Here is a 72,089-nt window from a genome sequence, read left to right on the forward strand (position 1 = left end):
CACTAGTTTTTAGTAGAAAATATTTAACAAGAGGGACTTAGTATTTGTGAAACATTTGGAAGGGCAGAGGGAGAGTGCTAAATTGGGCTTCCAGAAGTAACTCCAGGGGATATTTGAAACCTAAGGCCATCATTGGAGCTGGGCAGGAAATGATCAGCATACACTGTGGAAACCATCTCTGGACATATGTCAAATGACTGACTTGTCCCAGTTTGCTTGACACTTTCTTGCTTCAGGCACTGAAATTCCTGTATTCCAGGAGCCACCTCAGTCCCTGCTAAAATGAGATAGTTAGTCACCCCAAACACACAAGAATGCAATGAATGGATTCTCAGGAGCCACAGGCTGTACAGTGTCCAAATAAAGAAGACATCAGTACAGCCGCACATATTCTTAGGGAATGTGCACTAGAAGGCTAGTTCAGAGCGACCTCAGGTTTCCACAGAAACAGCCCCCAAAATCAGAAATCTATGTTTGCATTTGATTGGAAGGACCTAACTCACAGTTAGAATCTTAGCTTAGAAGAGATCTCCAACTTCTCCAATAAGTTTAGAAATGAGGTCTTTAAGTGTTTTCTATATCTCCAGCATGACTTGTAACATAGTAGGTTCTGGGTAGATGTTTGATGAAAGAATTATGGTAGGCGTTATGGGTGGATACACAAGAAAAAGATTTGTCAATTATCAGAGAAGGCATTGTTCCCTTCTCTGCTTCTTTACCCCTAACCCCACCCCACCCCCACCCAACTTGCAGAGAGAGGAGCTCAGCATGTCATTGTGGGGCTGGAGCATCCACAAAAATGGCTCACCTATTGCAGAATATATTAAATGCTTTCACTAAGGATTTACTGGCATGATCTAAATGGATCGGTTAATTTAGATAGATCATTATCAAGGAGATTATGATTAGCTGGGAGCTTTACCTAATTCCATATTTAGGAAATAAACAGGAAAAAAATGACAGGATGGCAGTAGGAGACATTGGATAAAAGAAATTTGGGGAACCAAGGGAGAAGGAGACAGCCATTTACCTGTCCCTCTTCCTACCCCTTTCTGCTGGCCAGTGAGAGTAGAATTGACATCTTCAAAATGATATTCCTGGGTCAGGACTGAAGGAGAGAATAGGACTACTTTTATTCTACTTAGTAACAGCTGAATTAGTATGCTTTACTGCAGTAGGGACTGAAAAATATTTACTTCTGCATAACCCTCAGCTTACTGGAATACTGCTTCCTTTGAACGTCTTGGTCAGATTTATTTTGGTAGTAAAATATAATGCAGAAAGCAGGATGGCACCTCCCATTTGCAGTGACACTTAGAGCAGGGAGTGGGCTGCCATGCCTCTAAGCCATATCACAGCCCTGAACTTAAGTCCTGACTTGGCTCCTTGTTATCCACATAAACCTGAGCCAGTCACTTCCCTTAGTGAATTTCCATGTCCCATCTGTAAAGCAGTGTAGAATCCCTACACCTCTTGATTTTGTGGAGCTCAAAGGAGATAATGAATATGAAATTGCTTGTTCAACTATAAATGATAAGACAAAAGGAAAAGGTTATTATGAGTCAACTATTAATTTGAATCTTCCATTTACTAGCATTGTGACTGTCCACAAATCAATTTACCTGGGAATAACCAAGGTAATAGTAGCCAAAGCCTGTACACCACTCAATTAACACCCAAAGCAAACTATCATTCCATTTAATAAATAAGGACATTGAGACTGAGAGAGGTTAACCAGTTTGCTCAGTGTCATACATCCAGTGAGTGGCATGGCTAACTCTCAAGCTATGCCCACTAACTTCACGGTCTCTCTGCTTTTAGACCAAAGAGCCATACAATTTCATTGACAGCAGTGGAATGAAAATGATATCACCTCACATGCTTTGTGTGAGATTAAAGGGGTATAGGTAATGAGTACACTTAGTGCAGTCCCTGGACAGGGCAGCTGTTCAACAATCATAACACTTTAACTATAATTGTTACTGCTGGGAGATTTGCATGATTATCCCTATCCAAATGAAAGTCATATATATGATTATTGAGGGCTATTCTAATTAGAACAGACAGATAAGGACAAAGAAAACATCAGCATGCTTTTTCTCTCCATTGAGCAGACCAATGCCTCAGTCATGAGCACAAAGGAAGATGGATCAAGGAAGTCCAGGGCAGTGCATTAATAAAAAGGCCCTGACCTTCACAGCTGACCTTGCATAAAGCATCCAAACCCCAGGATTTGAACATTTGCACACCCAGGAGTCCAAGGACCAGATTTCAGAAAGATAGCCACTCCCCTGGGACCTGTTTCTTGTGGAGACAATCTGGATAAAAATCCATGAGAAGGTAAAAATCAGACTTCACAGTGACTCATTGATGTGAAGTCAAGTGAAGAGTGGGGACACATGTGGTGAAGGATTATCCTAGAAACTCCTGCAGTTTGGCCTGTGGCTGGTGTTTGTAAGGGATAGGCAATGTGCAGAGTGGGGGAAGAGGCAGCCCATGCCGAGGGTGCAGATGGAGTGCAGAGTGACTAGGGAAGCCAGCCTGGCAGGTCCAGGGTATGTGGCGGGTGGAAGCGACTGGAACCTGGGCAGGACTGGACTATGAGGGACCAAGGACCATGGGCTGCACGTTTGCCCTTTGACACTTGAGACAATGCCTGGGTAGGGTTCTTAAATGATTCAATCATACAGTAAAACATGGTCAGATCATGGTCACATGATCAGAAATCAGAAATACTCTCAGGCAGCAGGTATCCATTTCTTTCTCATATTGTTTAAAATGCACACATTGTATAGGTTTATGTTTTGATCCCACTCTGCAATCCTGGAGTTCAAGAAGAAACATGATTAAAATAGAACTGCAGATTGGTATCTGAAGAGGAATGAAGCTGCCCAAGGATTAAGGTTCCTCTAACAAGGTGGGGTGGCATCTCTTCTTCAGGAGCTTATAAACGCCAGCATGGTAGCAGCAAGGATTTAATACATCTCAAATCAGTGCTCTGTCCCAATGTTTCTGTACCTTACACTATTTTTAATCACAGTTTTTATGTTTATATTTCCTGTCTAAACCTTCCAGTTCCTGACTGGTGATCTAAGGAGAAGAATGAGATAATTTACCAAACCTGGGAGTGAGTCCGGAAGTTTGGAAGCCACTCACCCTTTGCCTGCCTTCCCCTTTCTGCTTGTGCTTCACCCACCAAGGGGAGGGAAGAGAAGGTCCAGGGCCACACTTCCCACAGAAACTGTCACCCAGAGACCTGAATGTGGAAGCTTTCTGAGAGCTGATTAGAAAGGAAGTCACTTTGCTGACTGCTGGGTTCAGATCAGATGTTTTTTTTTTATTTCGGCTAAGTCAAGCCAAAAAAAAGAAAAGAGATTTCTTTCCTTTTCCCTAATCCTCTCATCTCACTGTACATCATTGAGTACCAAAAATAACAGGGTGAGGGTTGAAGGCATTTAACAACTTCCTGAGACTCCCAGGATAGCCTCCAAGTTCCTTCCCAGCATTCGACACTCACCAAGGAGAAACATGGCTCAGACTTCATAAATGCTCAAGAGAACTTTAATTTCCTAAGTTTAGAAAGTATGTTACTCTGTTTGAACACAATTTTGATCTTCCTCTCTATTCAGAAGTGAACAAGCACAACAAAACCAGAAACTGGGCACCTCTGGCCTGTGGGTTGCCCTTGGCACAGGGAGACACTGGCATGTGGGGAGCTCTGGTGGTCGATGGGGAGCCCTGGTGGAATCTGCCCTTGGGCTCCCTCCCCTGCCTCAGCAAACTGCTAAGTCCATGCCTTCTTCATGGGATCCTGCTCTTCCTACAACATGAGGTCCTCAGAAAGGCCTCCTCTGGTAACCTCGGTTGAAGCTGCCACCCCCTTCTCCATTAATTTCTGACACTGTGATGTGTTTATATTCCTGCCTAACTCTCAGCATCAATGGGGAGAGACATTTTTTTTGTTCACCATCTGTTTTCTCTACTCTAAGTTCCATGAGAGCAGCCATCAAATCTGTCCTACACACCTTCAGAGTAAGCATTTCATAATTATCTAAGTTATCAGTGACTATTAGGCATCATTAGCCACTCATAGAGCAGGCAGATGACTTCTCTCTTCCCCTGTCTCTGCTGCTGCTCTCACTCTACCCCTAAACCATCCTTTCCTTCCTGTGCGGAAATGGCCTTAGTTCCTCCTGTACTCTTTCTTTCTATCTCATGCCTTTGGGCCCTTTTATCCATCCAGAGTGGTTTATCCAGGCAAGTTAAAAAAATAAAATAGGTTATGTTATGTCTGTAACAACTGTTAAAATAGTGACAGCCATCACATGGGTAGAAGAAGGGAAAACTGTAATCTGAAGGAAGGGAGGAGCCATAGGAAGGTCAGATTTGTATGGATGAGAAAGGACATAGAAGGAGGTGGGAGATGAAGAGTGAGTCATCAAAAATGGAGTGCCTATAAAAATTCATGCCAATTCTAGAGCATTTGAGTCACCTGGCATCTTGCCAAAAGGAAAAATTTTATCAGTTAGGATTAGATACAAGTGACATAAAAAGAGACCCATCATGCATGGCTGACGAGAAGTCTTCTGGGTCTGAAAGCTCAGGTTCCTTCTGGCCTCTGGTCAAGCACTAAAGTACTGGTTTCCACCCTCCAAGCCAATTCATGAGCCAAGGTCTGCCATCATGTCCACATTCCAGACCTCTCAAGAAGAAGGAGCAAAGGAGAAAGGAGTCTAACCCTCACCTGAGTCAGCTCCCTTTAAAAAACCTTCTTAGAAGTCCCACACATGACCATTTATGAGAACATAGGACCATTGCCACATCCAGCTGGAAGAAAGGCTGGGACATGCCATAATTTAGCTGGGCACATTTCAACCCTGAATCAACTGTAGTTGTGTTACTAAGAACAGAGAGACTGCTGAACACTGGGTAGACAAGTATACTGGATACTTCTTGTTAGTTCCTAAACCTTCTCCTCTGGGATCCATGCCCTGGCGTCTGCCCTGTGTGGAATTCATCATGGAGGGTCCAGGTCTTCCACCTCCAAGTTGGGCTCAGGCAATGAAGGGCAGAGGTGAGAAGTCAGAGGAACAGGGGTCATGGGTTGCATTGCGTCCCCCAAATGATATGCCAGATCACCAACCCCCAGTCTTGTGAATCTTATCTTATTTGGAAACTGTATCTTTGAAGATGTGATTAGTTAAGATGACACCAAACTAGGTGGGGTTCTAACCCAATATGATTGGTGCCCTATAAGAAGAGATCTGGTCACAGTCACAGATGAACACAGAAGAGGACCATGTGATGAGTGAGGCAGAGATTGAAATGCTGCAGGAATCCCCCAAGGATTGCAAAAAAACCACCAGAAGGAGCTAGGAAGAGGCAAAAGGGGATTCTACACTGCATATTTCAGAGGGAGTGTGCCCTGTAGACCCCTTGATCTCAGACTTCCGGCATCTAGAACTGTGAGACAGTGCATTCCTACTGTTTTAACTGCCCAGTTTGTGGAACTTGGTTACCCAGCCATAGGAAACTAAAACACATAGGGTATGGAGTTGGAATATTTATGCCTCCTGGTACCTTCCTGCAGGGCTTCCTCGGGCTGACTTCATCCCCCAAGTCACAGCCAAAGCGGGTTGTATCAGCAACTCAGCGTTGTCCTTTAAGAATGAAAGTTCTTTCCATCTCTGTGCCCTGTTACTTAATGATTTTAGCTGAAGTCTTGTTTCCCTTGCACTTGCAAGATGGATCAAAATGGCAATCTGAGATAAATGTTTCTTTGATCACAGAGACAGAGAGCGAGCGAGCACTACTTTTCATAAACTCAGTCCTTCCTTTCAGTCTGATTGGACCCACCTCTAGGTCATGTTTTTATTCCTGGACCAACTAGAACATCCAGGTCACTGCCCAGCCCTGATCAGCTTATGTCATCCTCGAGCCTGGGTGCAGGGGCTCCAGAGCCTTACCATCCATGGGTGACTAGTGCAGGGGCGATGCCTGAGCAAAGTCAGATGATGTTAGAAATGAGAGAGAGGGTACGTAGTGGTTTCAAAAGGCAGCTGCACATTGGAATCACCTTGAAAAATACCGGGGTCTAATTCCCACCACCTATAAATTCCAGTGTGATTGGTGTAGGATGTGAGCTCTGCATTGTGATTTTTTAAAGTTCCCTGGGTGATTTTAATGTCCAGGAGAGTTTGGGAACCATTATGTGAGCAGGTGTGTTGGTGGAAGGAATGGATCATCAGCTCGTCTTCCTTCTGAGCACCCTGACCTCCCCACTGTCACTACTCCTCTGCCCTCCCACCCTGCAGCCCACCCTGTGCCCAACTGACTGCCATCCCATTGTCCCTTCAGTTGGATATGTGAGAGGAACCTGGGTCCTTATCAAGCAGGAGGAAGACATATTTCTAGTGAAGGAGAGGAGGTGCTGAGGGCACGGCCACATATTCGACTTTCCTTGACCTGTGCCTAGAGCCATCTCCCTCACTCATCATTAAGACCTGGAAACCTCCTATGACAACAATTATTGGAGACCCTGATCAGTCCTTGAAATTATCATTACCTGAACATCTCCATCCACATAATTTGGGATATTTTTCTCATGCCTATTGCCCTTATAGAAGTATACAGTGAAATATGTCTACAGATTAAATGCAAAACAAGACATATAACAATTAGAATCCAATTTAAGGACACTAACATGATAATGATATTGTTTTTCCTTCAACTTGTCCACTGCTTGCAATATGACTGTGTTAACAGCTATTATGTGGCCTGTTTGCTGTTTTGTGTTCAGCTTCTCAGTAGTTCTGTGCATTTTTAGGAATACCAATTTATCTCTAATTGAACATCTGGTCAAGAAGATAGCATTTTAGCTATCTGGCATAAAGATATCATTTATGTCTCATATCCAATATGGTCGTTTTTTTCCATTAGTCTGAAGTAGATAAAGAAACACTTCTTGGTAACAAACAAAACATACTCACATCCTCATCCAAAAGTTGTAGGCAGGGCTCAGTCACACAGTGAAAATTTAGATGGTACAGGGCATACTAGGGTTTTTGATGTACTATAAAAATGAAAATTCTCAGACAAATTTTTTTAACTTTTTTTATTGTATAGTATAACATATATACAAAGCAAAGGAATAAAAAAAAGCAGTAGTTTTCAAAGCATTCTTTATAAAGTGGTTACAGGAAAGATCCCAGAGTTTGTCATAGGATTTTTCCTTCTAGTTGCTCCAGAATATAGGAGGCTAGAGGGTTTAAATACTTTTCCATCATCACAATTGACTTTTTTTCCTTCTTTTTTTGTGAACAATAACATATATGCAAAAAAGCTATAAATTTCAAAGCATAGCACCATGATTAGTTGTAGAACGTATTTTAGACTTTGACATGGGTTATAATTCCAACATTTTAGGTTTTTACTTCTAGCTGCACTAAAATACTGGAGACTAAAATAGATATCAATTAAATGATTCAACATTCATATTCATTTGTTAAGGCCTATCTTCTATGTATAATTCCACCATCACCTTTGACCTTCCGTACCTCTCTTTGGGGTTCTCTGGGTTATGGCAAGTCTAAATTTTTGCTATTGGAAGAATCTCTCACTAATATGGCATAGGGAGATGGAACTATCTGATGTTCTGGAGAGGCTGAGCTAGATTTCAGGACTTAGCTGGACTGGGGACCCATCTGGAGGTTGCAGGTTTCTGGAAAGTTACTCTAGTGCCTGGAACCCTTGTGGAATCTTATATTGCCCTAGGTGTTCTTTAGGATTGGCTGGAAAGGCCCTGGTTGGGGGCTGGCAGGTCATAACAGGTAGAGGTCTACCAGAAGCTTGCGTAAGAGCAACCTCCAGAGTAGCCTCTCGACTCTATTTGAACTCTTTCTGCCACTGATACTTTATTAATTACACTTCTTTAAACCCTTTTGGTCAGGATGGAATTTTTGATCCCACAGTTCCAGGTCTGGATTCATCCCTGGGAGTCATCTCCCACATCACCAGGAAGACTTTCATTCCTGGATGTCATGTCCCAGGTAGGGGGGAGGGCAATGATTTCACTTGCAGAATTGGGCTTAGAGAGACTGAGACCACATCTGAGCAAAACAGAGGTCTTCCAGAAGCAACTCATAGGCATGCCTATAGGTCGTCTAAGCTTCTCTGCTACCTACATAAGCTTCACAGGAGTAAGATTCATGATCAAGGGCATGACCTATTGATTTGGGTTTCCCTAAAGTTTGACACAGTATCAGGGGCTTCCCTGATGGTAAGGTTTAATAGTTCCATAATTTTCCTCCCCTCCCTCAGGGAACTTTGTTGATACATCTTGATTATCTGCCCAAATAAAACACTTCTTACAGAGAATCCTTAATTGTAGTTTGAAATATAGTGCCTTAGGAACAGTTTCCCCAAATAAAGACCCCTTCCTACCAGCACCCTCAGAGAAGCCCAGGATCCTTCCAAAGTCTTGTCGTAATTTCCCTGGAGGCCCCATGTAATGCTTGTCACTTTCAACTTCAGGGTCTTAAAGTTCCCATGAAGACAAGAACTGGTTCATATTGCCCAGTGGTTGGGAATGTGAGCTCCTGTGTTGGACACAATTGGAGGTCCAGCCCAGCTCAGCAGCCTGCTAGATGTGTGACCTTGTTCAAGTTGCCTGATCAGTCTTAGCTTCCCTCTCCTCAATGTTAGAGCAGTGGCCATAAGAGTGTCTGCATCACCGTGGAGAGATTATAAAGCTAGTTCAAGCAAACTACTTATTTCAGTGCATGGTAGACAGGATTTGCTCAATATGGATTAGCGACTATAAAGTATTATTTTGACACCCCCTTCCCCAAAGTTCTTGTCATTATCCTTGCACTGGTTGTCTAATTCCTGCAAGGCAAATGACCACACATTTACTGGCTTAAGCCAGCCCCACTAATCATCTCACGGTGCTGTATGTCCGTGTATCTCATGGTGAGACCAAGCAGTTTGGGGTTCTTTGCCCAAGGATCCTCCCTGCCAAAAGCAAGGAGTTGGCCAACTGTGCTCTTAGCAGAGACTCTGGGGGAGAATCTGCTTCCAAGCTCATTCAGGCTGTCAGCTGGTTTGCATCCTTGGCATTACAACATGGAGGGCCCTGCTTCCTAGTGGCTCTCAGCTCCTGAAGACTGCTCACCTTCCTTGGCATTTGTGCCTCCATCTTTGGACCAGTTAATACAGCAGTGCTGTATTAACTCACCCTGCCCCACTGCTGTTTGGAATCCCTGCCTTCTCTTTGCTGCCAAGACCAGAGAAAACTCTTTGCTTTTAAAGGGCCCATGTGATTAGATTAGCCCCTCCCCCCCAAGATCATCTCCCTTTTGCTTTGTAATATAACACAATTAAGGAGTGATACCTCACTATGTTCCCCAGTTCCAGCCACACCCAAAGAGCAGGCTCATTAAGGGTCAGGGTCATTGGGAGGTCACTCTTACTCTCCTGCTCCTCCACTTGTCATCACCTTCAAAGCTGTAATAGCTGTTCATTGTATTAGTTTCTTTATTGCTGCATGACAGTTAGCACAGTGTATAGTCTCTTTCAGGCATTTTCTAGGCACATAATGAATATTAAAGTCATTTACTCCTAAAACAACATTTAGAGGTGGGTATTTAGTCTCATTTTATATATAAGAAAAATGAGGTACAGAGAGATTTGAGAACTTTTCACAGGTCAAATTTACAACCTTGCATTTAGTGACCATCCTAGAAATGCTCCTTGAATGAGTATCCCCAGCCAGTCTGCCCTCGCCTTGCAGGCTGGCAGTGACCATCCTCAGCCCTGCAGGGCAATCAGAGAACCTGCCTCGCAAAGCCAGCTCTCGAGATATTGCTGCCTCCTGCAGCTTCCCTCTCATTAAAAATGCTTGTGTCTAGTACTTCACTACAAGATGATACAGGTCTAAAGGTGGTTCTGTGCAGCTTGGGGAAGCATTTGTTCATGTAAGGAGGAAGGGCAGGCTTCCTGTTCCAGTTCTGGAATTTATTGCAACTTATGTGCCCACTTCAGATTATCTTCCAGAGAGAGTAAGCTTCCTTTGAGTCCATAAACACAGCTCCCTCTGACCCAGGTGGCAGCAGCAGGAATTGCTCGTTAATAAAGGTAAACATAATTTATCCCACTAATCCCTGTGCTAATGACAAACCAAGAAAAAGATTGAGGTTGATTTCTTACTAAAACGCATTTGAATTGAATGTAAGTAAAAGAAAAAAAAACTGTAGAACTACAAATAATTTGATTAGCATGATCAGAATGGTTACTGCTTCTGATTTAACCCTTTGGAAGGTAGTTTGATATAAATTGAGTCTCAAGTAAATGATAATGATAATTCATAAATGACAATATCCTCACCAAATACTAACATTCTAACAGTTGATGATTAAAAATGAATCATGAGGCCTGTATATAAGCTTTCCCTGCTATGTGTCCTGAAAACTAGCCAACTCATATTTCCTCTGTTTTTCTATATGAGAGGAGAAAAAAAATCCTTTGTCCACAAAGTTATTTCCTTTACTACTATTCAAAGTTTGGCACTATTTATTAGACATCTCCATGTCTATCATTATATCTCCTTCATGGAGAGTTCCCACTCACTGTTCAAACACAGCTTTCAAGCTTAGGACATCTATTTCTATTCATTTTTAATTTCCTCACCCTATTTTTCAAATTGTACCACAAGTTTTATGAATGATTTGGTGTTAAATTATGTAGAAGCACCACATTGCTGCTGAATGCCTATATTAGATGAGGTTATTAAAATACTGACAACATAAATCACCGTAGCAAGCAAAACAGAAATTCATAGCCCATTTCATCCTCTGGTTGGAAATTACCCAGTTCTTGTAGATTCAGGCATTGACTTGCACTGCATCTGAGTCATCTGGGGTCCCGACGTACATGGACCCCAAGTAAATCAGGGTGCTTGTGTAGTGCAGACTGAATAGCACAAATTGCTTATAACTTTATTTCAAAAAGGATTTAGATTTAGGGGAGTTGTGGAATTATTACAGAGAGTCGCCATATACTCTTCATCTGGTGTCCTGTATATTAATATCTTATAATGATATTCAATTAATAAAACCATGAACTTAACATTGACACAATACTGTAAACTAGTCAACAAAATGACTCAGATGTCACCGGGGTCCCCACTATCTCAGACCCAGTCCAGGGTCCGCAGTGCTTCTAGCTGCTTTTTATCCTGAATTTCATCACTTAGTGGAAATTCTTCCAGCACATGTTGCCTTTCATGACCTTAATATTTGACACTTTTGAAGAGTCCTGTGCAGTCATTTTGAAGAATACCCCTCCACTTGGATTTACGTCTTCTTTTTTTGTGATGAAGTGGTTATGCTATTTTGCTGTGAATGTTGTTAAAATGTGCCTTTTCTGGTACATCCTATCAAATGTGATCTGGTTTTGATACCATTTTGTTTGTGATGCTAAAATTAATCACTTCGCTGATGTGGAGCCTTCCAGGTTTAATCATCTGAAAATGGTTGTTTTCCCTCTTTCATGAATAAGCATTTCGTGAAGAGATATTTCAAGCCTAGGAAGACAAGTTTCTCTTCATATTTACAGTGCACATCAAAGTCCTGATTTCCAGAGTTCCTTATGAGCTGTTCTGCTTCCCAGCCCCCGGCCATTCAGTGTGTCCAGTCTTCGTTTGTCATAAGAGGTCAGTCTGTCTTGGTGTCAGGTGGGCTTCTCCCCCACCCTGTCACACACTCTGGTTGAGTCCACTTGTGTGACACACTGTCCTGGATCTCAGGTCAGAGCTGTAAAAATGGCTCAGACTGGTGCCACGCCCCCCCACCATCACTTGCACAGACCCCCCGCCCCTGTTGTTTCCAACCTGCTCCTGCTGTGGAGCTGTAGGCAAGATGCCTCCCTCACCCCTCGTTCCTCCTTCTTGTGAGGACATGCATGTGGTTTTTATACCCCCTTCTTTCCTATGGGATTGGTAGCTTTCTAGAGGTAACTGTTCTACATTCCGCTGTTGTTTCTCAATTAACATTATATCCAGAAAATCACTCTCAATGGGTTCAAAGAGAGCAGCTTCATTCTTTTTGCAACTTCCTAGGAACTGCTAGGCTGACCTACCACACTCAGTCCATTTCTGGTCCTGTCTGCCAGCATTTAGGTGGTTTCCAATGTTTCACAATTACAAACGACAGGTATTTTTTCTACCTGTGGAGAGAAATCTTCAGGGCAGATTTTCTAAAAGGATCATGGATGGGCGAAAAGGTGAGCACACCTATTGTTCTGTTAGGGACTGTGAACTTCCCTTCCAGGCTCATATCAGTTTATGTTCCTACATGTAATGTATGCGAGTCCTTGTTTATATGCATCTCCAAGATATACTGTCATCATTTTTTTATTTTTACTAATCTGATCAGGGAGAAATGACACATCAGTTTTAATTTGCATTCTTCTCCTGTGAGTTTGAAAACCTTTCCACATGTTAAAGGACCACTTTAATTATATTTTGTGGGAATCATCTACTCATATATTTTTCCTGTTTTCTGATGTTTTTTATCCTTTGTCTCTCAGTTGTAACAGTTGTTTTAGTTTGCTAGCTGCCAGAATGCAATATACCAGAAACAGAATGGCCTTTAAAAAGGGAAATTTGGTAAGTTGCTAGCTTACAATTCTAAAGCTGAGAAAATGTTCCAATTAAAACAAGTCTATAGAAATGTCCAATCTTAAGGTATCTGGGAAATGATATCTTGATCGAAGAAGGCTGATGGCATTCTGGGTTTCTCTCTCAAGTGAGAAGGCACATGGTGAGCATGGTCAGGGCTTCTCTTTCAGCTGCAAGGGCACATGGTGAACATGGTGCCATCAGCTAGCTTCTTCTCCTGGCTTCCTGTTTCATGAAGCTCCTGGGAGACATTTTCCTTCTTCATCTCCAAAGGTCACTGGCTGGTAGACTCTGTTTCTCATAGCTATGTCGGTCTGCTCCCTCAGAATCTCTTGTTTTCTTCAAAATGTTTCCTCTTTTATAGAATTCCAGTAAACAAATCAAGGCCCACCTAGGATGGGTGGAGATACTCTCTACCTAATCCAGCTTAACGACCACTCTTGACTGAGTCTTGTTTCCAGGGAGATGATCTAATTAAAGTTTCAAACATACAGTATTGAATAGGGATTAGAAGAAATGGCTGCCTTTACAAAATCGGATTAGGATTAAAACGTGTCTTTTCTTGAGTACATGCACCTTTTGAACTGACACAACAGTCATTTATATATTAGGGATTTTAGCTCTATAACATGTCTGTGGCAGGAGTTGACAATATTTTTTCTAGGTTGTCAGTTTTCTGTTGTTTATTTTTGCTTGCTGTTTCTGTTTGAGATAGCCAGATTTATTTTTTTTTCATTGATGCTAAATTTTGAGTCATCATTAGAGAGCCTTTTCCTACACCAGGTTAGTGAAGAACTGACTCACGTTCTCTTCTAGCACTTGTCTGGCTTCCTTATTGTACACTGAGGTTTTTTAATCCATCTGGAGCTTCTTCTCCTCCAAGAGTGCTGCTCATTAACTGCCCCCATCTTTGGAAGGTGCAGGGGGGTGGAGCACCGATGAAGCATGCACCTGTGAGTGATGGAGAGGTGAGATTGCATGGACTAGAAAGGACTGCCACAAAAATAACATTGTCCTTGACTTCTCAACTCCTCTAACCTCTGTCCACAGGTTTTGCATCATTGTCTCTTATTAATGAATGCACGTGAAAGATGGGTAAGGAACAGATGAGCAGTAGGATGGGGGCAGGTATTGCCAGCACCAAAAGCAAAGTATAGACCTAGAGATCTGTGAGCCAGCAGGAGTTTGCAGGTTCTTCTGCCCTTATTGACAGGTACATATATCACTTGTTTTTCTCATCCATAATCCAGTTAAAAATATGATTGCCTGTGTCCTTATGTGATTTATAACAATGGATATCAAGGGAACATGTGGATTTGTGACAAAGAATATTTCTCTGTTCTTTTTCTCTCTCTCTCTCTTTTTTTTTTCGCATGTGCAGGCACTGGGAATCAAACCCTGGTCTCTGGCATGGCAGGTGAGAACTCTGTCTGCTGAACCACAGTGGCCCTCCCTCACTTTTTTTTATTAGAGAAGTTCTAAGTTTACTTTTGATAGGAAGTAAAGACTTCCCATATACCACCATTTCCACACACACACATACTTTTCCCTATTACTACCATTTTGTAATGAAATGAAATGATATTATTATAATTATATTAGGAAATACAGTCCATAGTTTATATAAGGGCCCACTCTTTGATTGTTTTGCTGTCCTTTTGAGGTAGTTGGAAAACCTGAAATGAGCTAGATTTGATACCCATTCATTGCTAACTACTGGGAATATATTTATATTTTCTAAAGCACATTCTGAATTCAGCCTTCCCATTGGCTAGTTGAGAGGGTTAATGGCATAAAATGTCCAGTTGCTGAGACCTGGGAATTTACTGTTCATTGGTCTTCACATTCATTGACTTTGTTTTCTTTTTGACATATGCTTTATTTTTCTAGAGTCACAGAAGAAAAAATAAAGTGATGTGCTATGGAAAAGATTTGTTCCTTCATTTCACAAATGCAAATTATGCGCTACATGGCTGCACTGTTTCAGGCACAGGGTTACAGCTGTGAACAAAGTCCCTTTCTGCATTGTAATGGCAAGTAGAAATAGCAACAGAAAGATGACCTTATTTGTAAGCTGCACAGATGATTTTAATGTGTAGCAAGAGCTAATAATTCCCTGAAAAAGCAAGGTGGGAAGGAAAGGTAGTCCAACAATGAAGAATCTGCAAGCTGTCCTTTGTTATGGATGTCAGGTTTATCAGGAAGATGCTCATATTTATCAGAGCACCTGAAAACTACTGCAACAAGGTGCCAAAGCTTGAATGTGCTTCGAGTGATGCCTGCTTGGGTCCAAGGTTGTGTGTTGTCTAGCTTTCAGTTTTGCTTAGAGGCAAGGTGCAGTTGGCCATTGGATCATTGCAGCTCCAGGCAAGTTGGCACCACCTTGATTTGGAATGTTTCTAGTCTGGGTGAGAGTTGGAAGAGAAGCTGACTAACTTCCTGTGAGACCTGCTTGGCTTCACAAGAGCAGATTTCCACGTGTGATGTGTTCCCATTTTCACTCCTAATTCTCATGTGGGGTAAAGTAGAATGTGATCAGTTCTTCTTTTTAGCATATCTCCACCTGTGTGGCTTCCTTTTGCTGAGTGTGCAGAAAAGGTTTGGAATAGGGAATTGTGGGCAAGCTACAGTTCATAAAAAAAGAATCTGATGAAGACTCAGGAAAACTGTCATGCCTAGTGGTCCCGGGCAGTGGGGATGGCTGAGAGAGGACACCCACCGCATGCCCCTGAGTAGACACTGGCCACAGGAGGCCCTGCCTTCTAAGAGATGTGGCCTCTCGGGACAGCCAGATGCTAGCGAGGTGTAATGGCATGCTGATGGAAATCGAGAACAGAGGACCAGGGGAGGTGTGGGGGTGGAGATGGGAGCAGAAGTGGGGATGCCCTGTCTGAGTTAAGGAGGAGCCGGGTCCTCCACCCTGGCCCCTGGCCCCTGTGGTTTCCTGCCACTTCGATTCTAACCTGGAATTTCGGGACTGAGCATAGGAGAGGGCAGTCATGCCCCCTGTGGACTCCAGCCTGGTCCTTAGAGAGGGAACTGCTGAGTCTTTGATGTGCATCATTTCATAAAAGTCTAACAAGCCCCCAAATAACATGTGTGTTATTGTTTAATATGGGCTTTATTACCAGCATGTCACAGAGGTGGAAGCAGATTGAGAAAAGTCATGTGGCTTAGCCAATGGCAAGGAGCCCCCAAGGCACTGAGCTGCTGCTTGAGCCTCTGTTCTGTGCGTCCCAAGCCTGGAGCCCCCATCCCTAGCCCCAGGCACAGAGGAGCCAAGGCAGATGGGAATGCAAAGGAATGGTTATTCCTTTAACTTAAATATAAAAATAGATGTTTTATGTTGTATATTAAAATAATATGCATTACATGAACTATATTATATGAAATCATATTTTATTCTGTATAGTTTACCTGTATATTTCATAAATGAAATTTACATTAAAAGAATAGGATTAGTTAAAGGTGATGATTAGTGGTAGGAATAATTAAACAAGTAGTATGTGTGAGAAACCATTATGTTTTTGTACTCTGACATAGCTATTTATTTTAACTATTTTAAATTCCTTATTAAGAGCAGTGCATCAGTGGCTCAGTGACAGAGTTCCTGCCTGCCATGCCAGAGACCTGGGTTTGATTCCTGGAGCCTGCCCATGCCAAAAAAAAAATTCCTTATTGGATATTGCAGTTTTATAGTCCATGTTGGGTATTCTTAAAATATGCAAATGTAAGGTAAGACTTTTAAAAGAGGAACATAAATACAACAGGATTACGTTATGCATTTGTTGTGAGAAGAAAATGTCCAAATCAAAGTAAAATACTTGGCATAGCAAAGGTCCAACTATCTTTAGCTGTCGGTGGTTATTACAATCTCTGGGTTTTGTGGGGTTTTTTGAAATTTAAATGAAAACGACTTACCACAAAATATAGATATATAACATGCATATGGTGAAATTTCAAATGAACTTCTGAATATATCCATGTGGCCATAATTTTTATCTGGGTAGATAAAATCCCCAAGCCCTCAGAAGGTTTCCTCTTTCTCTTATAAATGCTCAGTACCTCCCACCAAAATAGGCATTACCCTGACTTCTAAGTCCATGGATTAACTTTACTTGTTCTCAAACCTCTTATAATTGGAATCATACAGAATCTGATATTTTAGGCTAGATTCTTTTGCTCAGAAATATTTCTAGGAGATTTATCCAGATTTTTTAGTGTATATCGATAGCACCTTTTGTTTTTTGCATTCTCACAATATTATTAATCAATTCAACTTGTAGTGATCATTTGGGTAGTTTCCAGTTTTTGCTATTATGAATAAAGCTGCTGTAACATTTTTGCACATGAATTTTGGTGAACATATGCATGGATTTCTGTTGGGTAGATAACCGAGAGTGGAATGGCTAGGCAGTTGAGCAGATTCCTTTGCACTTTAGTTAATAGTTTTCCAAAGTGGGGTATCTCAACTACTGCCACCAGCTTGCTAAGGAATGTCTAACACTGCGATCATTGCCCTAACTTTAAATTGCAGAAACCATTATACTCAGCCACTGTTGTACACCTCGGACTTTGATCTGTCCTTCCTGACTGCAACACCTGCATGAACACTGCTCAGCCAGGAAGGGTGGGGGAAGAGGGCACCCACCCTTGCCCTCCTCCCCATCTCTCCTCTCTCCCACTGCCCCTCATTGATGATCCTGGATTCTGTCCTGCAGTGGCTGGCCCTTCTTTTTGAACTTCTCTCCCATTTTTTTGTATTTTACTGGCAGTCATTTTAATTTCTTCAGCTTATCTTCAGAGAATTAAATGCCTTAGAGAAAAAGCAATAAGGAAAAAAGAAAAGAAACACTCCTAGTTCCACATTTTCAGCTCTCATAGTTTCCTTACCTTATGAATATTCATAAACAAAACCCCAACAAGTCTCAGACAGATCATTCTGAGTCTGCTGCATTGGGGTCCTCACAACCTCAGGGGTGTGTGTGTGTGTGCTTGTACATATGTGTATAACAATCCAGAGAGACATGCTCTCGATGGGGTCTCTGAACACACATGTAAGTCTGAGAGATCAGATGACGCACACCTGTGCATGCTCACCCACCTCCCTGCACTGAGATCAGTGCCCTGAACTGGTCAAACTCAGGGTGTGCTGTGCCTCCTCTCAGAAATGAGTCTAAACATTTCTGCAGGAGCTCACACATGTAACTTTGGAAGTTATAAACATTAACTCAAAGCCAGAATCTCACACTTCACTGGCTCAAAACTTATCTTTGTTTTTAATGCTCCAAACAGGAAAATGATACTTTGGTTTTAGGGAGGCAGAGGATGCTAAAACACGCCATTAATTTGAGCCAAGAAAGAAGGCTGTTGTGTATTAACTTGGCTTTGTTCTCTAAAAGGAGTGTGGGGAAGTCGCTGTGGGGCTGGCCTTGCCATGGCATCTGGGTTTGTGTTTTATGCCCCAAGCCCACAGGCTGCACTCTGAACTGGGTCCAGGCTGCAGGGACTCACAGCCACAGCCATGTGGGCTTCCAGAGGGCAGGGGCAGTGTCAGTCTCTCCTACAGAAGCAAGGATGAGTCATTTTGTTACTGGCCATGGGCCTTCCAAAGCTTACTTTAAAGATTAGACAAAACAGCACTAAACAAAAGGGTGCTGGTGAATTTGTCCCTGTTCCTTACTTACTTAGCTGTAAGGGAAGCTATTTTAAATCATGAGCTAATGCTGAGAAGGAGCTAACGTGCCAACATGTTTATTACACATATATTTTTTAAGGTGGATGGCAATAGTGAAAGAAATTTTAAAATGCACTTCTTTTTGCCAAAAGAACTTTCTGGAAAGGGCAGGGTCCTGACTTCTCCCACTGAGAGTGGGCCTTGAGTCACCTTAAACAAAGAATGAGCCTGTCAGAGCCCAAATGCTGCAGATACATGTGGCTGATGGGGCTGTGGCAGAGAAATAGGAGAGCTCTCTGAAGTCACACAGCCACTGACTGTCCACAAGGACAGTGCCCGAGACCCTGCACAGGGACAGAGGAAAAAATTACTTTATGCTGAAAACCATTGTTTCATCATCATCTCTTGAATCTTCTAGGACTTATTAAGCCAGATTATTTAATGACAAGTCATATTTCACAGTCTTTGAAGAAGTTTCAGGCATTTATTTTGAACTGAAAACACAGCAAAGTTGTACATTTGGTAATTTATCATTAATTGGTGAGACTAGAACAGCTAAATTCATGCATCATGGCAGCAATGATAGTGTAAGAAAAACAACCATGTTGTTACATGTGTGTCACCAGTGGTAATGGCTGTAGTTCCTTCCTTCCAGAGATGGTGTAAACTCATCCTTGGCAGGGGGTGGTGAGTCTCTCATCAGATCAGTGAGTAAATGATCAACACTCTGCTTCAGTGTTTCTGTCATGAGCATGTTCTAATCTCAGAGGCTCAGCAGTGAGGCCAGGTGAGTTATGCATGGCATGAGGGTGAGGTTGAATTGATATAAGTGAATCACAGCAGTGATGGGCTCCAGTTTTCCCTCCAGCAGCAAGCGAGGAGATTAGACAACATGTCCGGGTCAGCCAACCAGCTTGCAAAATCTCATTTTCAAACTGATGACTTCTGCTTCTCCTTCTAAAAACATGGTTTCATTTTTCATGTAAAAACATTTAATTTCATGAAACACATAGAACCATCATTTAATGATCACATGTACCAATCATTAAAAATAGAAATTAATGTTAAAATTACCAATATCCTACCACCAAGAGACAGAAACAGTTCATATTTTGGTAACGTTTCTTCTACAAATTTGAGCCTATGAAAATAGAACTATGTAGGTTTTTTTATTACAAAAACAGTACCTTTAAATTACTAAGTAAATCTGATTTCAAATATCACTTCCAAGATATAAAAACCATGCATATAATTCAAACTCACATATAACATGGAAAAGCATTGCGTCAGATAAGTTTACTGTGATGGAGTTTACAGTATGGTCATGTATTATATGGACAGTAAAGATCTTCCAGTCCATCCTGTGCCTGAGCTAAAGCACTTCCTCATGGAAGCAGTATTAAGCATGTACCTCTTTGTGGTTTGCTTTCTCTCTGACACAGTCTTCCCAGGTAACTCTCTACCTTCTAAATGTGTCTCTTTGATTGAGTTCAGGTCTGTTACCCAACTTGGGGAGGTGGAGACATTTGGCCTTGGCTGATGGCAATGGAGGCACAACCTTGTGATCGTATTTAACACCACCGAATTGAATATTTGAAAAGAGATAAAAGGAAAATTCCAGCTTATATATGTTACCACAAAAACATTTTTTAAAAAACCCATAAAAGTGTTCAACACAAAGAGTGAATCCTAACAAACAAAAGGCTAATGTTATCATAATTATAATACTATTGTTTCATCAACTGTAACAAAGATGCAAAACGTTAATAATAGGGAAAGCTGCATGCTTGTGAGGGTAAATGCAACTCTGTACTTGGCATGGTTTTTCTGTTATCTAATTTTTCTGCTCTAATAAATTAATAATACTGATAAATAATGTGCCGTTGTGAGCCAGCAGCTCATGAAGTCTTATTGTGGGTGCCCCCCACTTGAGTTCCCCAGAACGGCTCAGAAAATGAACATTCAGATGATGAAATTTTAAAAATATCTTTGGAGCTTCTGTTCCAAACTCATGTATTGGATTTATAAATATTAATGTAATCGATAAGATTATATAAGATTATATTAATCTCTCTCTGCTCTTTATTATGTGATTATTTCTTACCCTTTTTGACCTTGCATTGCAACCTTTCATCAAATTATAACTGGTTTCCTGTGTCATAAAATAAATAATAAGTATCCACTATCCCAGTGGACTCTTCAGCTCCTTTAAATCTAAGGTAGTATCCTGGGAATGTAGGCTGTGTGCCCCTGTCCCCTGAAGATGGTCGAGTGCAGATGGCCTCATGCCATCCAGAGATCTGGTCTATGAGGGCTGCAGGAGAGGGTGCTGTAAAATCTTTAAAAACACAAAGCAACTTCTTCCCCCAAGGAATTGAGTAATAAAATGAAATCTTTTTTTTAAATGGAAATTATGAAAGTAGGTTATGCAATTTATATCAATTAAATCACAACTTTGTTAAATGAGGTTTTTTTTAAGCTTTTTTTATTGTATGGTATAACAAATATACAAAGCAAAAAATAAAGAAGCAATAATTTTCAAAACACTCTTCAACAAGTAGTTACAGGACAGATTCCAGAGTTTTTCATGGACTAGCATACTGTCATATTTTTCCTTCTAGCTACTCTAGAATATAGGAGGCTAGAGAGCTTAAATACTTTTTTATCATTGCAGCTGGCTTTTTTCTTTCTTTTTTCTGTGAACAATAAGCATATATAGCACAGCACCACAATTAGTTGTAAAACATATTTTAGACTTGGACATGGGTTATAATTTCACAATTTTAGGTTTTTACTACTAGCTGTTCTAAAATTCTGGAGACTGAAAGACATATCAATTTAATGATTCAGCATTCATATTTATTTGATAAATTATATCATCTCTGTGTAACTCCACCCATCATCTTTGACCTCTCCATCCCTCTCTTTAGGGGTGTTTGGGCTACGGCAATTCTAAATTTTTACTATTGGAAGTGCCTGTTACTAATATGGGTTAGGGAGATGGGACTATCTGCTGTTCTGGAGAGGCTGGGCTAGGTTTCAGGACTTTTCTGGACCTGGGACCCATCTGGAGTTTGTAGGTTTCTGGAAAGTTACTCTAGTGCCTGTAACCCTTGTGGAATCTTACACTGCCCTAGGTGTTCTTTAGGATTGGCTGGAATGGTCCTGGTTGGGGGTTGGCAGGTTATGACAGGTAGCAAGGTCTAACTGAAACTTGCATAAGAGCAACCTCCAGAGTAGCCTCTCGACTCTATTTGAACTCTCTCTACCACTGATACTTTATTAATTACCCTTCTCTTCCCGCATTTGGTCAGGATGAAATTGTTGATCCCATGATCACAGGTCTGGATTCATCCCTGGGAGTCCTCTCCCACCTCACCAGGGAGACTTTCACTCCTGGATATTATGTTCCATGTAAGGGGGAGGGCAATGACTTCCCTTGCAGAATCAGGCTTAGAGAGACTGAGGCTGCATCTGAGCAACAACAGAGGTCCTCCAGAAGTAATTCTTAGGCATGCCTACAGGTAGTATAAGCTTTTCTGCTAACTACATAAGCTTCACAAGAGTAAGCCTCCTGATCAAGGGCATGGCCTATTGATTTGGATGTCCCTAAAGTTTGATACAGTATCAGGAGTTTCCCTGATGGTAAGGTTTAATAGTTCCATATTCTTTCTTTCCTTCCTCAGGGGACTTTGCCAATACTTTTTGATGATCTGCTTAATATACTCTAGGATATTTCCAGGCATTACAGTAATCTATACAGGATTAAAGGACCTCTTTCTTACTCTGTGCTTCCTGTGTTTCAGTTGTTCAAATGAGCTGTACAGATAGATTGAATTAGATTATGCACCACAGAAAATTTCAGTTCCAGACCAAATAAACCTTTCTTCCATTGGTCTCAAAGAGTATATGTGATTCTAAAATATAGACACTGTCTTTCTTACCCCTGTAGGAGATAGGATTAACATAAGACCTGCGGAACTACTTGGGAGTAGATGGCATTAGGGTGGTGGTGGCAGTAAGCTGCTTTATGTTATCTGATTTATGTAAGACAGTCTAAGAGGAAGCGAATGTTTGTTTACCCCAAATGGTTATTTTAAGTACGAAGGAAGAACACTGAAAGATAAGAACTTTGTTCCCTCAGGAAATGCATGCATGCCTATTGTCATCCTGTGGTATATAACCAGGATCTGGTTAAGAATAAAATTGTCTGAAGTCTGTCTGAAGTAAACTCAAGCTTCAGACCCCCTGAGCCCATCTGTGTCTTTCTTTCTCTCCTTCTTCCTTTCTTTCTTTCTCATCATTCCTTAATATCCTTTGAGCTCCATTTCAATAGGAAGCAACATACCCCATGTTCTAAATTACTTTAACCCCAACCTATTAGGCTGCATTTAAATTAGGTATTTTTAATTAAAAAAATAATGGTAGCTTGTTTTTAACAAACTGCTGATGTACAGGTATTTATACACTTAAATATTTTTCAGTTTCCATCTTCTTTCTTGACTTTATTGTACAAAGTTACAGGAGAAATGTAAACATTATCTACCAGAAACATAGTGAGCAAAAGGAAAAATATTCCTTTTAATTCACAAAATGTTTATCTACTTAGAGTACTTGTATACATTATACAGACAAATTATGGCTTTATATTATGGGCATGTGTAATTTTCTTCTTCTGGGATCTGAGTTATCAGCATCATTCTTCTTCATGAAACATGGAAATAAAATGTAAGGCTTCTAAAAACACTGAGGTCAAGGTGAATGCAAGAAGCTAGCAAAGCATTAGATGACCTGATAATACCAAATAAGTACAAAGAGGTTATGAAACCTGCTGTTTTCTGGTACATAATTCTGATACACAATTCTCTTTGTTTTCTCTTAGTTTCCCTTATCTCTTCTTCTTGCGCAACACCACCCTCTGTTCCTGAAGCTTCCACAGGTTTACATTTGCAGGATATCAATAGAAACATAAACTCAACACCGCTTCAACCTCACCCACCACTGCTGCCACCCCTGTCATCACCCCCACTTCCTTTTCTGGAAGTCCCATCCCCTCCTGGGCCTGGCCAGACCATTAGGCCTCTCAGGGCAGCTCTGCCCCCAGAACAGATGCAATTCCCCAAGGGCAAGCTGCGTAGCTTTGCCTTCCAGTGGACCATAGGACACCCCACTGTTACTCAGCCTGTATGGAAGAGCCTTCCTAGCCATGTGTCCTGGGTCTTGGATTTAAGACATTGTCCATTACCAGTGACAGTGTGACCTTAGGCAAGTTCCCAACCCCTGCATGGTCTTGGTTTTCTCACCTCTAAATCCTGGATTTTAGAGTAGGCCATATGGAGATTGCTTCCAGCTGGAAATGTCTATATCTTTAATTTTAGTAAATCAGTATATCTATAGAATACCAACTAGCTATCTAACAGTTTTAACAGAGAGAGTGACACTGCCTTAATTTGGGAGAGAAGAAGAAATACATATAAAAGCCATAACTCCTTTATATAGTGTGCTGGTCTGGGGCTGTTGTGTACCCCCAGAAAAGGCTGTGTTCTTTTAATCTATTCCTGTGGACACAGACCTGTTGTGGTGGGACGTTGGTGAGTTTATTTCAGTTGAGATGTGCCCCACCCAGTTCGAGGTGGGTCCTAATCCTTTTACTGGAGTCCTTTGTGAGAGGATAAAAGACAGAAAAAGTGGACAGAAAAGCCCTGGAGAAGCTAAGAGAGAACCCACAAAGGTGGCCACTGGAACCAAAAGCTGGAAGCAATGAAGCCCAGGAGCAAAGGACCAGCAGATGCCAGCCACATGCCTTCCCAGGTGACAGAGGAGTCCTGGATGCTAGGAGCCTGTCTTCAGAGTATGGGTATCATCCTGTTGATGCTTTAATTGGGACATTTTCATGGTCTAAGAATTGTAAGTTGTAAGTTAATAAATCCCCATTATAAAAGCAAACTCAATTCTGATATATTGCATTCCTACAGCTTTAGCAAACCAAAACATGTGTATAAATTAATGACTGTACACACACATGTCTAGTTTTGTGGAAGTTCTAAGAACATTATTCACTCATTCATTCAACTCACAAATAGTCATCTGACATGTCAGTTAGCATTTCTTGCATCACTAACCATACCCAAGCAGTTTTTATAGAATTCGCTATTTGCTGATGATTTTGCAGATGGCCAGTTTGGCCTGGCCTCAGCTGCTCTGGGCTCACTCCTGCATCTGCAGCTATCAGCAGACATGTGCAAGGGTGGTGGTCAGAAGGATTCCCAAGGACAATGAGGGAGGGCAACCTCCAAAGAGCAAGTCATCTGCAACCTTCTGTCCAAAGTCCTATTTACTATGCTGCCAAAGCAAGCACCAAGAGCAACAAGCCTGAGGGCCTGGCTGGCCTGGAGTCATCCCATCAGTTAGCCACATCTGAGACCTGCACATCTCCATTGTGTTGCCCATACCTCACCGACTTCTGAGGTTTCACCCTGCTTCTGCCCAGTAACCATGCACAAGGCCCTGGGCAGGGGTCTAGGGGCTTTGCGGCCACCTCCACTTAGCCGGCAGTGCTCTGAAAAGCATCTTAAATAAAATGATAGATTAAAACACCAAGGAAACAAAGGCCCTAAAAGAAGCTTCTAATTAGGATAGCAATTAATTTATTATCCACACTGGGGCATCTCTGAAAGTGAGAGTGCAATAAATAATTAGCTGGGAGAGCAGGCATAAATAGGCACAATGTCACATGTGGTTGAAAAATGAGTCATTCAGCTTCCTGGTTACAGATGTTTAATAAAGAATTGTGATTTTAAGGGGTGCCATGTTGCTTTTGGCATCAATTCTGGTTTTTAAAATAGTGGCTGTGTGTTTAGAGAAGCCACTTTTCATAATACGGAAAACAAGTTAGATTCTGCACAGATAATCAAAATGAAAACTGAATCATAGAACAGCATGGACTTATTTGCAGGAGATGCAATTTTTTTCTCCAACAAAGCAGCTTTTCTGGCCATGTAAGAAGGGGGAGTTGGCAGGAAACTCAAACACAAGTCTGAGCTCAGAGTGTTGCAGCTGCTGCTTTTCTTGTTACTTGTTCTCCTCTCTTGCACTTCTGAGTTTGCAGGCAGCTTCCTCAGTAATTGGTCTCAATAACATCATCTGGTTCCCTAGATCTCATCATGCTTTGAATCGGGGAATACAGCCCAAATGGTAGCCTTGTTTTGATAGTGCATGAAGAAGATTGTGTGATGAGACATGGTTCTTGACAGAGCATACACTATTGACTCATTTCCAAACTCTGCATTCTATTTCACCAAGAATAGGAAGGATATTCCTTAAACCTGGCACTACTTGAAGCAGGTACCATAAAAATCATGTGACTGCCCTCTAGGAACAAGGGATAATAATTGCCTCAGATTTGTAAATCTACTCCTTATGCAAAATGATCTACTTTATTCAAAAAACTGTTGGTCCCAGGTGATCTTTAATTGTTGAGATGAAAATATTTCAATATTTGCTTACAATGGAGAGTTTCTGAAAGTATCATGTATTAATCATCAAAAATAGTAATACAATAGAATAACTCATTCATCACCTATTTATGGCCTCACCAACATGTTTGACACATTGTATGGTTGTGATGGAGATAGCTAGTTGTCTCCAATACCTTCCTCTTCTTCTTATAAAACAGTATGGATTTTTAGTTGGATGATCTGGAGAAAGACTATTTTCTGGCATCCCTTGCAGCTAAGTGTGATCATATGTCTGATTTATGACCACTGGGACTGAACAAAAGATGTATGTATCTTCTGGCTCATTGTGGTAATGGAACACACAGGCCTCAGATTCCTCACCCTGCCCCCTCCCAGTACAAGGTGGTGCACCATCTTAAACTAGGTACATAGCAATACCATGAGAATGGCCTAGAACAACAACAGTGAAAAACAGTGAATGGGCCCCTCATGACTGTGCTGGGGACTTTTACTTCAGAGGAAAATGCATTTCCATCTTTTTCAACCTGTATCCTCATTGTGATGGCTTGGAGTTATGTTGCCCAGAAAAGTGTGTTCTCAACCCATTTCTGTAGGTGTGAACCCATTGCAAATAGGATATGTTGATGGAGTTCTTCCAGTTAAGGTGTGACTCAGCTTCATAGGATGTTTTATTCCTGTCTTGGAGACCTTATAGAGAAGGCAACAGAAAGAGAAACCATGGGGAGCAGCCTAAAACCGAAAGTCAAAGCCTGAAACTAGAACCCAGAGGACAAAGCAGAAGACATCACCATGTGCATTTCCATGTCACAGAAAAGCCAAAGAACCCTGGAGATAGCTGGTCAGTCAGAAGACACCAACCCCAGGAAGAAGCCAGCCTTCTAACCTCTGAAACCATGAGCCATTAAGCCATTGTTAAGCCATCACATTGTATGGTATTTGTTTTAGCAGCTGAGAAACTAAAACACTAATTCATATAGCAGACTAGGGAAAAAAACAGGTATGTTTCCAGACCTCAAGCTGTTGAAAATATAATACTAAGAGCTACTCTTTACTGAACCATTTTATGTGTCTGATCCTCTGAAAAATTACCACTAATGCATCATCTCACTTATTCTTCACAACAATTCTATAAGGTAGGGCTTATGAGCCCAATTTTATACAAGAGAAAATTAGAGGTGTTAAATTTCTTAGAAAACAAACAAACATGTTTTATTGAGAAATATATATTCAAAATAGCAATATACTTCAAAGTACATTTTAACAAGTAGTTACAGAGCAGATTTCAAAGTGTGGTAGGGGTTACAGTTTCACAATTTCAGGTTTTTCCTTCTAGCTGTTCCAAGACACCAGAGACTAAAAAGAAATATCAATATTCAGTAGCCATACTCAGTTGTTAAATCATAATTTCTCTGTTATAACTACTTCTCCTCTTTTGATCCTTCTCCCTATCTTTAGGAATGTTTGGGTTATGTCCATTCTAGCTTTTTTCATGTTGAAAAGGGTTGTTGACAACATGGAATGGAGGATGGAACTGGTTGATGTTCCTGGAGAAGCTGGCATGTCTGGTTTCAGGACTTACCTGGCCTAGGAATCACCTGAAGGTTTTAGGTTTCTGAAAAGTAAACTTAGTGTGTGCGACTATTGTAGGATCTCAAAGAGTGCCCTGGGTATTATTAAGGATTAACAGGAATGATGTTGGTTGAGATTTGGCAAATGCTGGCAACTAGCAATACCTAGCTGAAGCTTTCAAAGGAGTAGTCTCCAGAACAGCCTTTTGACTCTATTCAAACTCTCTTAGCCACTTTTATTACTTATTTTGTTACATTTCCTTTCCTTTTTTGGTCAGGAAGGCATTGCTGATCCCATGGTGCCACAGTCAGGCTTATCCCTAGGAGTCATGGTCCATGTTGCCAGAGATACTCACAGTCCACAATGTCATGTCCCATGTAGGGGGAGGGTAATGATTTTACTTGTAGGGTTGGACTTAGAGAGAGAGAGAGACCACATGTGAGCAATAAAAGAGGTTTTCTGGAAGTAATTCTTAGGCATAATTATAGTTAGGCTTGGCTTCTCTGCTATAGGAACAAGTTTCATAAGAGCAACCATCAAAATCAAGGGCTTGGGCTATTAGAGATAGTATATTTCTTGCTCTAATTCATATAATGGTAAGTAGATCACAGGATTCAAACCTCAGTTCATCTCACTCCAAAGTCCATGTTCTTTCCCATACAGCCAAATGCAAGAATGACAGTAAGTTGGCTTCACAAGTCAACTCGAGTTGGTTCCCTGGAGAAATGTATTTAGGAGGATTCTGTGGCTCCCTGGGGTCTTAGGTGAGAAGAAGTGCCAGAGTGCTTAGATGGCTGGGACTAATATTCCATGAATAAAAATGGGATGGGATGTCAAAACTTGGGCCAGCTGGTTGCTTCTCTGGGATGTTATCTTCCTTTCATAAAATGAACTATTGTAGAAGGTCTTCACTGGGGATAGTAATACTTCGCAAAAATAATATGAATGGTATGTTCCCAAAGTGCTTTCATTATGTCCCTTTCTTGATGAAAGATATTTATTTTTGCTTCACCCAAGATATCATAATCTCTCTCTGCCATGAAGAGAGTGGTTTCGTTCATGGGTGGGGGATATTTCTTGGCCCACCCACTTTTAGTTCTAATCCATTTGGGCACAACCCATCTTTTCTTTGTTCTGACAGTGAGGAGAAGAAGGAAGTTTTATTTTATAGGAAAGAGACCTAAGGAAAACACCCCCTGTGCTTGCTTCCAGATCTTGTTGCTTCCCATTGTGTTGACAGCATGAGGATCTTCCTTAAAATTTGTGTTGACTGTGAGTTGAGGTGAAGAAATATATATATTTTAAGTGTGAGCAGAAGAGATTTCTGGAATGATTAATGTTGGCAGTTTCCCAGGCTGCAGGTTCTTGTGTGTACAGCAGGAAGAATGATGGGAGAAAAATCCAAGCGCTGGCTGAAAACAAGTTTCTAAACCAATTTTGAGGGCTTTCATGCTTTTTAAAATGGGACATTGTGGTAATTTGAGAAGATATTTGTATCTGGGATTTCTAATGGGATCTGATGATTCAGAGTAACAGTGGCTGCTCTGTAGCCTTAGACAGGAGATATGCAGAGAAGAGATAAAGGGTGGCTGGGAAGGAGGAGGCTCCTGGGACCTGCGATGGTAATGCTAATGGGGGCCTCTCTCAGCTTGTCCTTTGGAGAGCAGTTCCCCTGGCTATTTCCAAGCAAGTGATGGATGCCCAGCCACAGGGCCAGGGAAACAGAGGAAATCAGGAATTCTGTAATGAGTCCCTAGAGCTCCACTAATGTTCAGGAAAAAGGTGCCACATCTGGACCCTTGGGCCTTGACCTTGGCACTTGGGTCACAACACAAGAACAAGAATAATTTCTCAACCAACTTGCATAATCTGAGATTCAAAACCACACCAATTTGAACAGCATCAAATGTGGGAAAATAGTTTATAATATTTTTTAGTAAAAAGTTTTAAGTAATTTCTATCTCTAGGACAGAATTCTTAAGTCAGAAATTTCATTACCATGAAGACTCAGGAAATTATTATTCTTTCTGATTAGGATTATTCAGGGGAGGAATTACCAATTTCCTCTAGGGGTTTTCAAACCTGAGAATGTATGGTTTCAGAAATTCAGTTTACTCTAGGACTATACACACACACACACACACACATATGTGTGTGTGTGTGTGTGTGTGTGTGTATATATATATCCATATATGTATATATAGTGCATATGAATTTTATCCCATAAATGATTATTTTACTTCACTAAAAAGCCACTCCCATTTAAAAAATGTGTTACCCTGGAAATGCAACAAATCTGGCCTGGTAAACATTTGGAGTCTCCACCAGTGTTAAATCGATATGTCAAAATGTCTTTTACAGTCAGCTGTAGAAACATGTTTTCAGGTATCCATGGGTTCTCCCACATGGTTGAAATGGGCTGAAGAAAAATAGAAAAGTGAGAGCAAGCATGTGTGGATAGAACCCAGTGTCTCTCAGCTGATGCACTGTATTATATAGACCTACCCCACGTGCTGTATCTCTACAGTAGAATATTTTTTGGCAACCAAAAGAATGAAGTGCTGATAAATGCTACAGCATGAAGGAACCCTGAAAACATGATGCTAAGTGAAAGAGGCTGGTCACAAAGGGCCACCTTTTGTATGATTATTTTGATTGGAAATGTCTAGAATTTTCAAATACAGAAAGATAGAAAGTAGGATCATGGTTGTGGGTAGAGTGGGGAGTGACAGCTGATGGGGACAAGGTCTGTTTTTGGAGTGTTGAAAATGTTGCAAAATTAAATTGTGGTGGTGGTTGCATAGTTATTGTGAATATACTATAATACATTGGATTGGATTTTATGCATTAAATGGTTGATGTTTATGGTATGTTACTCATATCTCAAAAATGCTAGTAAAAACAAACAAAAAACACCATAACTACCCATTTGGAATTCTTATTCAGTTCTCCACTTACTGTTAAGCTTGATCTTCTAGGAGGAGAAACCCCCACAGAGAACTTTCAGTGGCAGCCACATCAGGGCCCATGCTGGCTGAGGGTCTGTGCTGCATGCTGAGGGTCTGTGATGCAGGCTGAGGGTCTGTGCTGCAGGCTGAGGGTCTGTGCTGCAGGTTGAGGGTCCATGCTGCAGGCTGAGGGTCTGTGCTGCAGACTGACGGTCTGTGCTGCAGGCCGAGGGTCTGTGCTGCAGGCTGAGGGTCCGTGGTGCAGGCTGAGGGTCTGTGCTGCAGACTGAGGGTCTGTGCTGCAGGCTGAGGGTCTGTGCTGCTGGCTGAGGTCTGTGCTGCAGGCTGAGGGTCTGTGCTGCAGGCTGAGGGTCTGTGCTGCTGGCTGAGGGTCTGTGCTGCAGGCTGAGGGTCTGTGCTGCTGGCTGAGGGTCTGTGCTGCTGGCTGAGGGTCTGTGCTCCTGGCTGAGGTCTGTGCTGCAGGCTGAGGGTCTGTGCTGCTGGCTGAAGGTCTGTGCTGCAGGCTGAGGGTCTGTGCTGCTGGCTGAGGGTCTGTGCTCCTGGTTGAGGTCTGTGCTGCAGGCTGAGGGTCTGTGCTGCTGGCTGAAGGTCTGTGCTGCAGGCTGAGCGTCTGTGCTGCTGGCTGAGGGTCTGTGCTGCAGGCTGAGGGTCTGTGCTGCAGGCTGAGGGTCTGTGCTGCTGGCTGAAGGTCTGTGCTGCTGGCTGAAGGTCTGTGCTGCAGGCTGAGAGTCTGTGCTGCTGGCTGAGGGTCTGTGTTGCAGGCTGAGGGCCTGTGCTGCAGGCTGAGGGTCTGTGCTGCAGGCTCAGGGTCTGTCTGCAGGCTCAGGGTCTGTGCTGCATGCTGAGGGTCTGTGCTCCAGGCTGAGGGTCTGTGCTGCAGGCTGAGGGTCTGTGCTGCAGGCTCAGGGTCTGTCTGCAGGCTCAGGGTCTGTGCTGCACGCTGAGGGCATTGCTCTCACCACATGAGGGTCTCAGATACTAACTTGAACTTACAGGGGTGGCAGGCAGTTCTCATGGAAGTTTGAGGCCATCTTTCTAGTTATTGCTTTAACTTTTTTTTTCTTAATTCATTTTGATAAATTCTCCCTGGAGTGTGTGTCAGTAGGGTCAGTCAGTTTATTGTTTATAGACATGCCTGGGCTCAAATCCCACCTTCTAAATATTGTTTTCCCACTTTCTAAATATTGGGCCTGGGCAGGTAGCTAAACCCCTGAACATTCCTCATGTGTTAAATGGACCTGACAATAATATTTGTCTCAAACAACTGTTCAAAGGACTTAAACGAATCAGAAAATCCAATGGGCCTTGTTTATGCATGTGTGCCCCATGCATTTTCCTTTAGGATCTGCCTCTACCTGACTCCAGGTGCTTCTCCCAAGCCTGTGAACCTTGCTAGCTCCGCTCATTATTAGATCTATGTGGCACTATGTGCTAGGCTCTTTCCTAAGTCCTTTATACATGATAAACTTGTTTATATTCAATATACCCTATCAGTTAGGTTTTATTAACAGCTGTTTTACAGATAAGGGCATTTAGGTACAGTGAGGTTTAAAGATTTTCTTAGAAGGAACTACAGTATGGGGTAGTAAAAGGTTCAGCAAAATTTCTCCTCCAAAAGCAAATATAAAACTTGACAAAATTTCCAAACGCAATTGTTTCAGTGCTCTGTTAATCAACCAAAGCTGTAGAACAAATTTAGAGGTGTGAATTTGTGGGAAAGTCCCGAATCTTAGATAACAGCAGCAGGGTACATTATAAGGCATCAGTGACTTCTTATTTGTTGTTTCCAACTTGGGGGGGGGGCGTGGAAAGTGGTTGAATGAAAGAGAGAGAGAAAGCAATGCCCCCTTCTTTGAATCCCTGCTTTCTGCAGAAAACATTGGATTTTGCATTAGAGACTGGACAGAAATGTAAGGTAACTTGGGAGTTTACACACTTAGTAAAATTGGTGCATCCAAAATTCAAACCAGGGTGCATAGATTGGATCCCATTCTTGTTCTCACTTTTTCACTTCCTCCCTCTTCTAAAGTTACAGCTCCTCATCCTTTGCCATGCAACATCTCAGGTCTTCCCTTTATGGGAAAGTAAACTTCCCCTCCCCTAGATGTTGGGCTTGGTGGCTACTTGCATTGACCGATGAAATGTTAGCACATGGTCTGAAAGCTGGTGTGAATGTGCTTGTTGGGTTTGGCCTGTGCTTGTGCATACCTGTCACTGACCATGAGAAGAACACGCTCCCGCTACTGTCCCAACTGTCCTAAAGTGGAGCTGCTCAAACAGCAAACTTCCATATTGAATTTGCTATTGACATGTCTCCTTCCCTGTTGCATATGCCAAGAATCTGACTCTTTGCTTCCTTTTCTCAGAGTCTCTCCCATGTCCATGCTCCAGCACTTCAGAACTCTGCTTTTCTGTGTGCACAGATATCCAATATCAGGCCAGCTGGACAATGCAGAGCTGCCAGCAGTTAATAGGGACTAGCAATGGTGCAGGTCCTGGGAGAAGGATCTCTGTCAAATGAGTAAGAAAATGGAGCTCCCTTTTCACGTGCTTATTGACCATTTGTGTATCCTCTGTGGAGAAATGTCTATTCAGATCTATTGCCTATTTTTAAAATTGGGTTATTAATTATTTATTATTGAGTTTTAAGTATTCTTTACATATGCTGGATGCAAAGATATATTCTTTGCAAATTTTTTTCCCTTCATTCTCTAGATCGTCTTTTCACTTTCTGGATATATCCCTTAAAGCATAAAATCTTTAAATTTTAACAAAAAGAGACATATTTTTGTTGGTTGGTTTGTGTTTTTTGTATCATATTTGATGACACCTTTCCTAACTCAATGACACAAAGATTTACTCTTCTGTCTTCTTATGAGGGTTTTATGGTTTTAGTTCTTATATTTATGTCCTGTGGATATGTCTTTACTTGTGTCATTACACAATGTCTTGTCTTGTGACTCTTTATCAAATGTTGATGTAAGTAAGTACGTTTTTCGCTTTCACAACTGTTTTGGCTATCTCATATTCAATATGGGTTTTAAGATCAGTTGATCAGTTTCTGAGAAAAAGGCAGATAAGATTTTGATAGGGATTGTTCTGAATCTGGAGACCTGTCTCAGAACTATTACCATGTTAATACTAATCACCAATACATTATATGAAATGTCTTAATTACCCTGGCTAGAAAAGCCAGTATAGTGTTGAAAATAAAAAGTAGTGAGACTGGACATCCTTGTTTTATTACTGATCTTACAGGAGAAGTATTAATTTTTTCACAATTAATTATAATGTTAGTTATAAGTTTTCCATAGATTCCCTTTATCAGTTTGAGAAGGTTACTTTCTAGTCCTAGATTATTGAGTGATTTTATCATCAAAGTGTATTGGACTTTTTTTAGTGTATTGGATTTTGTTAAATGGTTTTTCTGGATCTGTTGAGATGATATATGTTTTTTGTTCTTTACTCTAGTGATGTGTGCATAAAATTAATTAATTTTTGAATGCTAAACAAGCCTTACATTTCTGGGATAAATTCTGCTTGGTCATAGTATAAAATCCTTTTAATATGCTGCAGGATTCACTTTTGCTAGTATTTCTTATTTCTCCATACTTATTTTTTTAACTTTTAAAATATAAGTTAAAATATAAACTTGTGAGATATAGCATATGTATAAAAAAGTAATAAATTTCCAAGTGCATTTTAACAAGTAGTTATAGAACAGATTTTAAAGTTTGCTATGGGCTACAGTTCCACAATTTTTCATTTTAACTTCTTCAAGACACTGGAGGCCAACAGAAATATCAATGTAATGATTCAGCAGTCATATTCATTTGTTAAATCTTATCTTCTCTGTTATACTCCTCTTTCTCTTTAAATAACATATATACATAAAAGGAATAAATTTCAAAGTACATTGCAACAATTTTAGATGTAAAACATATTTCAAAGTTTGGTATGGGTTACAATTCCACACTTTTAGGTTTTTATTTCTAGCTGCTCTAAGGTACTGGAGACTAAAGGAAATATCAGTATAATGATTCAGCACTCAAATTCATTTGTTAAATCCATTTTCTACAAGACTCTACCATCACCTTTGATCTTTCTCTCACTCTTTAGTGCTATTTTGGCTATGCTCTTTCTAACTTTTCCATGTTGGAAGGGGCTATCAATAAGATGGGATGGGGGACAACAGTACTTGATGTTCTGGAAAGGCTGACTCCTCAGCATTTCAGGATTTACCTGGTCTGGGGAGCCATCTGGAGGTTATTGGTTTTGGAAACCTTTGTAGAATCTTACATATTGCCCTAGGAATTCAATAAGATTGGCAGGAATGGTCTTGGTTGGGGTTTAGCAAGTTATGATAGGTTGCAATGTCTAACTGAAGCATGTGTAAGAGTGACCTCCAGGGAAGCCTCTTGACTCTATCTGAATTATCTCAGCCACTGATACCGTATTTATTACACTTCTTTTGGTCAGAATGGCATTGTTGACCCCACTGTGCCACTGCCAGTCATCTCCCATGCTGCCAGGGAGACTTTCACCCCTGGATATCATGTCCCTCATGGGGGGAGTTCAATGGTTTCATTTGCATGGTTGGGCTTAAAGAGAGAAAGGCCATATCTAAGCAATAAAAGAGGTCCTACAGAAGTAACTCTAAGGCATGCCTATAGTAGGCTAAGCTTCTCCACTATATATATAACCTTCACAAGAGCAAGCCTCAAGACCAAGGGCTTGGCCTATTGATTTGGGTGTCCCTAATGTTTGACACAGTATCCAGAGTTTCCCCAGTGGTAAAATGCAATAGTCTATAATGTTTCTCCCTTCTCTCAAGGGACTTTGCCAAGACTTTTTGATTATCTGCTTAATATACACTGGGATGTAACCAGGCATTACAGTAAGCTATACAGGATTAAATGCCATCATTCTCATTCTGGGCCCCTGTGTTTAGATTATTTACCCCTTTATTCTAAATTATCTTAATCCTGACCTCATCAACTTCATTCTTAACTCTAAATACCAGGTTATACATATATAACACAGCTTATCAAAATACAGAAATAGTAGTAACCTCTCTGGACTAAATGTGACTACTATAAAAGCTTTCAATCTAGACCCCTGTTTTCTTTTGTTTGCTCCTTTGTTTCTGGCTTATTTGCCTCACCCAGTATCCCACAGGTTCATTCATATTGATGCCTCACAACTTCGTTCCTTTCTGGAGCAGCACCGTGTTCGATCATATGTATACACCATCATTTGCCTGTCTACTTCTCGGTCGGTGCAGATTTCATTCACCTCTATCTACTGGGCCTCATGTACAATGTCCAAAGAAAATAGTCCATCAACACTCTCAATTTTAGATAATTTCATTGTTCCTAAGAGAAAGATAACCAATAAACACCCCTCACCAAATAGAAAATCCAAACCTCCCCCTAACTCTTGTCCCTCTCCCTGGTATTGCTGCAGTACTATTAATGCTTTCCTGTTAAACATAGCCCATAGCATGTAATAACATTTTTCTCCTTATACCCAAAAATTATACACCCTTTGTACAAGATCAATACCCTTGCAGTAGTTCATACTAGATCTTATTTATATTTATAGTGTTAATTGGTGGGACACATGAGTCTATACAACCCCTTTCAATCATGTTCACCTTCAATATGGTAATATTATGTATAGACCCACTAGTGAACTGTTCTTACTTCTCTCTATTCCTTACATTTAAATTCAACCTCTTTAGCTAACCATTCACCCATCTCTAGCTTCTCTAAATCCTCTATATTCCATACTATAAGCCTCTAATTTTACCTTTACCGTGGTCATAAAAGTGGAGTCATACAGTATCTATCCTTTTGTGTCTGGCTTATTTCACTCAGCATTATGTCCTCAAAGCTCATCCATCTTGTCATGTACTTTAGAATGTCACTTCAACTTACTGCTACATAATATTCCATCATATGTATATACCTCAATTTGTTAATCTACTCATCTGTGATGGGCACTTGGATTGTTTCCATCTTTGAAGATTGTGGATAGTGCTGTTATGAACATTGGTGTGCAAATGTCTGTGTCACTGCTTTCAGCTCTTGTGGTATTTAGTTTTATGAGGAATTGCCACACCGTCTTCCTTAGCAATTGTACCATTATGCATTTCTACCAGCAGTACATAAGTGTCCCAGTTTCTCCACATCCTCTCCAACATTTGTAGTTACCTGTTTAATAGCAGCCATTCTTATAGGTATGAGGTGGTATTTCATTGTAGTCTTGATCTTCATTTCCCTGATAAACAATGAAAATGATCATCTCTTCATGTGCTTATGAGCCATCTGTATTAGCTCTTCAGGAAAATATCTATTCTTATCTTTGGCCCACTTTATAATTCGGTTGCTTCTTTTTTTGTTGTTGAGTTGTATGATTTATTTATGTATATAGGATATCAAACCTTTATCCAATGTGTGATTTCCAAATATTTTCTCTGAGTTGGCTGCCTCTTCATCTTTTTGACAAAGTCTTTTGAGGCACAAAAGCATTTGATTTTGAGGAGTTCCCATTTATCTATTTTTTCTTTTGTTGATTGTGCTTTGGGTATAAAGTTTAAGAAGCTGCCTCCTATTACTAGGTCTTGAAGATGTTTCCCTGCATGTTCTTCTAGGAACTTTATGGTATTGGTTTTTATATTTAGGTGTTTGATCCAATTTGAGTTAATTTTTGTATAGAGTGCAAGGTAAGGGTCCTTTTTCATTCTTCAGCTATTTATATCCAGTTCACCCATGCCAATTTACTGAAAAGACTATTTTGTCCCAGTTCAGTGCATTTGGAGGCCTTGTTGAAGATCAGTTGAGCATAGATTTGGTGGTCTGTTTCAGCACTCTCAGTTCAATTCCATTGGTCAATACTTCTATCTTTATGCCAGTACCATGCTGTTTTGACCACTGTGGTTTTATAATAAGTTTTAACATTGCGAAGTTTTAGTTTTCACACTTCATTTTTCTTTTTTAGGATGCTTTTAGCTATTTGGAGTCTCTTTCCCTTCCAGATGAGTTTGGTAACTAGCTTTTCCAAGTCTTCAAAGTAGGTTGATCAATTTTGATTGGTACTGGTTGAATCTGTAGATCAATTTAGGTAGAATTAACATCATAACTACATTTAACCTTCCTATCCATGAGCAGGGAATGTCTTTCCATCTATTTAGATCTTCTTTGATATTTTTTACCAGTGTTATATAGTTTTCTGTGTACAAGTTCTTTACATCCCTAATTAAGTTCGTTCCTAGTTACTTAGTTCTTTTAGTTGCTATTTTGAATTGAATTTTTTCCTTAATTGACCCATCATTAGGCCATTGCTCGTGCATAGAAAGATGAGTGATTTTTGCACATTAATTTTATAACCTGCCACCTTGCTGAATTTGTTTATTAGCTCAAGTAACTCTGTTGTAGATTTCTCAGGATTTTCTAAGTACAGTATCATGTCATCTGCAAATAATGAAAGTTTTACTTCTTCCTTTCCATGCCTTTTATTTCTTTTTCCTGCCTGATTGCTCTCACTAACATTTCTAGTACAACGTTGAATAATAGTGGTGACTAAGGGCATCCTTGTCTCTTTCCCAATCTTAGGGAGAAAGCTTTCAGCCTCTAACCATTGAGTACAATGCTGGCTATGGGTTTTTCATATATGTCTTTTATCATGTTGAAGAAGTTACCTTTGATTTCTACCTTTTGAAGTGTTTGTATCTGAAAATGTTGTTGAATTTTGTCAAATGCTTTTTCAGCATCAATCTAGATGATCATGCGATTTTTTAATTTGTAAACGTCCTGTTAACTGATTTTCTTGTGTTGAACCATCCTTGCATTGCCGGTATAAATCTCACTTGGTCTTCATGTATGATTCTTTTAATGTGCTGTTGCATTCAATTTGCTAATATTTTGTTGAGAATTTTTGCATCTGTGTTCATTAGGGAGATTGATCTGTAGTTTTCCTTTCTTGTAGTAGCATCTTTACCTGATTTTGGTATTAAAGTTATGCTAGCTTCATAAAATGCATTAAGTAGTATTCCTTTTTCCTCAACTTTTTGGGGAAGTTTGAACGGGATCAGTGTTCGTTTTGGAATGTTTGATAAAATTCTCCTGTGAAGCTATCTGGTCCTGGGCTTTTCCTTGTATGAAGACTTAAAAATATTTTTCTTGATAAAACTTAACATACAAACATCCCATACATGTTGAACAATCAATGACTTACAGTATCATCACATAGTTGTGTATTCACCACTGTGATAATGTTTTTTTAACATTTTCATCACTTGAGAATAAGAAATAAAAAAGAAAATTTATACATTTCATACCCCTTACCCCTCCCACTCATTGACCACCAATATTTCCATCTAACCAATTTATTCTAACCTTTGTCTCACCTATTATTTGTTTATTTTTTACCCATATTTTTTATTCATCTGTTCCAACCTTAGTTAAAAGGAACATCAGACACAAGGTTTTCACAATTGCACAGTCACATTGTAAAAGCAACTCATTATACAGTCATTTTCAAAACAGAAGTCTGTTGGTAACATAGCTCTACAGTTTCAGGTACTTCCCTGTAGGCACTCCAGTACACCATAAATAGTAAATAGGGATATCTGTGTAATACAAAAGAATAACCTCCAAGATAACCTCTCAACTCTGTTTGAAATCTCTCAGGCACTGACATTTCTCTCTTGGAGATTTATACCCGTGGGAGTCATGTCCCACATAGGGCGCAGAGGAATGTGGTGGGGGAAGGATAGTGAATTCACTTGGCTTAGAGAGAGAGAGGACATATCTGATAAAAAAGAAGTTCTCTGGGAATGACTTTTAGGCCTAATTTAAAGTACGCTTAGCCTATCCTTTGCAGGAATAAGTTTCATAGGGGCAACCCCCAAGATTGAGGGCTTGGCCTATTGGTTTTGTTGTCCCCACTGCTTGTGAGAATACCAGAAATTCTCCAAATGGGGAAGATTAATATTTCTCCCTTTCTCCCCATTTCCTCAAGGGGACCTGGAAAAAACTTCATTACTTACTGTTCAAATCACCCTAGATTTATCATGGAATCACACTGACCTGGACAAACCAACAAAATCTCATGCCCTATTCAAGTTTCCATGTACTTATGGTGTTCAACTAAACTGACCATACAAGTTAAATTAGGAAATGCACTACCCAAAATATAAATTTTGTACCAAATAAACATATCTCCCTTTAGTCTCACACAGAAGTTTAAGTTAAACTATGGACAATATCATCCTTTACCCAGTCTTCTGATATACCTTAGTCCTATTCACATCTCTACTCAATGTGATCAATTTTTCAACTTTTAAAAGTTTGTAGGAAGATTTTTGATGATTGAATCTCTTTACTTGTGATTGGTTTGTTGAGTCAGTATAGCTTGAGTCAGTGTAGTTTGCTGTGTGTTTCCAGGAATTTGTCCATTTCATCTAAGTTGTCTAGCTTGTTGGTATAGAGTTGTTCATAGTATCCTCTCAACAATTAAAAAAAAATTTTCTTCAGAATCTGTGATAATGACCCCCCTCTCATTGCTGATTTTGCTTATTTGCATCCTCTTTATCTCTTTTTATCTATGTCAGCCTTGCTGGTGGCCCATTGATTTTTTTTTTTTTTTTTTTTGCCTGGGCAGGCACTGGGAATCAAACTGGGGTCTCTGGCATGGCAGGCAAGAACCACCCTGGCCCACTGTTTTTTTTTTTTTTTTTTTTTTTTTTTTTTTTTTTTTATTAATTAAAATAAGAATTAACAAAACAATTAGAAATCATTCCAATCTACATGTACAATCAGTAATTCTTAATAACATCACATAGTTGCATATTCATCATTTCTTAGTACATTTGCATCGATTTAGAAAAAGAAATAAAAAGACAACAGAATAAGAATTAAAACAATAATAGAAAGAAAAAAAAACAAAAAAAACAAAAACAAAAAACCTATACCTCACATGCAGCTTCATTCAGTGTTCTAACATAATTGCATTACAATTGGGTAGTATTGTGCTGTCCATTTCTGAGTTTTTATATCCAGTCCCGTTGTACAGTCTGTATCCCTTCATCTCCAATTATCCCTTCTCTCTTTTTTTTTTTTTAATTAACGGAAAAAAAGAAATTAACCCAACATTTAGAGATCATACCATTCTACACATGCAATCATTAATTCTTAACATCATCACATAGATGCATGATCATCATTTCTTAGTACATTTGCATTGGTTTAGAAGAACTAGCAACATAACCGAAAAAGATATAGAATGTTAATATAGAGAAAAAAATAAAAGTAATAATAGTAAAATCAAAACAAAACAAAACAAAACAAAACAAAAACCTATAGCTCAGATGCAGCTTCATTCAGTGTTTTAACATGATTACTTTACAATTAGGTATTATTGTGCTGTCCATTTTTGAGTTTTTGTATCTAGTCCTGTTGCACAGTCTGTATCCCTTCAGCTTCAATTACCCATTGTCTTACCCTGTTTCTAACTCCTGCTGAACTCTGTTACCAATGACATATTTCAAGTTTATTCTCGAATGTCCGTTCACATCAGTGGGACCATACAGTATTTGTCCTTTAGTTTTTGGCTGGATTCACTCAGCATAATATTCTCTAGGTCCATCCATGTTATTACATGGTTCATAAGTTTATCTTGTCTTAAAGCTGCATAATATTCCATCGTATGTATATACCACAGTTTGTTTAGCCACTCTTCTGTTGATGGAGATTTTGGCTGTTTCCATCTCTTTGCAATTGTAAATAATGCTGCTATAAACATTGGTGTGCAAATGTCCATTTGTGTCTTTGCCCTTAAGTCCTTTGAGTAGATACCTAGCAATGGTATTGCTGGGTCGTATGGCAATTCTATATTCAGCTTTTTGAGGAACCGCCAAACTGCCTTCCACAGTGGTTGCACCCTTTGACATTCCCACCAACAGTGGATAAGTGTGCCTCTTTCTCCGCATCCTCTCCAGCACTTGTCATTTTCTGTTTTGTTGATAATGGCCATTCTGGTGGGTGTGAGGTGATATCTCATTGTGGTTTTGATTTGCATTTCTCTAATGGCCAGGGACATTGAGCATCTCTTCATGTGCCTCTTGGCCATCCGTATTTCCTCTTCTGAGAGGTGTCTGTTCAAGTCTTTTCCCCATTTTGTAATTGGGTTGGCTGTCTTTTTGTTGTTGAGATGAACAATCTCTTTACAAATTCTGGATACTAGAACTTTATCTGATATATCATTTCCAAATATTGTCTCCCATTGTGAAGGCTGTCTTTCTACTTTCTTGATGAAGTTCTTTGATGCACAAAAGTGTTTAATTTTGAGGAGTTCCCATTTATTTATTTCCTTCTTCAGTGCTCTTGCTTTAGGTTTAAGGTCCATAAAACCGCCTCCAGTTGTAAGATCCATAAGATATCTGCCAACATTTTCCTCTAACTGTTTTATGGTCTTAGACCTAATGTTTAGATCTTTGATCCATTTTGAGTTAACTTTTGTATAGGGTGTGAGAGATGGGTCTTCTTTCATTCTTTTGCATATGGATATCCAGTTCTCTAGGCACCATTTATTGAAGAGACTGCTCTGTCCCAGGTGAGTTGGCTTGACTGCCTTATCAAAGATCAAATGTCCATAGATGAGAGGGTCTATATCTGAGCACTCTATTCGATTCCATTGGTCGATATATCTATCTTTATGCCAATACCATGCTGTTTTGACCACTGTGGCTTCATAATATGCCTTAAAGTCAGGCAGCGCGAGACCTCCAGCTTCGTTTTTTTTCCTCAAGATGTTTTTAGCAATTCGGGGCACCCTGCCCTTCCAGATAAATTTGCTTATTGGTTTTTCTATTTCTGAAAAATAAGTTGTTGGGATTTTGATTGGTATTGCATTGAATCTGTAAATCAATTTAGGTAGGATTGACATCTTAACTATATTTAGTCTTCCAATCCATGAACATGGTATGCCCTTCCATCTGTTTAGGTCTTCTGTGATTTCTTTTAACAGTTTTTTGTAGTTTTCTTTGTATAGGTTTCTTGTCTCTTTAGTTAAATTTATTCCTAGGTATTTTATTCTTTTAGTTGCAATTGTAAATGGGATTCGTTTCTTGATTTCCCCCTCAGCTTGTTCATTACTAGTGTATAGAAATGCTACAGATTTTTGAATGTTGATCTTGTAACATGCTACTTTGCTGTACTCATTTATTAGCTCTAGTAGTTTTGTTGTGGATTTTTCCGGGTTTTCGACGTATAGTATCATATCGTCTGCAAACAGTGATAGTTTTACTTCTTCCTTTCCAATTTTGATGCCTTGTATTTCTTTTTCTTGTCTAATTGCTCTGGCTAGAACCTCCAACACAATGTTGAATAATAGTGGTGATAGTGGACATCCTTGTCTTGTTCCTGATCTTAGGGGGAAAGTTTTCAATTTTTCCCCATTGAGGATGATATTAGCTGTGGGTTTTTCATATATTCCCTCTATCATTTTAAGGAAGTTCCCTTGTATTCCTATCTTTTGAAGTGTTTTCAACAGGAAAGGATGTTGAATCTTGTCGAATGCCTTCTCTGCATCAATGGAGATGATCATGTGATTTTTCTGCTTTGATTTGTTGATATGGTGTATTACATTAATTGATTTTCTTATGTTGAACCATCCTTGCATACCTGGGATGAATCCTACTTGGTCATGATGTATAATTCTTTTAATGTGTTGTTGGATACGATTTGCTAGAATTTTATTGAGGATTTTTGCATCTGTATTCATTAGAGAGATTGGTCTGTAGTTTTCTTTTTTTGTAATATCTTTGCCTGGTTTTGGTATGAGGGTGATGTTGGCTTCATAGAATGAATTAGGTAGTTTTCCCTCCGCTTCGATTTTTTTGAAGAGTTTGAAGAGAATTGGTACTAATTCTTTCTGGAACGTTTGGTAGAATTCACATGTGAAGCCATCTGGTCCTGGACTTTTCTTTTTAGGAAGCTTTTGAATGACTAATTCAATTTCTTTACTTGTGATTGGTTTGTTGAGGTCATCTATGTCTTCTTGAGTCAAAGTTGGTTGTTCATGTCTTTCCAGGAACCCGTCCATTTCCTCTAAATTGTTGTATTTATTAGCGTAAAGTTGTTCATAGTATCCTGTTATTACCTCCTTTATTTCTGTGAGGTCAGTAGTTATGTCTCCTCTTCCATTTCTGATCTTATTTATTTGCATCCTCTCTCTTCTTCTTTTTGTCAATCTTGCTAAGGGCCCATCAATCTTATTGATTTTCTCATAGAACCAACTTCTGGCCTTATTGATTTTCTCTATTGTTTTCATGTTTTCAATTTCATTTATTTGTGCTCTAATCTTTGTTATTTCTTTCCTTTTGCTTGCTTTGGGGTTAGCTTGCTGTTCTTTCTCCAGTTCTTCCAAATGGATAGTTAATTCCTGAATTTTTGCCTTTTCTTCTTTTCTGATATAGGCATTTAGAGCAATAAATTTCCCTCTTAGCACTGCCTTTGCTGAGTCCCATAAGTTTTGATATGTTGTGTTTTCATTTTCATTCGCCTCGAGGTATTTACTAATTTCTCTTGCAATTTCTTCTTTGACCCAGTCGTTGTTTAGGAGTGTGTTGTTGAGCCTCCACGTATTTGTGAATTTTCTGGCACTCTGCCTATTATTGATTTCCAACATCATTCCTTTATGGTCCGAGAAAGTGTTGTGTAAGATTTCAATCTTTTTAAATTTGTTAAGACTTGCTTTGTGACCCAGCATATGGTCTATCTTTGAGAATGATCCATGAGCACTTGAGAAAAAGGTGTATCCTGCTGTTGTGGGATGTAATGTCCTATAAATGTCTATTAAGTCTAGTTCATTTATAGTAATATTCAGATTCTCTATTTCTTTGTTGATCCTCTGTCTAGATGTTCTGTCCCTTGATGAGAGTGGTGAGTTGAAGTCTCCAACTATTATGGTATATGAGTCTATTTCCCTTTTCAGTGTTTGCAGTATATTCCTCACGTATTTTGGGGCATTCTGATTCGGTGCGTAAATATTTATGATTGTTATGTCTTCTTGTTTAATTGTTCCTTTTATTAGTATATAGTGTCCTTCTTTGTCTCTTTTAACTGTTTTACATTTGAAGTCTAATTTGTTGGATATTAGTATAGCCACTCCTGCTCTTTTCTGGTTGTTATTTGCATGAAATATCTTTTCCCAACCGTTCACTTTCAACCTATGTTTATCTTTGGGTCTAAGATGTGTTTCCTGTAGACAGCATATAGAAGGATCCTGTTTTTTAATCCATTCTGCCAATCTATGTCTTTTGATTGGGGAATTCAGTCCATTGACATTTAGTGTTATTACTGTTTGGATAATATTTTCCTCTAACATTTTGCCTTTTGTATTATATATATCATATCTGATTTTCCTTCTTTCTACACTCTTTTCCATATCTCTCTCTTCTGTCTTTTTGTATCTGACTCTAGTGCTCCCTTTAGTATTTCTTGCAGAGCTGGTCTCTTGGTCACAAATTCTTTCAGTGACTTTTTGTCTGAGAATGTTTTAATTTCTCCCTCATTTTTGAAGGATAATTTTGCTGGATATAGGAGTCTTGGTTGGCAGTTTTTCTCTTTTAGTATTTTAAATATATCATCCCACTGTCTTCTAGCTTCCATGGTTTCTGCTGAGAAATCTACACAAAGTCTTATTGGGTTTCCCTTGTATGTGATGGATTGTTTTTCTCTTGCTGCTTTCAAGATCTTCTCTTTCTCTTTGGCCTCTGACATTCTAACTAGTAAGTGTCTTGGAGAATGCCTATTTGGGTCTACTCTCTTTGGGGTGTGCTGCACTTCTTGGATCTGTAATTTTAGGTCTTTCATAAGAGTTGGGAAATTTTCAGTGATAATTTCTTCCATTAGTTTTTCTCCTCCTTTTCCCTTCTCTTCTCCTTCTGGGACACCCACAACACGTATATTTGTGCGGTTCATATTGTCCTTGAGTTCCCTGATACCCTGTTCAAATTTTTCCATTCTTTTCCCTATAGTTTCTGTTTCTTTTTGGAATTCAGATGTTCCATCCTCCAAATCACTAATTCTATCTTCTGTCTCTTTAAATCTATCATTGTAGCTATCCATTATTTTTTCTATGTTTGCTACTTTATCCTTCACTTCCATAAGTTCTGCGATTTGTTTTTTCAGTTTTTCTATTTCTTCTTTATGTTCAGCCCATGTCCTCTTCATGTCCTCCCTCAATTTATCGATTTCATTTTTGAAGAGGTTTTCCATTTCTGTTCGTATATTCAGCATTAGTTGTCTCAGCTCTTGTGTCTCATTTGAGCTATTGGTTTGTTCCTTTGACTGAGCCATATTCTCAATCTTTTGAGCGTGGACAGTTATCTTCTGCTGCTGGCGTCTGGGCATTTATTCAGATTTCTCTTGGTGTTGGACCCAGCAAGGTTGTAATATTTTTCTGTGAAATCTCTGGGTTCTGTTTTTCTTATCCTGCCCAGTAGGTGGCGCTCGTGGCACACGTTTGTCTGCGGGTCCCACCAGTAAAAGGTGCTGTGGGACCTTAAACTTTGGAACACTCTCGCCGTCCTGGGGGTTCGCTAGCCGAAGCGGCTTGAGCTGGCCCGGGGTCCGAACGCAGGGAGGGTTGCTGGTCGCCGCAGCCAGGGAAAGAGCCCGTCCGAATTTCCTAGTCGGCCCTGGGCAACAAGCGTGGCGGGAGGGCGTCAGCGACAGCGGCCCGCCCGAGAGAGTGCACGTTCCCCGGGAGTCACGGGGTCACCGTTCTCCGCGGCCTGGGGGTTTCCGATCCAATTCTCTCAGTTGGTCCGGGGGCTGCGCGTAGTGTGGGCGCCAGTCGCCTTGGTTTCAGGGGACCACCTCTCCAATTCTCCCAGCCGGCCCGGGAAGGGGGAAGGGAGTAACTCCGGCCGCTTGCCACCCCGCCCGGTAAGGCCCGCGCGCCTCGGCGATCTCACCCGAGCTGCTTCTCTCATCCAGCCAGCCGTTCCAGGATGGGGTACGCTGTCTTTTTTATCTCTGTTGTGGCTTTGGGCGCTTTCTGTATCGTTTCTACTCCCCTAGTAGGTGTCCTGGAGAAGAAACAATTCAGAATGGCCTGTAAAGTATCAGCCTCACTTGCAATCTTCTCTGGCCCACTGGTTTTATTGATTTTTTTTGGAGAACAAACTTTGGGTTTTATTGATTCTTTCTATTGTTCTTTTGTTCTCCCATTCATTTAACTCTGCTTTAATCTTTGTTATTTCTCTTTTTCTATTTGCTTTAGTGTTCGTTTGCTGTTCCTTTCTCAAGTCCTCAATTTTTGCTCTTTCTTCTTTTTTAATATAGGCATTTAGGGCAATAAATTTCCTCTCATCCCAGGCTTTGCTGCATCCCATAAGTTCTGAAATGTTGTATTCTTGTTTTCATTCATCTCCAGATAGCTACTGATTTCTCTCGCAATTTCTTCTTTGACCCACTTGTTTTTTAAGAGACTTCTTGTTCTTTGGTGATTATTGACTTCCAGCTTCACTCTATTGTGTTCAAAGAAAGTACTTCAAATAATTTCAATGTTTAAAATGTATAAGACCCATTTTGTGCCACAGCATATGATCTATCCTGGAGAATGTTACAAAAACACTAGAGAGAATGTATATCCTGGTGTTTTGGGGTGTAACAACCATATATGTCTGTTAGGTCTAATTCATTTATTAAATTGCTTAAATTCTCTATTTCTGTGTTTATCCTCTCTCTGGTTGTTTTGCCTATACAGGAGAGTAGTGTATTGAAGTCTCCTGCTATTATTATTGAAATGTCTATCGTTCCATTCAGTTTTGGCAGTGTCTGTCTCCTGTAATTTTGAGCTCCTTGAGTGTGAGCATATGCATTTATGATTGCTATTTCTTCTTGGTTAATTGTCCTTTTTATTAATATATAGTGTTGTTCTTTGTCTATTTTGATGTCTTTACATTTAAAGTCTATTTTGCCTGATATTTGTATAGCTATTCCTTCTTTCTTTTGGTTGCACTTTATGTGGAACAACTTTATCCATCCTTTCACTTTCAATCTCTTTGTATCCTTGTGTCTAAGATGACTCTTGTAAGCAGCTGGATTGTATTTCTTAATCCATTTGACAATCTGTATTTTTTAGTTGGCAAGTTTAGTCCATTAACATTTGAAGTTATTGCTGTAAAGGCATTTCTTGAATCTACCATCTTATCTTTGGATTTTATTTGCCAGATTTACATGTTCTTTTCCTCCTGTCTCTTTTTTCCTTAAGGTTTCCCTTATGGGTACTCTTTAATTCTGTGCCTTCCTTCAGACCTCCCTCCCCTATCTTTTTTTTTTTCAGCCAGGAGAACTCCCTTTAGTATTTCTTGTACAGCTGGTCTCTTGTTGACATATTCTATCAGCCTTTGTTTGTCTGTGAAAATTCTAATCTCTCCCTCAGTGTGGAGGGACCATTTGGCTGGGTACAAAATTTTGGGCTGGAAGTCTTTCTCTTTCACAATCTTAAATATATTATACCACTGCCTTCTCCCCTCCATGGTGCCAGTTGAGTAGTCTGAACTCAGTCTTATGTAGTTCCTTTGTATGTACTACATTGTTTTTCTCTTGCTGCTTACAGGATTTCCTGCTTTTATTCAACATTTGACAGACTGATTAGTATATGTCTTGGGGAAGGCCTATTTGGATTTATTCTGTTTGGAGTTCATTGGGCTTTTTTGATTCACATATTTATGTATTTGATGAAAGTTGGGAAGATGGCTTGGTTTACTTCCTTGTTCCCATCTCCTGTCTGTGCACTCCTGAGGGCTCTTGACCTCTGTTTGGAAATGGACATGCTATGTTGTTTACAGTAGCTGGATGGTCTCTGCTTCTCTGCATCTCAGTTCTGCTTTTTCAACCAGGGCCTGCCTTTGTGGTACAGAAGATCTGCCCAGGTCACTTACACCCTGTAATCACTCCCCTGTCTTTTTCTGTCCCTTCTCTAGCTGTTCTTTGGAGCACAGGTGAACTCGATGTACCCTACTCCACCATCTTCCCTGAAGTCTCTCTAATTATTTTGTGATATTTTTGTTTGCTTTTGGTATCTGGGTGTCTGTGGCTTCATGCAATGAGTATGAATGTGTTGTTCTCTTTTATGAATAAACTTATAAATGATGAGTAAAAGTCCATCTTTAAATGTCTCATAGAAATTATCAGTCAAGTCTTCTGGGCCTAGGTTTGTAGGAATTTTTTCTAATTATTAAATAAAAGTTTTACCTGTTATAGATCTTGAGTCAGTTTCAGTAGTTGTGACTTTTTCTAGGTATATGTCCATTTTTCCAAAGTTAGCTCATTTCTTGGCATACAATTATTCTTTGCATGTCTTTATAATCCTGTTTATTTCTCCACAGTGGGGTGATGCTATCCCCTATTTTATTTATGTTTTAAATAATCTATGTTCTCTCTTTTTTCTTTCTTAGTCCAACCAGAATTTTTTAATAGTCTTGATCTCATAGAATCAATCTTTAATTCTTTTTCCCTATGTTTTATAATCTGTTTCATCAATTTCTACTGTAGTCTTTATTGTGCCTTTCCTTCTTTTTCCTTTAGGTTTCATTTGCTCTTCTTTTTCCAGTGTCTTAAGTGGCAGTTTAGGTTATTGATTTGTGAGCTTTCTTCTTTTATGATCTACATATTTAGGCTATGAATTTCCCTATATGAGCTGCTTTAGCTGCTCCCCATAAATTTTGCCATATTGTACTTTTATTTCATTGATACTCATTTATGAATATGAGTATCAATTATACTCTGATTTTTTTCTTTGTCCCTCTGGTTACTAAGGAGTATATTTTTAATTTCCACATATTTTTAAATTTCCCAAGTTTCTTTCTATTATTGATTTTCAATTTAATTCCATTGTGAATAGAAATATACTTTACTTGATTTCAATCTTTTAAATTTATTGAGGCTTGTTTTATGTTCTAGCCCATCATCTCTCCTGGAGAATGTTTCATATGAGAATGGGAAGAGTCTGTATTCTCCTGTTGTTTGGTCGAACACTCTAAAGATGTTTGGTAGATCTAGCTAGTTTATGGTTTGTTTATGTCTTCTATTTCCTTGTTGGTTTCTGGCCAGCTGTTTTATCCATTATTGAAAGTTGGGTTTTGAAGTTTTAATTTAAATTATGATTAAATTGCATATTTCTCCACTAAATTATCTTTGTTGTTTCTTCAGGCACTTTGAGTCTCTCTTATTAGGTAGATATATGTTTACCTAATTGCTATATCTTCCTAATGGATTAAACTATTATCATTATAAAATGTCCCTCTTTATCTCTAGTAACAATTTTTGTCTTAAAGTTTTCTTTTTATCTTCAACATCATTAACCATTAGGGAAATACCAATCAAAACCTCAATGAGCTATTATATCACACCCACTAGAAAATGGAAAATTATAAGTGTTGGAGAGGAGATGGAGAGAATGAAAATGACAAGTATTGGAGAGGAGCACTCCTCTTTCATTGTTGGTGGGAATGTATACTGGTGCAGCCAATGTGGAAAATGATTTGAGAGTTCCTCAGAATGATAAATGTAGAATTACCACATGACTTGTAATCCCACTCCTAGGCAAACACTCCAAAGAATTGAAAGCAGGGATTCAAACAGATATTTGCTTACTGATGTTCATAGTGGTGTTATCCACAATTGCCCAAAGATGGAAGCAACCCAAGTGTCCTTCAACTGATAGAGAAACAAAATGCAGCATATACATACAATGGAGTAATATTTGGCCTTGTAAAGGGATTAAATTCTGATATGCATGACAACATGGATGAACTTTTGAAGACATCATATTGAGTGAAATAAACCAGAGACAAATGGACAAATATTGTATGATCATAGTGATATGAACTAATTAGAATAAGCATGCTCACAGGGTCAGAATCTACAGTATAGGTTATAAGGGGACAGAGTAGGGATAGCAAATAGGAGTTGAGCCTTAAAATGTACAGAGTTCCTATTTGGAATTATAGAAATGTTTTGGTAATCAGTGGTGGTGATGGTAGCACAGCAGTCTAAACATAATTATATGTGCTGAAATATATATATCTGAGTGGTTTAAAAGGGAAATGTTGGGATGTATGTGTGGTACTAAATAAATACTTTTTTAAAAATACATGCAACTGTGAGACACAAACAGTATGCCTGAAGTTAAACCATGAACTGTAATTAATACTACAATTGTAAAGATGTACTCTCATCAATCAGAACAAATGAATGTGCACCACCAATGCAAGGTGTTAATAACAGGGTAGTGTATGGAAATCCTGTATTTTATGCATGATCATTCTGCAAACCCATAACATCTCTAATTTTTAAAAAGAAGTCTTGTTTTTCTGATATTAGTGTAGCCACTCCAGAAGTCTTATGAATGCCATTTGCATGGTATATTGTCCATCTTTTCTTTTCCATTTATTTTTATCTTTGAAACAAAAATTATGCTTCCTCTTATGCAAGGGTAGTTCAGTGGTAGAATTCTCATCTGCCATGTGGGAAACCTGGGTTCGATTCCTGGCCTATATACTTCCAAAACAAACAAAGAAACCAACCAACCAACAGTTCCACAAATGGTGCTGCAATAACGGGATACTCACATAGAAAACAAATGAAATGTGACCGTGCCATACAGCATACAAAAAAATGTACTTCCTGTAGTTAGCATGTAGTGGAATCTTTTGGATTTTTTGTTTCTTTTCAATACAGCCTAAGAATTTCTGCCTTTGCTTCTACTTTTTATTCTATTTACATTTCATATTATCATTAATATAGTTCAATTTATATATGCCACTTTTCTTTTCTACATGTGTATTATCGTTTTTGTTCCTATTTTCCTCCTTTACTGCTCTCTTTTGCATTATTTTCCAGGACAAAATTTGAGTTCCTTACATTACTTTTTCATTGTATTTTTTACAAAGCCTAGACCTGGCTGCTGTAGGTCTTACAATAGCTATCTTAATTTATCAGAGTCTTCCTCCCAATTATACCAACTTATTTCTAATGAGATACTGAAATGTTATAGGAGGTAACATAGAGCACACAGAAAACCCTCTCTAAAATTATGCTGTCTGTGACGTCCGATGTTCACAACTCTTCATCTTCCATCTTTTTACAACTTTGAGACTTATACATGGATATCAGCAGCTCACTTCGGAAAATGGAGTACTTGCCTTCCTTTTTTTTCTCTATCCAGAAAGAATCCCCATATAACATCCTATTGCAGGCATAAAAAATAATATAACAAACATCACAGAATTTAGAAATAAAACAGTATGAACATTGCCAAAGCCTCAGGGGTGACTGTTCCTAATTGTATCACCCCCTTTTTCCCCTTTAGTTAACCACAGTTGAAAAATCAGTGTTTATCATTCTCAGAGCCTCCTTTAATTAGGAGTTTGGGATGTTCCCTGGTATGACAGCTTAAATCACAACCCCATATTGAGACTACTCATAAAGTAGAAATTTCACCTTACACTTAAATAATTATCAGATTCAATGGATAACTATTTCATAGCGATGATCATTTCATTACATTTTAAATTGCTTTACCCAATAAATCATTTGCCACCAGGAATACTGGCAAATTAACAATTTATTTTTAAAATGCTCTATATCAAAGCTATTATAGGTAGTTCTGAGGTTAGAATGCCTGCCTTCCATGTGGGAGACCCAGGTTCGATTCCCAGACCATGCACCAAAAAAAAAGCTATTACAAATTCACTTTAACTTTGATAGAAGTCCAGTATCTACTTTTGTATTACATTCTTGCAAGAAATCCATTATTCATAATTAATGTAGATTTAAATTGTAACAAGATGCTTGTTTCTGTCAAGTGGAAGGTGTGTTGGAATACAAAGCACTTTTTTTTCTCAAAGCACAAGGTTAGTTCTTATTAATTTTGGTGCAATGTTCTCTTTGTCTCTAGTGACATAACTCTGCTGGCATGTTCCATGTAGGGAATAAATTAACAATACACTCTGGGGGAGAAACAGTTTTTAGGGAAGTAACTGAAATGTGTGATGAAGCCTCAGAAAGGTGCAAGCAAACTTCATATTGCTTAATTCACAAAAAAAATTAGCTTGAATTCTTTGGTAATTGGTGGCATATAACATACTCAAAAATAACTTTTTTGGCAAAACCCATACATTTATGTTGGTTAGGGAGCGACAAGTAAAGTAGAAATTCTGGGAAGGGGAATATATAAGTTAATACATTTTAGAGGATGTCTTAAGAATAAGTGACATGCAGTGGCTTGCAGTCCATCCTTCCTGATTTATCAGGCATCTTCAGTGGGGAGGCAGTAATGTCAGGGGTGGGTCACACAGCCCTGGGCGAGGCCACACAGGCCATCCTACCAGGGACGTACATCTTCCCTGAGTGAGTGGAAATAGCTCCAAAGTATTTGGGCTGCCAAAGAAAAAATTTATGAAAGCCCCCAGGAAATGTCATGAGCACTTATTTTAGAAAATATTTGATGCTAAAATTAAGATTCCGCTTCAGAAGACAGAATGTTGACTTCTGACATTTTGTTTAGAGATGCAGTCTTACTTAGGAATTGAGAGTAAAGTTTAGCATTGCAGGAGAAAATATTTCAATTCATCTATAAGTAAACCAAGCAGCTTTTCACATTCAGAAGATACTGTATACTCTGGCCAATTAATTATTTATATTTGGCAAAATATAATTTCAAAAAACCATAAAAGTGACAGCACCAGTCAACAATCTATTTGAATCATCTGTGGAAACTGCAGCAGTCACTATTTTATTTATTTTCAAACAGTGTACAAAGGGCAGACACAGGCATCTCTCTATTTAAATGGAGTTCAGGAAATGTACTGATTCCCACAGTGAGAGATATGGCCGGGTCTATGGAAACCAAGGGGGCTGGGCCAGTCGTGGCTGCCATGGCTGAGGGTCAGTGCAGGACATGGCTGAGGGCAGGGTACCTGGGATGTCTCAGCTGGCAGCCACAGGACTGTGTGGTTCTAGTCTCACCTGCCCTTTGTAGTGGACACCCTCAGAGTGGAGCTCCAGGATTGGGGAAGAGAGGGCCTGGGCTCTCAGCTTACCACCTGGCATTACATGCCATGAGCTGCCTGCTCACCTGTGCAGGTAGAGGCACACATTCCTTTCCTCTCATCGTCTCTGACCTGTGGGTAGGGAGGCCCCCTTCCTGCCCTGGAGCCCACCTGCTTCTCTATGGGGAAGAAATTGTTTTTCCAGGAGAATATGAGGCTGCCCGGGGCTCCAGTGTGTCTGTGCATGGCCTCTCCTGTGGGAGGCAGGGAGAGGCTCTCAATCCAGGATTCTATAGGGATGAGCACACATGAAGCACAGTGCAGGTCACTTCACTAATGCTGACCCTCCCTGGCACTGAGGACCGCCTTCATTTCCACCCACAGATTTTGTCACCCCATCAGCAACTTGCCCCAAAATCAGTGCCCACAAAGGTCCATGGAGGCCCAAGTCTATTCCGTGTCTTGACCTGATGAGCCAAATAGATTTTATTCTAATCATGGGCAGTCAGTACAGGATACAAGATCATAAGTGTTGTATCCTCCAAAGCACTGCTTCAAAAATATGAAAATATTTTTAGGTAGTGTTTTAGTTTCCTAAAGCTGCTGGAATGCAATATACCGGAAATGGAATGCTTTTAAAAAGGGGAATTGAATGAGTTGCTAGTTTATAGTTCTAAGGCTGAGAAAATGTCCCAATTAAAGCAAGTCTATAGAAATGTCCAATCTAAGGCATCCAGGGAAAGATACCTTGGTTCAAGAAGGCTGATGAAGTTCAGGGTTTCTCTCTCAAGAGAGAAGGCACATGGTGAACACAGAATTTCTCTCATCTGGAAAGGCAAATGGTGAACACAGTCAGGGTGCCTCTGTCATGTGGAAGGGCACATGGTGAGCAGTGTCATCTGATAGCTTCTACTGGCTTCCTGTTTCATGAAGCTCCCTAGGAGACATTTTCCTTCTTCATCTCCAAGGGTCACTGGCTGGTGGACTCTGCTTCTTGTGGCTATGTCATTCTGCTCAGTTCTCTCTGAATTGCTCTCATTCTCCAAAATGTTTCTTCTTTTATAGGGCTTCAGAAACTAATCAAGACCCCCCCGAATGGGTGGAGACATGTTGTCACCTAATCCAGCTTAACAACCATTCTTGATTAAATCACATCTCCAGGGAGATGATCTAATTACAGATTCAAACATACAGTATTGAATAGGGATTATTATGCCTTTACAAAATGAGATTTTGATTAAAACATGGCTTTTCTAGGGAACATACATCCTTTCAAACCAGCACAACCAGAAACAGAATGGCTTTTAAAAAGGGAATGTATTGCATTAGAAGTTTACTGTTGTAAGGCTGTGAAAACTTCCAAATTAAGGCAACAGCAAGAGGTTACCTTCACTCAAGAAAGGCTGATGCCATCCAGGACACCTCTGTCATCTGGGAAGGCACCTGGTGATATCTGCTAGCTTTCTCTATTTCTTATTGCATAAGGCTTCTCCAAGGGAATTTTCCTTCTGCATCTCTAAAGGTCTCTGGCTGTGTGGGCTCTGTTAGCTTTGAAGCTTTTGCCAAAATGGTTCCCTCTTAATGGTCTCCAATAAGCAATCCCACCTTGAACAGGTGGAAAGACATCTCCATAGAAACCAACTAATCAAAAGGTACTGGGTGCACAGGTGGTTCAGTGATAGAATGCTCATCTTCCATGCGGGAGACCCAGGTTCGATTCCTGGACCATGCACCTGAAAAATAACAAAAAAAAGGTACCACCCACAGTTGGGTGGGTCACATCTCCATGGAAACTATCAAAAAGATCTGACCCACCAGTACTGAATTAGGATTAAAGAACATGGCTTTTCTGGGGGTATACAACAATTTCAGAGCAGCACAGGTAGTTTTGCATGTTATGAGCTAAATCCATTGTTTAGCAGATGTTAATTCCCTGTATAGTATGGATTTTGTGGTCTAGCGTGTCCTCTTATTTTCTTAACATGGAGCCTTCTTGCCACCCATCCTTCCTGCCTGGGCCCTGAGTCCTGCAGCCCTGGGGGTCTGAGCCCTGCAGCCCTGGGGTCTGAGCCCTCCAGCATTTAGGGGGGCTGTGAGCCCTGCAAGTGGGCTTACCAGCATAAGCCTGGTCCAGAGTCACAGATGGACCACTGGGGATGCAAACAGTCACCAGGAAACACACCTGAGTTCCCGTGGGGAGGGCGCAGGGACAAGGCAGCACCCCAGGCCTGCACAGGAGCACTCCGCGCTGAGGCCTGGCCTGTGCCCGGGGCTGGAGGGGCAACCAGAGCCCCCCCACCGTGGCTCCTCCAGGTGAGGGCACCCAGCCTCCTGGCTCAGGACAGTGCTTGGAAGATCCTCACCCAGGTGTGCAGGGGCACTGCAGACCGAGGGACATTTTGGAGCAGGTTTATAAATACATAATAAACTTGGAACTGGAGAAGTAGAGAGGAAAGGGAAATGCATCAAGGAAGCCCCTGGCAGAGCCCTCCCCCCACCCCATCCAGATGGTAAATCACCAGATAGGCTTCCAAGAACTAGGCCAGCATCTACTGCATGGGAATTTTAAAAGAAAATTTGAATCTGGAGTCAAAAAATACAAAAGTTGAAATCCAAGAGAAAGTTCTGTAATCAGAAGCTATGAGCAATTATGAAATAGAAAGAGGTCCGTTATTGCAATTTAAAAATACTATGTAATTGTATCATGCCTTGCTCCTATTAAAACCCAGAAGAGCGAGGAAGAAGGCTGAGAGTTTCTATATAGGAGGCTCAAAAATCCGTCTCAAAAATAAAAATGTTAGTCAAACATCCAGATGGTTGTTCTGCATTTACTGTCCCAGTGTGAGGAAATTTACAAATTCCAGATGTTTGGACATTACAAACATCATGGCTTCTGGTTTCCCCTGCATCCATGGATTGCTCATCCCACACTTACCACGTCCTCTAGAGTGGTGGCAATTCATCTTCTTTGTGTGAGTTTTCATCAACTTAGTCATCTGGTTTTACCCTTAACTTGTTTCTCTAGGGAACAAAAGAGCAATCACTGTAAAATTAAGATAAAACTGAGTTTCTGAGAAAGTATAAAAGATAACTTTTGGGAAAATAAAAGTAAAGTTATAGCCTTGGAAAAAGGGTAAAGTCAATGGTGTGAAAAAATTTGTGAGTAGGAAATTTGAATAATGGATGTAAAATTAAAGAAGATGCTTGGTTTATAATTCACAAGGGTGAATTAACCATAACTAAAGGTACAGTTTCCCCTTTGGGTTCTTTTTGTCTCTCTTTCTGCTTTCTTATCTTTCTCATAGTCCAAACACAGAACGAAGAGAGGAAGGCAGGGAGGGAAAAAGGAAGGAAAGAGGAAAGGGAAAGAGGAAAGAGAGAGGGTGAGATGGACATTAAGTTTTCCTGTAAAACATACCCAAGATTCATCCTCATGCCAGAGATGTATCATTTCCCTTGAGTGGGTGACTGGTAGTGTGATGAAAATTGTTAATAACAGAAAAATATAAAGGGGATTAAGGGCTGCAATAATCATTTGAATTATTGAGGTAAAAGGATTCCTTTAATCACTGGCCAAGTCTAAATATCCAAAGTTCTCTCTGATCTCTCTGTCAGGATGGTGCCATCATTGGAAAATGCAAATATTACTTAGTTATCTCTGGATAATTAATCATCCCAGGCTGTTAGAGGTAGTAATTCATTATCATTATTTGACATCAGAAATTTATCCAGTAAATTCACATTATGAGTGACCTTTGCCTTGATTTTGCTGGTGTACAGGGAGAAACTGCGTGTGTTCCTTACACAAAGAAGTTTTTATTTTTGGCAGATTGAAAGGACCTGGGAAACCTACATCTAGCATGTCAGGAAAGAAGCAAACTAATAACATCTTTACTTTTTGTTTGCCATTTTCTTTTCCTGTTTCCTTAGACACCTTGACTTGTTTCCAAACAATGACCTACTGGCAAAAGAAAAAAAAAGACTCTACAGTTCTAAATATTTACATCTTTGTTCTTTAATTCTGATTAAAAGGCACTGAAAGTGAAAAGTGAGATATTTCAGAAAAGGCAAGCAAGTATTTTAAGAGGCTGATAATGGCTTTGTACCGAAATAACTCATCAAAAGTTTGAATTCTACATGGCTTAAAATGCTGTTTATACCAAGTTAATCCCTCCAGACAAAATATTTTACCGATTCACTAAATCAGCAGTTGATAAAGTGGGAAGACTGAACAGAGAATGCTGCTGTAATAGCTGTGAGTTGATTTTGCTTTTAAGACATAAATCCCCAAGGACAAAGTGATGGAGAGAGGAGACCACATTGAGAGAACAGTTTGGACACTAATCTCTTCCTCATATTCCCAATTTTGTGAAAAGCCAAGCGGAAATCCACTTTGAATATTCAAGACCCCTCAAAGACTCAGAGATGTGTGGTGCCTGGCCCCTCTGAAGGGTGGGCAGGCAGGGTGGAGCCTGAGCCCCTTATTGGATGAAGTCTGCTCCCCTCCCTGGCCTGTGTGCTGGAGCTGCCCTTCGTGGGCACAGGTGGAAGACCAGGTCTCTTCCTGCAAAGGCTAACAGCCGGCTGGGGACCCCTGAGGGGGCACAGGTGCTGACTACCTGGAGGGATTCTGAACACCGCACAATGCACAGCTCCCCTCTGGGCTCCCAGTGCTGGGCCAGACCCTCCTCTCCTGCATGTGGCCTTGAGAGCCCATCAGAAAGCCCACCTGGGTGGCCCCCCTGGACAGAGCCCACCCTACCTGGAGGGAGGGGCCAGGTGGGCAGGCTTCACCACCAGCAAGGAAACCCTCTAGCAACATGAGCAGACAAATAAGGCTGCTTGAGGAAATAACAGGCTATGCAGGGAAAAAAAATAAAAAAATCAAAACATAGGGATATAATCTAATTATATAGAAATGCAGAAACTTAATTCTAAAAACTAGATACCTAAAGAAGTTTGAAAATGGTTGTCTCTGAGTAGAGAAAAATGGGAAAGGATTAAAGGCCTACAGTTTTAAAAATTTATTTATTTTTTGGTGACAAGCCATATTAAACTATTGAAATGCATAAAACAAGCAACTACCTAACTTCAGTTTTTCTTGAAATGCAATGAATCATGGTATTTTTTCTTTTGCAGTTTTTTCTTCCCAAAGTTGAGATTTTTGTATTAAAATGGTGAAGAACCCTTATAAAATGTTGAGACACATGATATTCCCCTTAAATGGCCTGACTTCTTGTATTCAAACAATACAAGAAATCCATCTCTACCATGGATTTACCACCTGCTATATAAAAAAAATAAATCATAGTTCATGTTCTCAAAAACCGCACAGTCAAGCTAGGGGTAAAAGTCAATCAAACACTCAAAACCAAAGTAACAATGTAGTTCGTTGATAATAACATTAATATTTTTTAGTACTTTACCATCAGAGATAGGGAAGGATCTTACTTTTGATAGGGTGTCTGAATTATCATTGACAGTGTGCTTTTTAGTATGTAAAATATTGTAAGTTACAGTTGATGGACTTACAGATTCAATGAAGTGTGACAATTAAATGCTGATTTTTTTTTCTTTTTTGTTTCATGCTGTGTAATTTCAGGGAGCATAAGGGAGAGGCTAGGAGCAGTCTAGGAGATTCCAGGAGGAGATGGATCTTGAGCTTGAGTGCAAGGCGTGTTACATTTCTAACTGTCCCTTAAATCTGTCCCTGGAGAGGCCATTCTCTCCACCCACAGGGCATCAGCCCTCTGCTCTGCTGCACAGGCTGCAGGCCTTCTCCATGGGAGTTGGCACCTGGCCACTGTGCCGGCCTCACTGAGGGGGACACTGTTCACCTCTGCACCTGACCCAGCAAAGCTGCTCTCACCAGGCTGGGCCTGGGGGGAGGGGGTGGCCGTGCCCCCCCATCCTGCTGGAGGTGGACTCACAGGTCAGCTCTGTTCAAATAAGCCCCCCACCCCCTCCTAGCTCCCTCCATAGCCCTCACTCCCACCTCCAATGAGGGGGCTCTTCTCAGTGGTCATGAGTAACTCACTCTGAAATGTGCACATGGTGGCCTGTCCCCCAGCTCGCTGTGCAATCTGCTCTCCATAACGTCTCACTGCCTGGGTCTCAGTTCCCCACATACCAGCTGCTGTCCACAATTAAAGTTCCTCTTTACTGGTCCAGCTCTCCCAGCAGAAAGAGGAACCTTTGAAGGGGGTGGGGGCAGTATCAGTTCACACTGTGTCACTAGGGCCCAGAACAGGGACTGGTATGGACCAGGGTTCCAGTCACCACTTGTGGACTTGATGCTTGAGGACCTTCCAGCTGAGGGTCACATGGCATAATAAGGAAAGGCCAGACCTTGAGGCGCTGGCACATGTGGCTGTGTAGGCTGTGCTCTGCTCAGATAAGGGGCAGTAATGCAGACGGTGCTGTTCAGTGTCGAGCAGGCACAGCACGCGGGATCTTCCCCGTGGGCCTGCACAGGTCAGGCCGTGCCGAGGACAGTGAGCATTGCCATTACTCTCTCCATCTTCTCAGGTGGAGTTTTGGAAAATGCAAGACAATATATCAGACCACAGGCAGCTCCGAGGTGAGAGTGAAATCATAAAGCTGTTGCACACAGCAAGCTGGTGCCATCTCATTACCTATGTCTTACTTGACAGAATCAAGTTCAAGTAAAAAAAATTAACATTTAATATCAAGATATAAAATTAATGATTCAGAATGACAATATTAATGTTAAAACTCAAAACATGTCCTACAGTCTGGGCATGAAAAAAAATTCAATCATCATGGAAATTGCTTTTGATACAGCCTTTTAATACACAAGAATCTTGGAAAACTAGCTTATTACTAGGATTGATGAAAAGCGAAGATAGTCAAAGGAGAAAGAATCATTACCTCCCTCACCCATAGATGCTGTCAGGAAGTCATTAAAAAGAGAAGTGTGCAAAACATTTCCTTTTGTGTTTTCTGCAGCTTATTTAGACTTCTAAATAAGAAAGCCTCTAGACAGAAGCCTTCACAAAGCATCTCTACAGCTGTTCCATGGAGATGGTGCTGAAGGCCTGTCTCTGGGAGATATTTTCCCAGCTGGTGACTCTCAAGAAGCAGAACGCAATGGATTATGGAGGAAAAGGGAAAAGAAGCCTCAGAAAATTTGAGATCCAGGTGCTGACTGGACCGATGGAGACAAAATAGCCCTGTGTATCCTCTGGCAGGAGTTCAGTGGGCTTTAGCTAAAGCATGAAATTAGTGATTTATAATCAGGAAATGTAGTCCTAATTAAGCATAGCAGCCAAATTCAATCACCTAAAGAATAGAGATGTTAAATCTCCAAACCACTGAAGGGAGAGGACAAAAGAATAAAAAAAGTCATCAACCCCAAAGAAGGCAGAAAAGAAGGACAAAGCAACCTGGCCTCCATCGCCTCCACTGCTGACCACACCCATCCCTCGGGGAAGGGAAGTCTGCTTCTGAAGGGAATGGGACTGGCCTTTGGGGTGCAGCTCTTTTGAACAGAGGTATTAGCAGCAGAGCAAGTAAGGGAGGCAAAACCAAACAAAAAGCATTGTTTAGCTGCTCTTTATGAGAAAATGAGGGATCTGTCCCCTTCCAGGACAGAAGGTGGGACGGGAGAGGGCGCTGGGCAGCCCATGGGGCACCTTTGGTTGCTTTGGAGAAGGCGTCCCACCCTCCCACTGACACAGCCCCCGCCAGCACATGGGTGGGCAGAGCCTGGTTTGGATTTCAACCCCCATGGAGCCCTCCCACCTCAGCCATTGCATGGTGTCCATGACAAAGGGAGACAGGCCCATGGATGGTGGGAGGCGAGGGGTCCTGAGGACCTCCCCCTACAGCAGAGGAGCCCAAGGAGGTGTGGGGGCAGGCTTTATGATGGGTATGCCAAGCTCAGTGGGAAGCTGTCTGTTCCATCCCCCGCCCACCTTCCAGAGCCGACTCCACTGGCACATGCTATGCACGAGGAAAGCTTATGGGAAAGTGAAGGAGGGTGCTGTCTTAATCCTGGGTGTAATGAGGTGCAAAAGAGAGAGCAAGCTTGGCAAAATGAGCCACAAGCAGTAGTGACCATAAGAGCAGGACTTCGCAGGATACCAGGGGAAGGCTTTGGCTTCTGATGGAGGAGAAAGGGTTTCAAACCAGCCTTATTCACACTCCATAGATCCCGGAGCTGTGGATAAGAAATAGGGCACAAAAATGCCAAGAAGAGCCTGGATAACTAAGCTGGCACTAACTGCCAAAGCAAAGCACAAGATGTGCAATGGATATTTTCTGCTTTCTGAATACATAACTAGGAAAAAAGTGCCACGACATAAACACTGACTCACATTTGACTATATTCTCAGTGTGTTGTCTTTGTTGAAAGGAATTCAGTTCCACAAAATGAGATCACATCTAAAAAGTAAGGAATGAGACAGACCAGGGCAGGGCCCCTGGACAGGGCTTCCTTCTCCATCCATCATCCTCTTGGCTATGAGATGCTCTAATCTTACAGCCCATGAGCAGATGTAGGTGACAACACCAATCCCTAAAATATAAGAAGACTCTTAGTCTTCAGTTGAGGGCTGTGAGCAGTTTGGGGGACTTTAAAATTAAACTGATGAAGTGGAAAGTTATTGTTTCTCAGTAAGCAGAGCATTAGGCTTAGAATGAAAGACCCCTGAGACATAAATCTGTCCATGCCACACTGCAGTTACCAGCAGCTGGGCTGAGCACAGCAGCCATGCCTTTGTTAGGATCCACCAAGATGAACTCACTACAGCAGTTAGAGTCCCCCACATTTACACATGCATGTGCCCAGGCACAGACACTCATGCTCTCACATTCCACATCCATGCACATGCACATGCAAACATATGCACATATATACATGTGTGCAAACATGCACATGCACACATGTGTACACAGAAATAGAGCAAAGATGTTTTTCCCAGGCAACAACCATGGGCAAATTTCAGCTCCCAGAGCCTTGTAAATCTTACCCTATCACTGCTGTCTTCCTTGCCCCTAGAAGATTACCTTCCTAGATCTCAGACTGACATTGCAGACTTCCTTAATGTGCTCCCAGCTTGTGTTTCCTGTGTGTCCCTCAGTGTCTCCCACACTCCACCCACACAGGGCTCATCAACATTAAAAAACCATGCCCTTTCCCCACTCTTAGCCCTTCTCACCCTCAGCCCCTGCCTGGACCATCCTTTTCCTCCCATCTCCACCCTTCAGAATCTGGGTGATTATGCTGGTTTGAAAGGATGTATGGACCCTAGAAAAGCCATATTTTAATCAAAATCCCTGTTCAGTACTGTATGTTTGAAGCTGTAATCAGATCATCTCCTTGGAGATGTGTTTTAATCAAGAGTGGTTGTTAAGCTGGGTTAGGTGCCAACATGTCTCCACCTATTTGGGTGGATCTTGATAAGTTTCTGGAGTCCTATAAAAGAGGAATCATTTTGGAAAATGAAGGAGATTCAGAGAGAACAGAGCAGAATGTCATAGCTATGAGAAGCAGAGTCCACCAGAAAGTGACCTTTGGAGATGAAGAAGGAAAATGCCTCTTAGGGAGCTTCATGAAACAGGAAGTCAGGAGAGAAAGCTAGCAGATGATGCTGTGTTCACCATGTACTTTTCCAGATGAGAGAGAAACCCTGACTGTGTTCACCACGTGCTCTTTCACTAAAGAGAGAAACCCTGAACTTCATCAGCCTTCTTTAATCAAGGTGTCTTTCCCTGGAAGCCTTTGATTGAACATTTCTATAGACTTGTTTTAACTGGGACATTTTCTTGGCCTTAGAACTGTAACCTAGCAACTTATTAAATTCTCCTTTTTAAAAGCCATTCTGTTTCTGGTATATTGCATTCCAGCAGCTAGTAAACTAGAACAGTGACCTTGAAGAAGGAGCCAGGGCTCTTCTCCACATTTGCTCTTCCCAGGAGAGGACTGTGGGTGCCTCTTCCCATTCTGTCATGGCAGCAGATTTGTGTGAAATTTCTTGATTCTCACCCATGAAGGGAGAGGCTGGTTGCTTGTGTTCACACCTCCCACAGCAATCACTTTTCCAGCCTCCTTTGTGGGCACAGGTAAGCAAGTGACCCTGTTCTGACCAGTGAGAGGTGGGAAGCATCTAATGGGTGCTTCTGGAAATGAAAAGAAGGATGTGCACATGGATATTTCCTCCCCAGCCTCCTTTGCTGTTTTCAGTTATGATTATGTGGGAAAGTGTGGTCTGGAGCTGTGGCAGCCACCTTGAGATAATGAGGAAACAAGTCTGAGGATGAAATTTATAGGATGAAAAATTGGAAAGACTTTTGTTCTGGTTAACAGTGCTGCTCCTCTGAACTCTTCCTGGAATACCCTTTCCTGTGGGTGTGTTATTAGATAAAAATTCTCCTTGTCATCTTTAAGTCATGTTTACTTACTTTTTTTTAAATTTGCACCTCATGGCAAGGTATGGAAAGGTATGGTCTTTCCCTCAGACAGTTCTCAGCCTTCCTTCCCTGACTACTCCTGCTCTTCTTCCAGACCCATCTCAATCCCATCTGCCTTAGGAAGCCTCACTGGGTCCTCCAGGACCCAGTTGCTCCCTGTGTCTTGAGGAGGTTACAGTCAGACCTGGGCAGGGTGAAGGTGCCTGCATATCCAGGGCCACCAGTGATGGGCCTGCCCCTTGGCCAGGCGATTACTGGAAATGATGAGTGTGAGCCTCCTGTTTTTAGGTCTGGGGATAATACATGTGAAAATGTTTTAAAGGTTTGGGAGGTTCAAAGCAAATGAGAGTGCTCATGATTTCATTATTATCTTCCTAGAAGTGATCCTTTCAAGGCTCAAGTTTAATAGCCTCGGTGGATTTGCAAAGCTTAAACATGCTTCACAATTTACCAACCCACATTTAATGTCAAAATTCCTCTGAAGGATGAAGGACTGGGTGAATTCAAGTTTTGGTAAAAATAACCTGATTATAGAAACATTTTTTCCCAAGGACACTGCAAGTGCTGGGTCAGAACCCATGCCTGCAGGGAGGCATCACTTCTGTGCCTTTTGCCACATGCCTTTCCCTGGTGCCAGGACAAGTCCCTTCTAAGTGGCAGAATGAGATTCATAGGTGTCAGAGAAACATTCACAACTTCAGATAAGAGGAATTCAACCAAATGGCCAATGTCATTCCTCAGATATCCTTGAGGTAGTCTAAAGGTCAAAACACCCCCCGTATCTACCCACAGATGAAAGGGAAAAATGTGGCACACCCATACAGTGGGCTGTTTGCAGCCTTAAGAAGGAATGAAGTTCTGATGCATGCTGAACCCTGAAAACCTTATGCTAATAGAAATAAACCAGACACAAAAGGACAGACAGCATATGAGTCCACTTATTCATGAAATACCATGAATAAACTAATTCCTAGAGATGGGAAGTCAATTAGAGCTTCCCAGGGGATTGGGTCAGGGGATGGGGAGTTATTGCTTAATGGACACAGAGTTTCTGTTTGGGGTGATGTCACAGTTTTGGTAATGAGTGGTGATGGTGCTAGTCCCAACACTCCACTGAGCTCTGTACATTTAAAAGTGGTTAAAATGGCAAATTTTATATATGTGCCCACAATAAAACAATGAATTTTAAAACAGACTAATGTCCGATAGAAATTATTGAAAATGCAATAGTCAATGCAAAATGTGGCTTAACCAGCCTCAGGGAGGAGGGGACACTGTGTAATTACGTAAATAAGCACTTACGCAGACAAAACTCAGCCACTATCTGAGACCCATCCCTGTGAATTACTGTGGAATCTAGGACTTTGAAGTCACGGTCTATGACCAGACAGAGGGAGTGAAGTTAGAGTATGCATGTGCATCCAACTAGGAGAGGTCTGCCTAGGGAACAGGTTATTTTCACTTTCTTTCTGCAGAGGCCAATTTCATATCTTATTTCAGAGTTCCATCGAACTCATCCCAGTGCCCAGGATGGGATTTCTCAGCTGAAGGGAGCAGGAGTGGCCCTTGGAAGCTGCAAAGTCTACCCCAGTGACCCCAGCACAGGCTGTTGGAGGGGACGTTCAGCTAAGGGCACCTCGGGCAGGTATGCAGGTGGCTCAGCCCTTTCCAGTAAAAGGGGAGCAGGATTGTCATGGGAAGGAGCTCCACTACTGGTCTGAATTAAAGATCTCAGACTCAGGGTCAACAATTTGACATCATGCCGTGTGTGTTTTGCTTTGTTTCTGACTGAAAATATTTAATTCTTGTGCTCTCTTTCATTTTTTTAAAATAACTACTTCATTGATGTCTAATACACAGGACATAAAACACAACCATTAGGGCCCATTAGCAGGCACTCCTCATTGCCAATTCCCACCCCTAGCCTCTGGCAACCACTCATCTACTTTCTGTCTCCATGGATTTGCCTATTCTGGACATTTCCCATAAATGGAATTGTATTATATGTCACTGCATTTGGTTTCCTTCCTTGACTTAGCTTCCTGTTTTCCAGGTTCAGCGATACAGTCCATAATATTTGGAGCCCCATTCTGAGGAGGCTAATGCCCTGTGATGGAGGTGCATGGGCTGGGAGGGGCTGGGGCTGGAGCTGCATGGGTCTGGAACCAGGTCTGACCCTGCCAGCTGTGGACAGCAAGTCCCCTGAACTCTCTCAATTCCCTCCTTGTTTACTTAGAGGAGTGATGTCATGGTCAGGAGCATGTGTCAACTTTGCCAAGTTGTGGTTACTGTTTATCAGGTTGGGCAAGTGCTGGCCTGTCTGTTGCAATGAACACATTTCATAGAATAAGATCATGATCACGTCAGCTGCATCCACAGCTGATTCCATCTGTAATCGGCCAAAGAGGAGTGTCTTCTACAATGAGTGATGCTTAATCTAGTCACGGGAAGCCTTTTAAGGAGAATTCAGAGGAGACAGGTTCCATTCCTGCTTCGGCTGGTGAGCCTCTCCTATGGAGTTAATTCAGACCCCCCATTGGATCATCCGCTTCACAGCCTACCCTGTGTATTTTGGAATCTGTGTTCCTATGGTCACTTTTATAAATTTTATATTTGCAAGTCTTCCCTGTTGATTCTCTTTCTCTAGAGAACCCTAACTAATACATCTTGGTACCAAGAGTGGTTCTTAAGAAAAAGAATCTTAAAAATGGGTTTTTATGAATGGTTTTCTACTCTGACTGGACTCAGAGACACTAAGGACTCTGATTCCTGTAATCAGAATGACACTCCCAATCCATGGAGTGAGTTGGCAAAAGAGATATTCAAAATATCATCATTCGATTCTCCTAATGCTTCGCTTATATGAAGCCAGACTCTGGGGGATAATATTGTTGACACCTTTACAGAGTTTTGTAGAAATAAGAGGTATAGAGATATTGGTTGGTGTTGTTAGATACCCTGTCTACATTAAGGGATGAAAGGGATGGGCTTAGCTTAAAGCTTCAAACGAGAAGCTTAAGTGCCATCTGAAAGATGTAGATGTTTCTAGGAGTATCCTGCAGGAAAATCTTATTTCCTGTAGCCGTAGACTTGAGATCTCTGAAAATCAGACTCAGAATCTTATTGTTAGAGTAGCAACATTACAACATAAACTGAAATCTCAATCTTGCATGGTGTCTGCCATTAAAGTGAGGGCATTGATTGGAAAGGAGTGGGACCCTGAAAAATGGGATGGTGACATATGGATTGATAATGATGTCCAGGGTGAGGTTGAAACCCTAGATCATGCTGCATCTTCTCTAGATAATCCTGTAATAGTCTTCCCTGAGGACATAACTGCCCCACCTCCAACCTGCCTTGAGGAGTTGGCCACCCAACCTCCTCCTGAAGGGATTAACCCTAGAGTGATTAATCCTGTTTCACCAGATGAAACTGCAAAAGAAGGCCCTTAAGCAAATGGCTTGGAAGATATTTCTAGTTCTTTTCATGACCCACCCCCACCTCCCCTCATTTCTTCTAGACCTATAACTAGACTAAATTCCAACAGGCCCCTAAAGGTTATGTACAAAGTATCACACATGAGGAGGTACGTTATACTCCAAAAGAACTGTGTGAGTTTTCCAACTTATATAGACAGAAATCAGGGGAATGTGTGTGGCAATGGATTTTAAGAGTGTGGAATAATGGTGGGAGGAATATAAGGCTGGATCAGGCTGAATTTATTGATATGGGCCCACTAAGTAGAGATTGTGCATTCAATATTACAGATTGAGCAGTTAGAAAAGGTATTAACAGTTTGTTTGGATGGTTGGTTGAAACATGAATCAAAAGGTAGCCAACACTACCTAAGGTTGAAATGCCAGAACTGCCCTGGTATAATGTAGATGAGGGGATCCAAAGGTTTAGAGAGATTGGAATGTTAGAGTGGATTTATCATGCAAAGCATGCTCTTCCACCCCAGGAATGTCTAGAGGATGCACCTTTTATCAGAACTGTGAGTAATAAATTTGTGAGAGTGGCACCATCATCCCTGAAGAGCTCTGTAGTTGCACTTCTCTGTAGGTCAGATATTATTGTAGGAACTGCTGTCACTGAGCTGGAATTCTTAAACACAATGGGAATGACAGGATCCCGAGTTGGCAGAAGCTAGGCGGCAGCGCTTAATAGCCAAAGACAGGGTAGACGTGGCTATTATAATAGACAGCAAACTCAAAGCAGGCATCAAAATTATATGACACACAGAAATTTGTGGAATTGGCTAGAAAACCATGGGGTAGTAGAAATACAATAGAAGGGCATTCTACTAAATACTTGTTCGACCTGTATAAACCAAAGAGTTCTAGGTCAAGTGAACAGAAGTTTAACCTGAATGACAAAAACACAGAGTCATGGCCCCTTAATCAATTTCCAGACTTGAAATAGTTTACACACTCAGAGCCCCTTGAATGAAGGGGAGGCCAGGTCCCTTTGGGGGAGAACCCTGTTACACTGCCACAAATTTATACTGTTAATCTTCTTCCAAGCCTTCCCCAAGGAGGCCAATGGCCTTTTACCAGGGTAACTGTGCACTGGGGAAAAGGAAATGATCAGATATTTTGTGGATTATTAGACACTGGTTCAGAAGTGACATTAATTCCAGGGGACCCAACATGTCACTCTGGACCACCAGTCAGAGTGGGGCCTTATGGAGGCCAGGTGATCAATGGAGTTTTAGCTCAGGTCCATCACACAGTGGGTCCAGTGGGCCCCCGGACCCATCCTGTAGTTATTTCCCTAGTTCTGGAATGTATAATTGACATAGAGATATGAGCAACTGGAAGAATTCCCACATTGGCTTTCTAACTCATGCAGGGAAGGCTATTATGATGGTAAAGGCCAAGGGGAAGCCACTAGAACTGTTCCTACCAAGCAAAATAGTAAATAAGAAGCAATACCTGATTCCTGGAGGGATTGCAGAGATTACTGCCACTCTTAAGGACTTGAAAGATGCAAGGGTGGTGATTCCCACCACATCCCTATTCAACTCTCCTATTTGGCCTGTGTAGAAAAAAAGATGGGTCTTGGAGGATGACAGTGGATTATCATAAGCTCAACCAGGTGGTAACTCTAATTGCAGCTGCTGTTCCAGATGTGGTATCATTGCTCGAGCAAATTAATACATCCCCTGGTACGTGGTATACAGCTATTGATCTGGCAAATGCTTTTTTCTCAATAACTATTAGAAAGGACCACCAGAAACAGTTTGCTTTCAGCTGGCAAGGTCAGAAATACACTTTCACTGTCCTACCTCAGGGGTATATCAACTCTCCAGCCCTATGTCATAATTTTGTCCACAGAGACCTTGATTGTTTCTGCCTCCCACAAGACATCACACTGGTCCATTATATTGATGATATCATGTTGATTGGACCTAGTGAGCAAGAAGTAGCAAATACTCTAGATTTACTGGTAAGGCATTTGCGTGTCAGAGAATGGGAGATAAATCCAACAAAAATACATCGGCCTTCCAACTCAGTGAAATTTCTAGGTGTCCAGTGGTGTGGGGCATGTCGAGATATCCCTTCTAAGGTGAAGGATAAGTTGCTGCACTGGTTCCTCCTATGACCAAAAAAAGAGGCACAACGCCTAGTTGGTCTTTTTGGATTTTGGCAACAACATGTTCCTCATTTGGGTGTGCTACTCTGGCCCATTTGTTGAGTGACTGGAAGAGCTGCTAATTTTGAGTGGGGACCTGAACAAGAGGAGGCTCTGCAACAGGTCCAGGCTGCTGTACACACTGCTCTGCCACTTGGGCCATATGATCCAGCAGATCCAAAGGTGCTGGAAGTGTCAGGGGCAAATAGAGATGCTGTCTGGAGCCTTTGGCAGGGAGCTATAGGAGAATCACAATGCAGACCCTTAGGATTTTGGAGCAAAGCCTTACCATCTGCTGCAGAAAACTACTCTCCTTTTGAGAAACAGCTTTTGGGCTGTTGCTGGGCCTTAGTAGAGACTGAACGCTTAACCATGGGCCACCAAGTTACCATGAGACCTGAGTTGCCTATCATGAGCTGGGTGTTGTCTGACCCACCAAGCCATAAATTTGGGCATGCACAGCAGCACTTAATTGTAAAATGGAAATGGTATATATGAGATAGATCCAGAACAGGTCCTGAAGGGACAAGTAAGTTACATGAAGAAGTGACCCAAATGCCCATGGTCTCCACTCCGGCTACATTACCTTCTTTTTCCCAGACCAGAGCTATGGCCTCTTGGGGAGTTCCTTACAGTGAATTGACTGAGGAAGAGAAAAGTTGGGCCTGGTTTACAGATGGTTCAGCACAATATGCAGGTACCACCCGAAAGTGGACAGCTGCAGCATTACAACCCCTTTCTGGGGTGTCCCTGAAGGACACTGGTGAGGGGAAATCCTCCCAGTGGGCGAACCTTGAGAAGTGCCCTGGGTTTTCATTTTGCTTGGAAGGAAAACTGGCCAGAGGTGTGTTTGTATACTGACTCATGGGTTGTTGCTAATGGTTTGGCTGGATGATCAGGGACTTGGAAAGACCATAATTGGAAAATTGGTGACAAACAGTTCTGGGGAAGAAGTATGTGAATAGACCTTTCTGAGTGGGCTAAAAACATGAAGATATTTGTGTCCCATGTGAATGCACACCAGAGGGTGACTTCAGCAGAGGAAGATTTTAATAATCAAGTGGATAAGATGACCCGTTCTATGGATACCAGTCAGCCTCTTTCCCCACAACTCCTGTCATTGCGCAATGGGCTCATGAACAAAGTGGTCATGGTGGTAGGGATGGAGGTTATGCATGGGCTCAGCAACATGGACTTCCACTCACCAAGGCTGACCTGGCTACAGCCACTGCTGAGTGCCCAATCTGTCAGCAGCAGAAACCCATACTCAGCCCCTGATATGGTACCATTTCCCGAGGTGACCAGCCAGCTACATGATGGCAGGCTGATTACATTGGGCCACTCCCTTCATGGAAGGGGCAGTGATTTGTTCTAGCTGGAATAGACACATACTCTGTATATGGGTTTTCTTTCCCTGCACACAATGCTTCTGTCAAAACTACCATCCATGGGCTTACAGAATGCCTTATCCATTGTCATGGTATTCCACATAGCATTGCTTCAGATCAAGGAACACATTTCACAGCAAATGAAGTGCAGGCATGGGCACATGCTCATGGAATTCTCTGGTCTTACCATGTTCCCCATCATACAGAAGCAGCTGGATTGATACAATGGTGGAATGGCCTTTTGAAAACTCAATTACGTTGCCAACTAGGTGACAATACCTTGAAAGGCTGGTGTTCTCCAGGAAGCTGTATATGCTCTGAATCAGCGTGCACTGTATGGTGCTGTTTCTCCCATAGCCAGGATCCATAGGTCCAGGAACCAAAGGGTAGAAATGGGTGTGGCACCACTCACTATTACCCCTAGTGATCCACTAGGAAAATTTTTGCTTCCTGTCCCTGCTACCCTGAGCTCCGCTGGTCTACAGGTTTTAGTTCCAAAACGGGATGTGCTTCCTACAGGAGAAACAACAATGATTCCACTGAACTGGAAGTTAAGACTGCCTCCTTGTCATTTTGGGCTACTTATGCCACTGGATAAACAAGCCAAGAAAGGGATTACATTATTGTCTGTGATAATTGACCCTGACTACCAGGAGGAAGTAGGACTGCAACTACATAATGGAGGTGAAGAAGAGTTTTCTTGGAATATAGGAGATCCCCTAAGGCGTCTATTAGTACTACCATGCCCTATGATTAAAATCAATGGAAAACTGCAACAACACAATCCAGGCAGGACCACTAATGGCTCTGAGACTTCAGGAATGAAGGTTTGGGTCACCCCACCAGGCAAAGAACCAAGGCCAGCTGAAGTGCTTGCTGAGGGGAAAGGGAACGTGGAATGGGTATGGAAGAAGATAGTAATAAATATGAACTTTGACCACGTGATCAGTTACAGAAACAAGGACTGTAATGCTGTTTTGTTCATGTTATACTATTTAAGTTGTAAGATATAAAGTTTAAGAATGAATGTTGCCCAAGGATTTGCGCCCTATTCTGGAGAGATTTAATGTGTTTCCAGTATATGCAGGACAATTGAGTATTGTCAGGTAAAAGAAAAAAATGTGTATTTTACTGTTTTCATTTGGAAATTAAGTATGGTTTATGGTGATATATATATAGCTGCCAAGTTGGCA

The sequence above is a fragment of the Tamandua tetradactyla genome, chromosome 3, assembly GCF_023851605.1.
Source record: "Tamandua tetradactyla isolate mTamTet1 chromosome 3, mTamTet1.pri, whole genome shotgun sequence".
In the NCBI taxonomy this organism is placed as follows: Eukaryota; Metazoa; Chordata; class Mammalia; order Pilosa; family Myrmecophagidae; genus Tamandua; species Tamandua tetradactyla.